Source organism: Zea mays, chromosome 2 (assembly GCF_902167145.1).
Source record: "Zea mays cultivar B73 chromosome 2, Zm-B73-REFERENCE-NAM-5.0, whole genome shotgun sequence".
Taxonomy (NCBI): domain Eukaryota; kingdom Viridiplantae; phylum Streptophyta; class Magnoliopsida; order Poales; family Poaceae; genus Zea; species Zea mays.
The window spans coordinates 193,245,465-193,314,315 of NC_050097.1; the positions used below are offsets into that span (position 1 = coordinate 193,245,465).

A 68,851-nucleotide genomic window follows, 5' to 3' on the forward strand; every position below is an offset into this window, starting at 1 on the left:
GTGTATATAAAGGTGCTCCCAAAAGCTGGTGGCCGTTGGGGAAATCTGACTGAAATTCGGTTGAACCGGTTTCAAATTCGGTTGAACCGAATTCCACCAGTCGGTTTTCTGTTCACTGGCGGACTCAGCCGGAGACTGGACCAGACTCAAATTCGGTTGAACCGGTTTCAAATTCGGTTCAACCGGTTTCAAATTCGGTTGAACCGGATTTAAAATTCGGTTGAACCGGTTTTCCAAAATTCTGCACATGACCTTTTCTAACAGGACTGACTGGCAGACTGGCAGTGACAGAGGGGAACAGTGCAGAAACTGGTTGAACCGGTTTTTGAACTGTTGCACAGATTTTGAGAAAACCGAAGTGAAACCAGGGTAAAATGGAAGTTTTAGATCAAGGATTTTGAGCTTTAGTACCAACACCAACCTTCTTTTTGGATCCCCCTTGATAGTACGACGATTCCTATACTCAAGTTAAATAAAATATAATTAAGTAAACTCCTTGAGTAATTGGTGTCTCATGTGTGATTTCTCCATGGTGTTGCTTCATAAGGATCACTAACATCCTTGTCTCACCTTTTGAAGCAAACACAAATCGAGCCTGTGACTTGTGCCATTTCACCATATATGAGTTCAAATCATGGCTTCAAGTTACCTTACTGATGCATCAACATGTTGTAACTCTTCATAGCTGATTAGTTCATCGACTTAGTGCAAGTACTCTCTTCTTCACCTTAGCCATGGTACCTCGGTCTACAAGCCGTCGCTTGGCCTTCACCTTTGCTTAGTTCCTTGAAGCCCTTTCCTTGCTATCTTCACCCTATCAAGCCATTCTTGAGTCACATCCTATTGAGCATCCATTGAGAGAATCATTTCTTCAATATTGTGAACCTTGCTTGAATGTCATCTAGATATAACTGCTAAGATCAATCAAGCTCTCGTTTGATTCTCATATATTCATATATGGACTAATAGTAATATGGTCAAGCCAATTCACGATTCCTCATATCTTATTCACTTTGGCTTGACCAATCCTCTTAATCACTTCAACCTCTATTATGATCATATTTATGCATAGTGATTTCTGAGGACTTGTCCATATATTCAAACCAATATAGAGACCATATTATATCCATTTGCATTGTCTCACTGGTTATTTGACCTTGTGTTGAACCTTGTTCGCTGATCATTATACACTATTCAAGTATGTTCATCATACTGAATTTCCTGTTCAACACTTAGCAAACTGGTTAGACCTTTAAATGTGTTGTTATCCAAATCACCAAAACTCACAAAAGGGATGAATGCACTTTCACCACGGCGCGACCGTCGCCCGTGCGGTGGACGGACAGCCACGCCCCGACCAAGCGGCAGGAGGCAGCGTCGGAGGCGGCACCGAAGCCATCCAAGCCAAGGAGCCAGACATGCGGCAGCTGACGGCGCCTGCAGCCGGTCGGCCCCGCGTAACCGAAGTTCGCCTCCTCCGCAAGGCTGGTGAACGTCCTTCTCCCCCAAATGCTGGAGGAAGAAGCAGGTCAGCAGCCCATGCGAAAGGCAGGACCCCAACTCGGCTCGCCTTCCACCCCAGCGAGGATGATGAACATCCTTGAAGTTGAGGGCGGGGGGGGGGGGAGGCCGCAGCCTGGCTCGCTTCTCTCCACCACAAGGCTGGTGGTCTTCCTTATAGATGACCACTGGCGGGAGATTGCAGCCGGGCTGCATGATGAAAATCCTTGAAGCCGAGTGATGGCAGAAGAGCGCCACCCCCACGAGGTCGCACTCCTCCAACAGCAGCAAGAAGAAGACAAGATCGGCAGCACCACCATGCAGGAAACGAAGAGCGCGAGCTCCCCGGTGGTGAGACCGCCGGAGGGGGTGGCCCTGACGCAGATCCCTCCAGTGAACATCGGCGCACCCCATCCAAAGGCCTGGAAGGCGGAAGGGCGCAATAAATGCGAGAGGAGCGAGGCATGGCTACTGCCCAGGGGATGGATCCCTTTTTAAAGGCACATTTCCCCACTCGCGCCCCGAAGCGTCACAGGCAAAGTCTCCCCCGATGCGCACCAGGGTTCCCACCCCATGACACGGGGGCCAAGGCTCACATGTCATACAGGCTGACCTGAAGTGCGAAGAAGGCAAACCGCCACACAAGGAGCATGCAACTGCCCCGCGGTTATGCACCCCTTCATTTTCGCCGCAACCAGCAGTCAGGAAAACGAATCACCGTACAAGGAGCGTGCAACTGCCCCGCGGTTATGCGCCCCTTCATCTTCGCCGAAACCAGCGGTCGAGAAGGCGAACCGCCACGCAGGAAGCGTACAACTGCCTCGCGGTTGTGCGCCCCCTCAGCTTCGCTGCAATCGGCGGTCCAACATGGGGGCCCAGGCCCACATGTCATGCAACCGGCGCGCCTGTTACTAGGTGCAGAAAAATCGCACCGCCGCTCGTGCCAATACCACGTCTCCTCGGGGCCGTCGCAGAAGACTGAAAAGATAAGTTTTCAGAACCAGTGCAGCGACTCGAGGCACCTCACGCATGGCCCAACAGTGACATTAAGTACGAAGGCCACATGTCAGTCAACCGCGGGAACAGGCGTGGCAGTCGACGTGACCATAGGCGGGCCGGCAGTAATTGCATCAACGGGCGCGTAGGAGCAGCAGGCCAATCGCCAATCAGACTCTGGCCCCACCTGCAGGCTCGTATCCTCCCCTGAGGTGGGCCCGGGGGCCACTGTCGGTACCCTGGATCAGGGGTACCCTCTACTACAGTATAAAGACGCTATACACGTACGACGTATCCCTGCCGCATGGAGAACGGCACCCGACCCCACCACATGGGCAGGTCTAGGGGCACCACGTGGCAAAGAAAAGATGATGCACCCCAGGATGCATTATTAGGTCTAGACCTCCACGGAGGAACACCGGACCCTTGTACGCATAACCCGGACCCTCGATTACGGTTCAGGACTCCCAAGAAGGCATGTCGGGTCCCTCGGATGGGCCCCAAGTCCCTCCGAGTAAGGTCCGGACCACAACAAGGTCCCGGGTCAGGGGAACCCCGGCATGAGTAAGGGTCCGGTGCTGGCACGTGTCCAGACCTTGCCCTGCGTGTTTGCGCTCCCCGCTCAGGCTGAGACCCGTTGCTGCCGCGTGGCTTGTGGCCCGTGACATAAGCTAGTAGGCGGACCCTAACGTAAGGCCTCTAAAGCCGCGCGGTCTCTGCATTTATTGCAGAGAGGACGCGCGGCCTGCCACCATGCTGACAGACGATGTGCCCTCTCAGCATTTAATGCGTCCTGTCCACTCCGCTGGCAGACGGCGTCAGGGTCATCCTGCAGACGGCGCACCTGTCCAGTCTGTTGTCAAACAATGCGCCCGTGCCATGCAGCGCACTGTGCTCACCATCCCTTATACGAGAAACTTCCCCTGCACACCGAGGATACGCAGATCTCGGATGTCAGGGCGTGAGAAGATTGCTCCAGCGACGAACATTTGTAGCTCCAAGTGCTATATCCGTTATGTCCCTGGGCCCATATGTCGAGGCTCAGTACCTTTGTGTATGCCCCCCTTCAGCTATAAAAGGGGAGGCATGCGACGTTACAACACAAGCTCAATCTTTAGGCTTAGACCCAAGTGATTCAAGACACAACTCAAGCTCTCAAGCAATACAACACACAGTGAAGTAGGGTGTTACGCTCCGGCGTCCCGAACCACTCTAAAACTCTTGCGTGTTCATTCCTACATCCAACTAACAAGCAAAACGCTTAGGCCCCCTCCTCATCTTAGGATTTAGGGCGGGTGCACTACGCCACCCCGCCGGAGATTTCCTCTCCGACAGATTCTCTAAGCACAAGAGACAATTAAGAGACTATTATACAATGGAGTATATATAAATATAGTCTATTAATAAATACGAAATTAAATGCGCTTTTACAACATCGGATCGATAGAACAGACGATGAATTTGTACAGTGGGAGGTGAGACGTCTGCTGCTACTTAGGTTACAAGCTAGAAACGTCTTTTCACGGAAATATGGGTCTACGTTTTTTTGCAAATAGTCCTTTAAACACCTTAAGAGTCTACTGTATATGCCCTTACAGAGTTCGTGCTATCGTTTCAGATTCTCTGCAGGCGCGAAGCACTCGTGTTACTATTTGTTTGACTTTATTCCAAAATAATTTATATTGTTTATTCTATAAATTACAGCGGCCAGAACAGTCGTCGACTTTAATGGCTACGAGACCAACGATGGCAGCGGTGGGCCGGTGGCGCGGCGCAGAAGGGCTGCAACAAAAGCGCGTGGTCCGTGGTGGCCAAGGGCTGCAGCGGCACGGCGCGGCGCGGCGGGACGCGCAGTGCAGGACTAGGCGAATCTATACTAGTGTGTTTGGTTTGAGGAATGAAATGGTCCATCTTCTTTTAACTCCTCACTTTTTTATTTGGTTTGTGGAATAGAATGAGTTGATCCATCATCACTTTATTCCTTGTAAGCTAATAATTAGTATATACATCAAGAATAGATTGATTCCACCAAAATTAATAGAATAAACTTATGATACATTACCTCGTATATCCCTTCTTTTGAGTGCCGGGCAGCGGACTGACACGGCACGGACACGGCCGACCAGCGGACGTTACTGTTCAAGTGCGCTGCCGCGATGGCTGCGCGTTGCGTGCGGGAGGGGCCGGTCGGCCGGAGGGCGGCGGCAGCAGCGGTTCAACGTGAAATGATGAGGCTAGTTTTTGAGCCGTCGGATGTTGCCTCGACGTCGGATATATAGACTCGAAAGTTACGATGTGACTTCCAAAGAGCATTACCGAATGTGATTGTGACTACACCGCCACTGCTCTGCTCAACACGGTTCACCGGTAATGATCCCCGGTTCCTCCGACTGCAACCGGGCGCCACGTCCGCACCTCCATCTCGCTTTCAGCCGTTCGTACCTAGGCTACACTACATGAAAGGTCGCTCTTCAGCTGAAACTGAAGTCTGAAACCACCGCCCAGCGCTCGCCTGTTTCTGCGGCCGTCGATGGAGCTCCACCTCGCCACCATCGCCCACCGCCCGCCTTTGCCGGTACCGGCGCGGGGCCACCACCTCCGCCGCCGCCTCCACCACCTCCCGGCTCCTCTCTCCTTCCAAAACACCTACTCCCCCTCCCTTTCCTCCCCGCATCATCATCGCCTTTCTCCCACCCTTCGCCGCCACCTCCGCCTGCCTCTTCTCGCCTCCCAAGCGCCCAATTCTAACCCGGAGCCTGAACCTGAGCCCGAGCCCACTGGTGCGAAGCTACTGCCGCTCGTCATCTCCATCGCCATCGGCCTCGCCGTGCGGTTCCTCGCGCCGCGGCCCGTCGAGGTTAGCCCGCAGGCGTGGCAGCTCCTCTCCATCTTCCTCTCCACAATCGCGGGGCTGGTGCTTGGCCCTCTCCCTGTCGGCGCATGGGCCTTCCTCGGGCTCACAGCCGCCGTCGCCACTCGCACGCTCCCCTTCACCGCCGCCTTCTCCGCCTTCACCAACGAGGTCATCTGGCTCATCGTCATTTCCTTCTTCTTCGCGCGCGGGTTCGTCAAGACAGGCCTCGGCGACCGAATCGCCACCTACTTCGTCAAGTGGCTCGGGAGCAGCACGCTGGGCCTTTCCTACGGGCTTACCCTCAGCGAGGCCTGCATCGCGCCAGCCATGCCCAGCACCACGGCGAGGGCCGGAGGCGTGTTCCTACCTATCATCAAGTCGCTCTCGCTGTCGGCTGAGAGCAAGCCCAACCATCCATCGTCGCGGAAGCTTGGGTCCTATCTTGTGATGACGCAATTCCAGGTAATTATGCAATGCAATTGGTCAGATTTGCGTTGGATCAGTTGAGTAACTTTCCAACTCGATCCTAGATCAGATAAATCTTTTATATGTTGGTTTCTGATAGATGAAATGCGCCAATTTGACGATCACCACTAAATTAAGAATGATCGATTTCCCAACTGATTTTTACAGAAAGGGCTCATTGTTAATTGTATTAGCTTTATTCACTGTATCCTTTTGTGGACTCGTGCACAAATAGAAATTGGTAGTAGAGATTCCTTGTTTTTCAGCCAGACTGATTTGAATTATTGTTGGGTCTGAAGGTAGAAAACATTATCTTCAGATAAAGGTACTTCCTCTGATCAGAAATACTATAAGGCACTTTGCCTAGCTATATGTTTAATAAAAATCTATTATATTAAAAGCAATGAATTTTGTACTATGGAACTATTTGTCGTAATGAATCTACTCTTTGATCCAAATTGTAAGCCTTTTTAGTTTTAACTCTATTATATTAAATGCATGAACGTCTACATCATTAAACAAGATTCACTAGATACAACATGAAACATATTTTGGTGCATTTACTCGATATTGTATATGTTAATATATTTTTTCTATAAACTTGGTCGAATTCGACAAGCTTGACTTAGGACAAAAACTAAAGCAACTTACAATTGAAATGTAGGAAGTAGCTATTTGCATTGTTGATCTATATAAAGCTTTTAGACTGTGTTTGGTTTGTGGCACCTCCTAACCAAGCCACTATTTGGCCATCAGATACCAAATTGGTGGCCATGGATTTGACCAACTTTGGCCACCAAAATGAACTAAGGTGGCCAAAGGAGGAGGCTGCCAAGCCAAAATTTGACATCCAATAGGATTGGTTAAATTAGCGAAAATTTGGCTTGACTAGCTTGGATGCTAAACTAAACACACCCTTAAGATTTTCTTAGTATGTACTGCATGCTTGCATTAAAGCATTTCACAACTGTATCAAGTCTCAGTCTCTTTCTTATAGGAAATCCCTTTTCTATAGGATTTACATTAAAATGATGAGGTGCTTCATTATGTCACTTAGTTAATATTTTTTTCCTTTAAAAAATTATTGGGGCAAAAGAATGTTTTCCTGGTTAAATGTATCGAGAGCCTTGCTAACAAAAGACTCAAGCTCAGGGAAGAGAAAAGTTGACTAGTCATGCACTATTGTGGAGTGTGAGAATCTGGAAGCCCCTGTCCACATGGCATGTGTTTATACTACCTAGAGGAATCTATTGTACATTTACGCCATGTAGGGCCCAAATAGCTACAATGGTTACATTTACTCCATGTAGGGCCCAAATAGCATAGGTGTAATTGTGGGATGTTTCTATAATTCTTCTGTATGTTATGCAAATTGATTGTTTATGTTGCTTGACAGGCATCTGGTAACTCGAGTGCTTTATTCCTCACTGCTGCAGCACAAAACCTGTTGTGCTTGAAGCTAGCAGAGGAGCTTGGTGTAATCATTGCAAATCCATGGGTATCATGGTTCAAAGCTGCTAGTTTGCCAGCTCTTGTTTCTCTGCTAGCAACACCATATTTGCTGTACAAAATCTTCCCACCTGAAACAAAGGACACCCCTGATGCCCCAGCACTGGCTGAAAAGAAACTGAAGCTCATGGGCCCTGTGACTAAAAACGAATCGGTTATGATTGGCACAATGATTCTTGCAGTCTCCTTATGGGTTTTTGGGTAAGGTTTCCCATAACTGAAGAAAATTATCTCATCCTACTGATTCACGATTTTAATACAATTTGCAGCTTGTGAGCTATTTTGCTCTATGATTCTACTTTCAATAAGAGATGTGCATGGACTTCAGCTTGCTGCTTCCTACGATCTCATTACATTTATCACGGCATCATCAAAATAATCTGTGAAAGCAGTTTAATTGTTTGGTAGTAGTGTTGTTACATTCCTGCAGCAAATTATTTTATTCATGCAGAGTCCTGTTTTTTTTTTAATTTTGCCGCCCTAGTTTGTGAAGATTTCACATTTGTTTTCTTTTGGAGACACCTAGTTTAGTAAGTGAAAATTTGGTCTGTTCCATTGCAATTTATGAATGTGGTGCGTGGTGTGGTTCAACATTGTTGATAAAGTTAGTGACAGAGCTAGGATTAGATGATTAAGGGGGTAGCTAAGTTGATTCAGGAAGCACTTAAGTTCTCACTTTCGAAGGCTTAGTATCAATCAATAGAAAAATTGATTGTGAGGGTGCCATGGCCCTGCCAGCAACCCCCTACTAGGTTCCATCGCTAGATAAAATCATAAGAATTTCTCTCATTCTCTGTTTAAGATGTGTGCTGAGTAGCGCTGATCTCCAAGATAGTTGGCAATTATATTCTGGTTCCTGCTTTTTGTTATAAAATATTTTTCATGTGATATGTCTGCTGATCATATTCCGCTGTATCCATCAGTACGTGTAATAATTCATAGATAATTTATAATTCGCTCAAGTGAGTAAATTAGGTAGAGTGCTACATATGCCATACATGAATGTGATGCATGGTCTTATTGTTTTTTTTCTGGTGGGACTGGTTTTGTACCTCTGGTAATAACTTGTTGCGCAATTTCTGTTTAGGGATGCTATTGGTGTGTCTAGTGTTGTGGCTGCAATGCTTGGGCTCTCCATTCTTCTCGTTCTCGGTGTGCTAGACTGGGACGATTGCTTGAATGAGAAATCAGCATGGGATACATTGGCTTGGTTTGCAGTTCTGGTTGGAATGGCAGGACAACTCACTAACCTGGGAATTGTTTCTTGGATGTCAAACTGTGTTGCCAAGCTGCTTCAGTCGTTCTCATTGAGTTGGCCAGTGGCATTTTGTGTTCTGGAGGCCTCCTACTTTCTGATCCACTACCTATTTGCAAGCCAGACTGGACATGTTGGAGCCTTATACTCTGCATTTCTGGCTATGCATATAGCGGCCGGTGTTCCTAGTGTGCTGTCAGCACTTGCTTTGGCATTCAACACAAATCTGTTCGGTGCAATCACTCATTATAGTAGTGGGCAGGCTGCAGTATACTTCGGAGGTAATGTTTTTTCTCTCTCCCTGGAAATTCTGGTTGTTTTTTTACCTCAAGTAGTTAACCCTGCCAACTAAATTTTTTGGTTTCCTTCACAAGGGATCTGGTACTAAAAAATAAAAAAGGCAGACGTGCAAGAGGCTCCCACTTGAGTAGTTTCTAAGGAAGGGATAAGTTGAGGCAAGTCTTCTCCTATAGATGGAGAGACTGCTTCAAGGCCGTGACATGGTGACTCAGTGAGAAACTGAGAATTCTCACCATTGCACTAGGCCTGTTTTTTTATATAAAAAACAATGAAAGAAAAAAACACGTCATGAATAATACTGTAGAACAGGGATATCTTTTTTTAAAGCGGGCAAGCGGTCCTTCTTTTGTATATAGAGATAACCCCTTGAAATTGGTATGCAGATTAACCTGTTACTTTTGTTGTGCAGCCGGGTATATGGAGCTTCCAGATGTTTTCAGGCTGGGTTTTATAACAGCCTTGGCTAACACGTTAATCTGGGGAGTTGTTGGAACCATCTGGTGGAAATTTTTGGGTCTGTACTGACAGTGGCAGACATGTGGTTGACCAAAATTTTCATTTGGCACTGGTCGAATTGCTCTTGCTCATTGTTAGGAAGGGCAGAATATCTAGTTAACTACCGTTGCTCCCTCCGGTCAGCTATCGCTGAGGTGATCAGCAGTTAGCAATTACGCCTGTGTCGTGCAGTTCCTTGTTTTCTCTTTGGTTCCGTAGAAGTCCTTGGGCAATTTTTCTGCGGTATGTTCCTCTCTGATGCTTATATACAGTCCGCTCTGTAAAAGTTGCGCGGCTGCACTGAAAGCAGTGTACAGCGTTGCGGCCCTCAAAAATGTGTTCGCTCCATTCTACAGCTCCCAGCTAACTATGATTCTCAACTTACAGCTTGGAACCAACGAATTCTCACAAAACATCAGCGAGCTCGTCGGCTTGATGGTCGTAGAGGCTTTGCGTCGCAATCTGGATAATCACATTTATTTATTTTGGCACGAATCCTGGATGGCCGCAGCATCTGTGTCAGTTGTCACCTCTGTTTCTTTCACTCCTACAGCTACAGATGAAGGAACAACGATCCTGCTACTGCACTCAGAAGTCAAAAAAATTGATTCATGAATGGATGTAGCCAAACAATACAGACCACAGTAGGAACTTGGGCTACGAACAGTAAGACAAGGCAGTTTGTGGTAGGAATGAACTTGTCACAAACACACGCGTGACACACCCGATCGACATGGATGACCCAGGCCCAGCGCAGCATTAATGCATTGCGCCGGACCCGGTACCGTGCCACCTCGTCAGTGCATATACCCTGCACCTGCGCGTCTGCAGACGGGGACAAATGGACATGGTCCAGCGCCCGCCCGCCCGCCAGGACGCGCGCGGACCACCAACTCAAAAAGGCATGGTCCCTCCGCACCCGTGTGTTCCCCGGTTCCCCCTCCACTTTTTCCCCAGACGCGACGGGGGGCGGCGTGCCGCGACGCCGCGTAGGTCCGGCCACACGGCGGGCGAACCCAGATCGTGTTGCCTGTTGTTGCTGGTGCGAAGTGACGCCGAAATACCCTGGACCCTGGTCCTGGGCTCCTGGCCGCGGCCGGCGTGGCGACCCGAGTACCCGACGCATCGTCATGCGCGGTCGAGAACCGCGCGGTGCCAGTGCAGTGCAGCGCAGCGCAGCTGTGGTGGCCGGAGTGCTCGCGAGCCGTCGTATTCAATGTCCTTGGCGGCCTGAACGAGGGCGCACGTACGGTACGGGGGGAATCTGTTGCATGCATGTACGAGTAGGAGAAACAGAAACGGGTTCAGCGTCTCTGCAAGTAGGAAGGATAGAGTACACAAATACACAATGCAATGCTGCTGGCGAACGCTGGAAAGACTCGGCTGGAGCGATCTCGACGCAACACGGCACCTAGACTCCTAGAGGAGGGCAACATCGCACGCCGTCGTTATACGGCAATCAGAGGCAGACACGAAATCTGCTTTTGCCGAAAAGCCTACTAGCTCTTGCAGTTGCAGATAACGGCAAGCCTAACGCCACTCTCGAAACATGAGGGGGAGGAGCCGAGGAGGAGCTTTCCGCTCCCCTGCCCCCAGTTTGGCACCAGCTGCCTGCTAGCAACTCAGGCGAGTGGCGTCCACAGATGGACGTGGGCAGAAAAGGCGAGATGCATGGGCCAGACCGGAACAGAGCCGAGCTCCAGCAGCAGCAGCGATGCGCGTCGTCCGCCCCCACAGCCCACAGCCAGCCAACCCTGCTGGCGCGCATGGCGCATCGCTTTCTTCGCCGCCCTGTACCCTTTTCTTAGCCTTGGCCTGTGGCCTGTGGCCTGTGGCCTGTGGCCGATCCCATCCCATTCCCTCCTCGCCAGCGCCTCGTTTGGACTTTGGACTCTGGACAATTCCCTGACAGCTCGGGAAAGGGTCGTTATTCCTCCGGGACACGTCGCTCGCCCGTTGGGTACCGCGACCGCAAGCGCACGTTCCCAGTCTTTGAATATGTCCCGGGATTCCAGCGGACGCATGTGGCATGCATACATACAGTACGCGAACAGGCCTGGCCAACAGGGTAGTGTGTTTACGTGAATAGAGCATGTACATGTGCTGATCTGATCAACCTTTTGGTCCCCGGCTGCCAAGAGCCCGGGCGGGCGCCGCTGCCACACTGTGCCTGAACTCAACCGTCCGCCGCGCCACAGCGGAAGCAGCGTCTCGCAGTGAAATCCAGTCACCCATTTAATTCTGCAGTTCTTGCTGCCGCCCTACTCTTTGGCTCCATAAAACTTAGGTGCTTCAGAAAATCTTGGAAGTGGAGCTACGTACCTTTATAATACATTTAGATAATTCATTTCGTTTATTATTTAGATTTAGTATATTTTTAAAACTATTTAAATTTATATTATAAACTATAGCTTTACACTGTCGCGTTATTAGAGCCATTCCAAATATCCCCTTTTCTCTTTTCCGCGCGGCATCACAACGGTTCTTGTCACGAATTCCGAGATGTCCCCGCTCTCGCTGATCGGATTTGGTCGCTTGTGTTGTGACTAGGAGTGATAATAAGCTCTAAATTTTACAATATAAGTTTTGAAGAACGAATCGAATTAAGATCAAGTTCTATTTATATTCATTTTTGAATTAAAATGTATTTAGTATCTTAATATTTTGTAAAGAAATATTTAGATTACGATCTATTACCATCTCTAGTTGTGTCACAACCGTCCATTCGCCACCGTTGACAAGCGGGGTGGTGGCTTTCACGGAACAAGACGAATCTAATGAACACGCGAATCGGGGTTGCCTTATCGCCGGTGCTACGACTAGAGCCAATGAGCCTAAAAAAATCTAGACGCTATAGAACCCGATTTTTTCTAATTAAACCCCTTTTTTCTTAAAAAAATCATGTCTGGCTCTCTCTTCCTTGGACGACTTAATTTCGTTTTGGACTCTTTAATCGACGCCATAGACCATAGCGTCAAGTTAACATGGCTGATCGCTGTTTCTGTAGACTATGGGTGTGTTTGGTGTGGCGCTTAAGCCGCCACACCGCGCCACACTTTTGAGCCACAGGTGTGGCGGCCAATTTGGCCGCCACACCAAACACGCCCTATAACTTCAAGGTACCTGATGTGCTGAACTAACCCTGTTGTATTGACTAGTGCTGAGAATATGGGGTGGAATTTTCGGGCCAGCACGAGCACGGCCCGAAAATAGAAGCCCAAAGTATGACCCAACACAAAATAATATGAGTCGAGCTAGCACGGCCTGAAGGCGGGCCTGGGCCAGGCCTCAAATTCCGGCCCGTCGAGCCCCCGGCACGGCTCGCATATATGGGTCGGGCTTGGGCCGGCACAGCACAATTAAACCCAATATGTTTAATTTCTTTAATTTAAGTAAGATATCAACTTTATATTATTGTTATATTTGGAGTTTATGTGGTCAAATGATGCTAGAATTGTTTAATATCTTTAATTTAGTAAGCTATGAACTTTATATGGTTGTAATATTTTGATTTTATGTGGTCAAATATACGGGTCGAGCTTGGGCCGGTACGACCCAACGAAGACACGATGTGGTTTATGGTCGGACTGAGCCATTGTTTTTACACTTCGGATTGGTACGACACGGTCCAAATTTTTTTTGAGGTTTTCTAGGTTAGAACTCGTTTCACACGAAACACGATAAATTTGGGTCCAGCTCCGCCCGATTTCCAGCACTGACTATGACCAGTTAGCTATGCATGCATGCATGCTTTCATTGACTTGGACCCGTCATTTCTTACTTTCTTTTTGCAATCTTTTCCTGGAAGGTGACCGAATGCATAGTTTGTTTATTGGTGGTGGAATCTACTGGGCAAAGGGAAAAATGCAAACACGTGGTTCGCATGTGTTTGATGAGTATCTTCTATAAGATGCTGCATACAAATATCTTCGGTAGCTGACTAGTACAAAAGAAGACGTGTGCCCGCGTAGATGTTTTTTAGTTTAGGTTCCGCGTCTACAAGCAGCCATCACACGCAAAAAGAGAAAACAGAAGACGCGAGCAGATAGAAGTGAACAGATCCAACGAGCAGAAAGGCAACACGTTATTATCTCGGCGCTACAGCGTCGAGCTACGACATATAAACGCTAGCGCAGTAGAGAAATCCAGCCTAGCAGTTATTTTGGCACTATAGTCTACGACGTCCAGCAAAGGGTGAAAAATGTCATTAAGTCAGTCTATGAGTCTAAACATGTTTTTTTTTTGGAAAAGAAGACCGAATTACAGAAGAAAAATAATCGGCCATAGAACAGCCCGCGCTTCGCCCAAGCACCGAAGCGAGCGGGGGAGCGTCGAGGCTGGTTGGGCGAGCAAAAATGGCGCGTAGCGGACTAGTGGATCGCACTGGTATGTGCCTTTCAGCTCACACACAGGCACACAGCGACAGCGAGCACAGTGAGGCCGTCCTCTCCTTCCCCCCACCCCCACCCCACCCTGTTCCGCCCCAATAACTCCCTCCGGTGGTGCAGTGCAGGCGGCTGGCTGGATAATAGCGTTGTTGCGGCAGATTTGCAATTTGATCGGTCTGGGGACTCCGGCCGGACATGCCATCAGTTCTGCGTCTGGGTTGACGCGCGTTTGTCTGAGATGTCAGATGCGAACCAACCAACCGAAGTGTTTGAACACGACCGCCGGTTGCCGCGGAAGCGAAGCAACAGCGCCTTGCTTACCGTGGCCTATTCTTCACTCTACCTCTATCTAGTACACACATCCGCGAATTCCAAAATGGAAAAAAAAAGTCGCATGTCTGAGGTGCGCACGCAAGTTGCTTCCATTGAGGAGGAAGAAGAAAAACTCCAGACTCCAGTGATTCTGTGAAAACGCGCGCTCCTTTTTCTTTTCTTTTCTTTTCTTGGGGTGCTGGCAATGAGTCCCATCGTTACGACCGACAGTACGCCCGACACCACCGTTGTTTGTTCACAAATCACACGCCACGGCACTCCAGGGCCCCGAGTCCCCGACCGATCCTGCACACAGCAGAATCAGACGTCGCATGGTGCCCAGCAGCCGTGTGAGTGAGAACTGAGAAGGACAGGACCCCAGCCCGGACATCTCATGGCAACTCGCTGCGCCGGTGCGGTGCCGAGCCGACGCCGCCGGCCGATTGATGCCGCGAGTGAGATCGACGGAAAATGTGACCCTGTGTCCGGTTCCGCGGGTGGAGGCCAACACGGTACGCGGGCGCCCAGGTGGTCGTCTCCTCCGACTCCGAGGATGGCCTTTGGCAGCCTCCGTTGGGCGTGGCGTCGCTCACCATCCAGGCACGGCAAAAGCACGGTAGCCCCTGCCGACTGCCGACCAGGCGACCACACACAAGGACGGGCTTTATCTGCAGGTAATAAATAGATGGTGCACCTTTCGCTGCACCTTGCACGGCTCGCGTCTTCCCAGTTTTCCGTCCCAGTCTTGACTCTTGAAGCGCTCGAAAACAGGAAGGTTTACCAGAATAGAGTAAACGCAGAGGAGACACAAACCCTCGAAATCGAAACAAGTGAAGTGCGTCCAGTGCGCCATGACCGAAAAAACCTCGTCACCGATCACACGCTCGAGCAATCCAAAAAACAAAACAAAAAAAAAAAGGCACTGAACGGGAGGACACGCTTCTAGCATCACTACGTTTTTTTCCTCGTCATCATCGTCTGTTTCTTCTTCCGGGTGGTTCGTGATCACGCGCTTTTCTTTTTAACAACTAGTACTAAGAATCTAAGATAAGGGAACAAAACATGACCAACGCAAAAACCGGGGGGGGGGGGGGGGGGGGGGGGGGCAAGAATTCGCAACGACACGACTACACGAGGCCAGGCCAATGGAGCGTCCAAGCTACTGTAGGAGTCCCAGCTTTCGCGGCGCGTCGTTTTCGTTAGGCCGTAGGGGGACGGATTTCGGGATTTGAAAACCTGGGCATATTCTGCGTCCAGAGGATTCGCTGGGGATTTGGGGGGAGGTTAGAATATGCGGCCGGGTGCTTGCTAGTACTGAACAAAAAACAAAGGGCACCGAAAGCCGCGGTCGCCTTTCTCGCACCGGCGCCGGGTTGAGATGAGAACGACTCGGGTCGCTGTTCTGCGGAAATGGGGGCGCAGGATATCGTGTGGTTGCTGGAAAAAAAACATGTGCTGGGCTCGACGATATTTTTACCCCTCGACGACCTCGAAGGATGCTGCTATAGCTCCTCTTGGCCATAGAACAGGAGCAGGAGTGCATGCAGAGCTCCTGCGCCGGCCGGCGAGCATGAGGAACTGAGGATGGATGGTAGGCATATGTGAGGAACATGTGTTCGGTTCGGTGACGGTGACGCCAGCCCCGGCCCTTGCCTGTCTGCCTACGCAGGAGCCTACCTGCTTCATCCGGCTCTGGTTCGTCCATCTGTTCAACCTGGCTTCATGGGCGCGTGACCTGAGCTTAACCACCGCCTCGTTTCCGCGGTAGGGTTTACTAGCTGGTGTCCGTTGCTCGGCTAGCACCGTAGCACGCACGTATCTCCAGCACACGGTGACAAAAAGGAAAGCTGCAGCGAGCATTTTCAGGCAACAGTGGTAACTATTAGTAGTATTATTCTCTCATGCGATCAACATACATAGTGGCTGTATGGATGGTTAACCATGGTTGCCTCTTGACCGCACTACCGGCGTGGCGTGACCTAACCTAACCCGAGCTCCCTCCCTTTCGCCCCCCTGTCTCCCTCGCCCACGCACGCCCTTTATTAAGGCACAGAGGACAGCACACAGTATTGTGGGAACTGCATGCTGAGAGCAAACCCAGAAAGGAAAAAGGAAAAAAAGAAAACAGAGAGAGGGGAGAGTGGGAGACGGTCGGAGACAGAGGCCTCACTCCTCCACACTCTCAGTCGTCTTCCAGTCCCAGCGCTTTCTTGGATCGCGAGGAAACCACTCGGGGAGTTTGCAGTTGCAGAGAACTGTATCGGCCGAAGTGGTTGCACGGTGTGTTGGCCTTGGCCATGCGCCACGGCAGGGAACAGAGACGAGCAGCAGGGAGGCAGCAATGGAGGCGCTCATTGACCCTGCTCTCGCTGTAAAGATAGTCCCGCGGTGCCCTCCGAATTCCACTTGATCCAACTCTCGACATGAAGCGGCCACGCGGCGCTACTCCCTCCCTGTCTGCGATGCCCAATCATCAGGAAGGTAACTTCCAGCCTCATCTGTTTTATTCCCCTTTGCAGGAATCCATTGTTCTGGCCTTCTCTGGGGGTGGGTGATGTCGTGGCGGGAATGCGTGCGGAATGAAGATCTGAGTCCTTGTGCGTGCGTGTTCCCAGATGACGGCTACGGCGTGCTCGGGATGGAGGCGGACGTGGACGTGGACGTGGACGAGGAGATGATGGCGTTCGGCGGCGGCGGCGGCGGGGAGAAGAAGCGGCGCCTGAGCGCCGAGCAGGTGCGCGCGCTGGAGCGGAGCTTCGAGGTGGAGAACAAGCTGGAGCCGGAGCGCAAGGCGCGGCTGGCGCGCGACCTCGGCCTGCAGCCCCGCCAGGTCGCCGTCTGGTTCCAGAACCGCCGCGCCCGCTGGAAGACCAAGCAGCTGGAGCGCGACTACGCCGCGCTGCGCCGCTCCTACGACGCGCTTCGGCTCGACCACGACGCGCTCCGCCGCGACAAGGACGCCCTCCTCGCCGAGGTAGTATTGTCGATAACTCCATACTATATATGCCGTCGTATCGTATAGGCTGCTGGGCGAGTACGGTTAAGGCGTTCTATCGTTTCTTCGCGTGCGCAACGGCTGATCCTAGTTCCGTTGGCTGTGTGAATCGTCGCAGATCAGGGAGCTCAAGGCGAAGCTGGGGGACGACGAGGACGCAGCGGCGAGCTTCACGTCGGTCAAGGCGGAGCCGGCGGCCTCGGACGGGCCGGCCCCCGCGGGGGTGGGGTCGTCCGAGATCAGTGACTCCAGCGCGGTGCTGAACGACGCGGACCCGCCCGTGGCGGAGGCGCCGGCGCCGGCGCCCGAGGTGCAGGGCACCCTTCTTGTCGCGCCGGCTGGCCCCGTTGCCGGCGCAGCGGCGGCGAACCATGGCGGGGTGTTCTTCCACGGGAGTTTCCTGAAGGTGGAGGAGGACGAGACGGGCCTTTTAGACGACGACGGGCCGTGCGGCGGGTTCTTCGCCGTGGAGCAGCCGCCGGCGATGGCGTGGTGGAACGAGCCCGCGGAACACTGGAACTGAACCGAGGTGGACGCGGCAGTGCAGCGTAGTAGAATCGGGATCTCGGACGAGCGGTGGAGGAATAACCGAATAGAGGAATTCGGAGCGATAAAGAAGGGGCTTTTCTGCAAATTTTGTAAAACGGGGTTTTACCTAGCCCTACTTTTTGTCAATTCTCGAGCGTATTAGCAGTAGACAGTAGTAGTAGTCTGGGTCGGAACCCAGTCAAGCTCAGCGCCTGGGTTGCGTTTGGACTCCAGTGCAGAATTGCGTAGAGGATTTAGAGGAAGAGCGGAGCTGAGCTGAGCGAGGCAGGAGTAAAGGACAACCTGTATGTCACTGTTAGTGGGCCCAGTGCCACGTGAAAGTCAGGCACTGTTGGTGCCCATTGACGGCCGGACTTGCCAGCGACGCGGATGGGCGACGTGAACGTGTCTGGCCGAGCAGTGCGCTCGCTCCCTCCCCCCAATGGGCCATGGCCTCTTCCGCGAAAGCGTGCTCCCCTGTAAGTATCTGATTTGGATGCTAGCCAAGGCTGCTGGATGATTACTTCGATTATCTAAAAAATCTGATTTGGATGCTCGCCGCTAGATCGTTGGCTCGCTGCGGAGGGAATCGGCAGCGGTGCCGTCAGATTGTGGAATGTGTTCAACGGTTATCTGTTGGATTAATGTGGGCTTGGCCCAAATTAATATTCAATAATAGTCAATGCTAATGGCCCACTTTAATGCTATGGTGTACTAATTATTTAGTACCATATTGGAAGTTCAAAGGACAAATCAATCAACTTAAATAGGTGGACCATTGGTGCATCTATTGAGAAGTTGAGAAAAGGATGAAGGACTGCCACACGCGCGCGCGCGCGCCGCCGCCGCCGTCGGCCGGGCCGGGCCGTGGCCGTGGCCGTGGCCGACCGTCATAATAACCGTCTGTTTCCTGTCTTATGGCTAGTAACGGACGTCAGTTACTGGCGTCAGTTTCCAGCTCTAATGCGCGACCGTTTCTGTCCGTTGTCCTTCTCCCTTCTTCTGACCGCCTATAAGAATGGAGATGGAGGGCTCTTCCAGTTAGGCGAATCATCTCACGCGAATTGCAAACAACACATTCCCGTCCCATCTTCTGCGAGCACAGAGAGAGTGGGAGAGCAGGCCTCCGAAATCACCGACCGTAGAGATACACTTGCACGGGTGTGCGGGCGATCAGATTTTTGGGGAGCGTCTTCGCGACTGCTCGCGTGATCGTCCACTGCCTTGCTGTTCGTCGCCTTCCCAAGTTGACGCGTGCTGCTGTTCTTCTTCCCGGCGACCGTTCGAGGGACTGCACTGCGTACATCTTCCTGCACCGACTTCGTACGGCTACATCGAACAAACACACGAGATGTCTCGTGTGAATGGAGCCACTGGTGCCTTGAGCATCGGTCCCTCCGCTGGGTACACTCTGTTCTTCGTATTTATGCATGTTTCATTGCTGTTTACTGCTTATGCGAGTAGTTATACACACATGCATATACATGTCATTACATATATCGCACTGATTATCTGGATTAAATTAAAACTAAAAATGCCTAACTTTCTAACAGTCCAAAAATCTGATATTAGGCATTTTTCTGTTAGTGGTTTTGCTGCTGCGTTAAAACCAAGTGAACCTTTTGATGGGACGTTTTACAAGAGATGGCGTAGTAAGATGATACTGTGGTTGACCGCAATGAACTGCTATCACGCCGCACAGGGGAAACCCGAACAGTTCACTCCTGAAGAGGAGAAAATGTTCGACGTTGCCGATAACCTGTTTCGAGGCGCCGTGATTGGCGCTCTTGCCAACAAGTATGTTGATTCTTATCTAACGTGCACATCTGCAAAAGAGTTATGGGATGCATTAGATGAGAAGTTTGGTGTTTCTGATGCTGGTAGCGAGCTGTACATCATGGAGCAGCTATTTGACTATAAGATGGTGGAAAACCGTCCTGTAGTTGAACAGGCTCATGAAATACAGGCACTGGCTAAAGAACTCGAACAATTCCCATGTGTCTTGCCTGACAAGTTCGTGGCCGGCGGTATTATCGCTAAACTGCCACCTTCTTGGACGGACTTTGCTACCACTCTAAAACATAAGAGACAAGAGTTTAGCGTGGCTGAGCTTATTGGTTCTCTTGATGTTGAGGAGAGGGCGAGAGCAAAAGACACTCGTGGAAAAGGAGTTGAGACTTCTAGTGCCAATATGGTACAAAAGAAGAACTCCAATGCATCACATAATAATAAAAAGAAGAACAAGCAACAGAATGCCACGAAGCCCAAGCAGGCAGCCTCGTTCAAAAAGAAGAACAAAGGAGCTGGTTGTTTTGTTTGCGGGAGTACTGATCATTGGGCAAGCGCTTGTCCAGACCGCAAATTTAAGCAAGAGAAAAAACCAGCTCAAGAGAAGAAAACAGTAAACATGGTTGTTAGCGAGACTGCAGAAGGAACATCGGGGTATGGTAATCTTTTACCTACTGTTCTTTCAGTGTGTCAATCCCCTGAGTGGTGGGCTGATACCGGTGCTAATATTCATGTGTGTGCTGATATTTCTTTATTTTCTTCTTATCAGTGCAAAGGGACTGGAGCCTTGCTGATGGGGAACGGATCACATGCGCGTGTTCTTGGTGTTGGTACAGTCATTCTGAAGTTTACTTCGGGAAAGACGGTGCTATTGAAGAACGTGCAGCATGTCCCCTCCATCAAAAAGAATCTAGTTAGTGGCTCTCAATTGTGCCGAGATGGCTACAAAATTGTCTTTGAGTCTAATAAATGTATACTGTCTAAGTATGGAACATTTGTTGGAAAAGGCTATGACAGCGGAGGCTTGTTCCGCTTATCTTTGCATGATGCGTGTAATAAGTCTGTGAACAATGTTGTTTCGAATGAGTCGTATATTTGGCATTCACGACTTTGTCATATCAATTTTGGTTGTGTCTCGCGGTTAGCAGATTTAAATTTAATCCCGAAATTTGATTTAGTCAAAGGTTCTAAGTGCCAGGTGTGCGTGCAATCTAAGCAACCTCGCAAGCCTCACAAGGCTGCGGAAGCGAGGAATTTGGCACCACTAGACTTAATACATTCCGATTTATGTGAGATGAACGGAATATTGACTAAAGGAGGCAAGCGATATTTTATTACTTTTATCGATGACTCTACTAGATTTTGTTATGTGTATCTCTTAAAATCAAAAGATGAAGCTTTGCATTATTTTAAGACCTACAAAGCTGAAGTTGAAAATCAACTCGAGAGGAAAATTAAACGGTTAAGGTCTGATCGTGGTGGAGAATATTTTTCGGGTGATTTTTCTGATTTTTGTGTGGAACATGGTATTATTCATGAGAGGACACCGCCATACTCACCACAATCCAATGGGGTTGCTGAAAGAAAGAACCGTACTCTAACTGATTTGGTTAACGCCATGTTAGAGACTTCAGGGCTATCTAAGGAATGGTGGGGTGAGGCGATCTTGACGGCGTGTCATGTCCTGAATAAAGTTCCCACAAAGAACAAAGAAATCACACCATTCGAGGAATGGGAAAAGAAGAAATTAAATATCTCCTATTTGCGCACCTGGGGTTGTTTGGCTAAAGTGAATGTGCCAATTAACAAGAAGCGCAAATTAGGACCGAAAACTGTCGATTGTGTTTTCCTTGGGTATGCTTTCCACAGCATTGGATATAGGTTTTTAATTATAAACTCTGGAGTACCGGACATGTTGGTTGGTACAATTATGGAGTCCAGAGATGCTACGTTTTTTGAGGACGAATTTCCCATGAAAGCTACACATGATACGTCTAATGATGAACCAACGATACCCCATGAGCATTTTATTCCGGTAGAACACACTGAGGAATCCCATATACATAATCATGTGGAAAATGACAATGTATCAACTCGAAAGAGTAAGAGACCAAGGATTGCAAAGTCCTTTGGTGATGATTACATTGTATATCTTGTGGATGACACACCAAGTACCATTGAAGAGGCATATTCCTCTCCTGATGCTGACCTTTGGAAGGAAGCAATAAGGAGTGAGATGGATTCTATTATGTCTAATGCAACTTGGGAGGTAGTTGAGCGTCCTTATGGGTGTAAGCCCATTGGAAGTAAATGGGTGTTCAAGAAAAAACTTAGGCCTGATGGTACTATTGAAAGGTACAAGGCGAGGCTTGTAATTAAAGGTTATTCACAGAAGGAAGGTGAGGATTTCTTTGATACTTATTCACCTGTGGCTCGATTGACCACAATTCGTGTGCTACTTTCTTTGGCTGCCTCTCATGGTCTACTCGTCCATCAAATGGATGTTAAGACAGCATTCCTAAATGGAGAGCTAGATGAGGAAATTTACATGGAGCAGCCAGCTGGGTTTGTAGCAAACGGTCAAGAAGGCATGGTGTGTAAATTATTGAAATCTTTATATGGCCTAAAACAAGCACCTAAGCAATGGCATGAAAAGTTCGACAGAACTTTGACATCTGCCGGTTTTGTTGTGAACGAAGCAGACAAGTGTGTATACTATCGGTATGGTGGGGGCGAGGGAGTAATTTTATGCCTATATGTTGATGACATTCTAATCTTGGGGACGAGTCTTGATGTGATTAAAGAGACAAAAGACTTTCTGTCTAATAATTTTGAAATGAAAGATTTGGGAGAAGCTGATGTTATTCTTAACATTAAGCTACTGAGAGAAGGCATTGGTGGGATCACACTTGTGCAATCCCATTATGTGGAAAAGGTTTTGAGTCGCTTTGGTTTTAGCGAATGTGAACCTGCTCCAACGCCTTATGATCCTAGTAAGCTATTAAAGAAAAATCGAAGGATAGCTAGGGATCAATTGAGATATTCCCAAATAATTGGTTCACTCATGTATTTAGCTAGCGCTACGAGGCCTGACATCTCATTTGCTGTGAGCAAACTTAGTCGATTTGTTTCAAATCCGGGAGATGATCACTGGCGTGCTCTTGAGAGAGTTTTGCGCTATCTAAAGGGTACTATGAGTTTAGGCATCCATTATACCGGGTACCCAACAGTGCTGGAGGGTTATTGTGATGCAAACTGGATATCTGATGCTGACGAGATATATGCCACAAGTGGATATGTGTTTTCACTTGGAGGTGGTGCTGTTTCATGGAAGTCTTGCAAGCAGACCATCTTAACGAGGTCGACTATGGAAGCAGAACTCACAGCATTAGATACCGCTTCAGTTGAGGCTGAGTGGCTTCGTGAACTCCTTATGGATTTACCGGTGGTTGAAAAACCTGTGCCGGCTATTTCCATGAACTGTGATAATCAGACTGTGATAATTAAGATAAACAGTTCTAAGGACAATATGAAGTCGACAAGGCACATAAAGAGGCGTTTGAAATCTGTCAGGAAATTGAGAAACTCCGGAGTAATAGCGTTGGATTATGTCCATACGTCTAAAAATCTGGCAGATCAATTTACTAAGGGGCTATCACGTAGTGTGATAGATAGTGCATCAAGTGAGATGGGCATGAGACCCACCTAAAGTTTATCATAGTGGTAACCTGTTCTATGTGATCGGAGATCCCGTGAATTAGAATGGTGAAACAAGCTAGTGGTAGACTGAGAGGAAAGACCCTTAATAAGGCTCATTTCAGATGCATATCTTTCCTTACTGTAAGGTAGGTTGGTGTTTACACCTTAATATGTTCCAAGTGGCTTTGTGAAGCAAAGATGTTGTCCTACAGAACATCTTTAGAGGAACATACCTATATGGGTTAACTGCTAGTCACAGTTTATGAGATCTGGGTGATTTCTAGATATCCATGAAAGGCTATGGAGTTTGACTTATATGCTCCAACCAGAGGGGATGCGTTCAGCAATCTAGTACTGGTAAAGAGTTTAGATGAAACTCATTCCACGCAAAACTGCCAATTCAAGGCCTAGTCCATTGTGCAGTTGTGGTCAAGTGTAGTCTAAGTTCTAGGTGGATGTTCAACTTAACAGTCTCCATCGAAACACCAGTATATCAAACGTTTGAGATGATGAGAGCTTTTTTGTGTGACTTAGCATTTGGTGGGGATTGTTGGATTAATGTGGGCTTGGCCCAAATTAATATTCAATAATAGTCAATGCTAATGGCCCACTTTAATGCTATGGTGTACTAATTATTTAGTACCATATTGGAAGTTCAAAGGACAAATCAATCAACTTAAATAGGTGGACCATTGGTGCATCTATTGAGAAGTTGAGAAAAGGATGAAGGACTGCCACACGCGCGCGCGCGCGTCGCCGCCGCCGCCGGCCGGGCCGGGCCGTGGCCGTGGCTCGTGGCTCGTGGCTCGTGGCTCGTGGCTCGTGGCTCGTGGTAGATCGGACCTTGGTCCGAATATTCCTTTCAAACGGTTACGCATTTTGCCTGGAGTGATGACCGTCATAATAACCGTCTGTTTCCTGTCTTATGGCTAGTAACGGACGTCAGTTACTGGCGTCAGTTTCCAGCTCTAATGCGCGACCGTTTCTGTCCGTTGTCCTTCTCCCTTCTTCTGACCGCCTATAAGAATGGAGATGGAGAGCTCTTCCAGTTAGGCGAATCATCTCACGCGAATTGCAAACAACACATTCCCATCCCATCTTCTGCGAGCACAGAGAGAGTGGGAGAGCAGGCCTCCGAAATCACCGACCGTAGAGATACACTTGCACGGGTGTGCGGGCGATCAGATTTTTGGGGAGCGTCTTCGCGACTGCTCGCGTGATCGTCCACAGCCTTGCTGTTCGTCGCCTTCCCAAGTTGACGCGTGCTGCTGTTCTTCTTCCCGGCGACCGTTCGAGGGACTGCACTGCGTACATCTTCCTGCACCGACTTCGTACGGCTACATCGAACAAACACACGAGATGTCTCGTGTGAATGGAGCCACTGGTGCCTTGAGCATCGGTCCCTCCGCTGGGTACACTCTGTTCTTCGTATTTATGCATGTTTCATTGCTGTTTACTGCTTATGCGAGTAGTTATACACACATGCATATACATGTCATTACATATATCGCACTGATTATCTGGATTAAATTAAAACTAAAAATGCCTAACTTTCTAACATTATCACCCTGTTTCTTTCTATATATATCTCATTCACGTGTCACATTGTCAACATTGCTCCCTCTATATTTCTATTCTCAAAAACTGTTCACTCTAAATCAAATCTACATACCCCACTATTATTATAAAATACTATTTTTTATATCTATTTATCATACATTATTTTTTCTGCACTAAATAAAGACTGACGTGCACAAGTCCCAACTCCCAAGGGAATACATCCAGATGCCACCCGCCAGCGCCAAGCCTCGCGTAGCACACTTGCACGCGCTTGCACTGTTGCTCGTAGGAGAGCATTTAGCGGTGTCCGTTGCAGGGTTTAGCGTCGTCCTTTTCAAGCTACAACTGGCGTAGGGGAGATGAAGCCTGATGCGTTGAAGACGGTCTGACAAATGGCGATCGTCTCTATGCTCTCTTGGGTTGTGTCTAACGGTTATTTTTAAATTTCTCCTGTATATTTTTTTTACATCACATCGTCAACATTTCATCATCTACCTTTTCATCTCCTGGAGTGATTTCCTCTAAATACTCCCTATACCCCACTACAACTATAAAATATTATTTCTTATACCTACTTTTTATACATTATCAATTTTTCTTTCACTATCAAGTACTAGTGGGCATAAAACACGGTATAATGAACAGTCAAAGGGGGCACGTCATAAGCAGCGTGAGAGAAAATTTCCGCCGTGTGGGGGCCTTGTATGAGGGAGCGTTGCGGCTTCTAGCGGCTAGTAGTGTGAGAGAGAGAACTTCCATGGAGGTCATGTAGAGGAGTGTTGCGTCTTCTAGCGGTTCACTGTGGCTGTTGCGGGAGGCGCTGCGGACAACCTTACCAAAGCAGACCTAACGGTGAGCATTTCTCATGTCCTGTTCCACCGAGTAAACTCTCCGCTTGATGATTTTCGCATAGTCATTGCAGTATATAAATGGTTTGGTTGGTCTAGAGACGGTAATGGATACACGTGGTTCGATACCATAAAAGGTGCCCGACATATTCTACTCATGGATTTTTATTGTGAAAAAACCTTCACCCAAAAAGTAAACATGTATTAAAATGTTTCACCCTCACCCATACCCGTTAACGCGTGGGTATAAAATGTACAATATAAACTTGGCTCAAAAGCATGAACTTGAGCTTCAGTCATCCATCTTCTTTTGACTTATTTAACAATTGTTTGGGTGACAATGTCATGGAAGGTTTAACAACTACTCACTCCGTTCTAAAATAGTAGTCATTTTAGATATAGATTTTTATGTCCATATTCATATAGATGATTATGAACCACGTTGTTTTTGAGGATTTAATATTTAGTCTCGGAAATTACAAATTTAGCTTATCTGATGACCCCTGGATGAACTAAAACAATCTAAATTAATTATATAATCAGTCTTCGGCCGTAAAAAAACAACACAATACACAATTTTTAACGTATAAATCATTTATGTGTATACAAATTAAATAGAACCAATCAACACATGCATACATTTAATTCTAAGAATGATATGCTTACTTAGCGGCGCACAGACGATCGAGGTGCGGAGATCATGGTCGAGGGGGACACGTTGTCTGCGTGGGCGAGTAGCGTCGGGCGCCGGCGGGTGGCGGCGGCATTAGGTGTACACACGGTCGGACAACGTCGGAAGCCGGCGGGCGTGCGGCGGCGACCACTCCGACGGCGATGCGAGGCAACACAGGGGCAGCAGCGCGCGGTGGCGGCTGGAGATGTGGTCACGACATTGTTCGACGTGAGAGAGAGGTTAGAGGGAAAACAAGATGTTTGGACTGACGTCGTTAACTAAAAATACCTCATGTGTGGCGGCTTCCTAACAGCCATTGATGATACGGTTAATGTCTGATGGCTATTAGATAAGTCGTCTGACATAAGTCTAAACTCCGAAGGCGTAGGACAATTTGATACATGCACGAGTCGCGTGATGCCTGACAAGCACCGAAGCAATAGTCCTGAATAGCAGAGAAAGTCGACACACGAGAATGGAAACTCGTTTGTGGTTTCAAGTTCAACAGATATTCGTTTCAGATTAAATCCAGCTCTTTGAACTGCTGCAGTTGTAATTTATAGTGACAAAACACTGTAAATTTAGTAGAAACCGGTACGGATTAAAGTAATCGAAATTGCCACGTTACTCTCCGAACAAAATAGCTAGGAGCCTGGCAGAGACTGAGCCACTGAGCGGCCGCCAGCAACCGATACAGTACGCATCTATTCAACGATTCTCGTTGTCTTCCTTCCGGTCCATCCTGTCAAGGGCTCCAGTGCTATGTGCTCCACAGTAGGAGTACAAGAGTATAGGCTGTTGCATGGATTGTGACAGCGTCTGGTCCGGGGGCACTGCCCACAGGCCACAGGCCGTACTAGGTGTGACCAGTGAGGAGCGCCTGCGCGGACTGTGCCCGTATGCACACTGGACATGCTCATCACTAGTCATCACCTGGCTGGCTCGCCGCATCTACATGGATGCTCGTGAAGCGCCTGCGCGGACTGTGCCCGTATGCACACTGGACATGCTCATCACTAGTCATCACCTGGCTGGCTCGCCGCATCTACATGGATGCTCGTGATAGACACGGCCTTCGGAATATTTCGGATGCCGGGACGCTGGATCTTTTCTCACCGGTTCCTTGCTCTGATGCGTGTCAGGTTGTGGTTGTATTGTGCTACTAGTAGGAGTTTTGGTATATATGTTTGTTCATAACTTAGATATGTTCAAACGTAGGTCCATTTAACACGATCTGTATCTGACTCGTGTCTAGTGTCGGATTAAGTAAGATTGGATCGTGGCTTTCTGTTTAACGTGACGAGTTGGAGTTTTTTTTAGGTTAGGTCGAATTTTAGGTCAAAAAACGTGTTCCGTATCCGACACATGAATTATTGTAGGTAAAGAATTATGGCTAATACCCGTCCGTTGCATTGATTGAGTCGGACCAGATTTTTTTTCAAACGGGGTCGAGTGGTCCATGATCAGGTTTTCCTCGATTCTTATTCCGCCTTGGTTGGTTACCCGTACCATCTAATCTTAGATCACTGTCTGCGTTGACTTTATTTGTGTCGGCGTTTCGAGACCGGGGGGTCCCTAAGCCGACGAGTGAATGTCGCCGCGTGCCCCAGCCCAGATGGGTTGACGCGAGGCCGAGCGCGAAGGGGGGAAGTGAGGTGGCCGGAGATGGGCGTGAGAGAGATGGAAATCCCGCGGCCTTCGTGTTCGTCCCGCGCCCAGGTCGGGTGCGCTTGCAGTAGGGGGTTACAAGCGTCCACGCGGGAGAGGGAAGCGAGCGGCCCCAAGAGAGCGTCTGTCCCGTCCTCGTCCCCGCGCGGCCAACCTTCTCTAAGAGGGCCCTGGTCCTTCCTTTTATAGGCGTAAGGAGAGGATCCAGGTGTACAATGGGGGTGTAGCAGAGTGCTACGTGTCTAGCGGGGGAGAGCTAGCGCCCTAAGTACATGCCGATGTGGCAACCGGAGAGATCTTGGCACCCAACTGGTGTGATGTCGTGGCCGTCGGAGGAGCGACGGAGCCTGGCGGAGGGACAGCTGTCGGAGCGGTTGAGTCCTTGCTGACGTCCTCCTGCTTCCGTAAGAGAGCTGAGAGCCGCCGTCGTCACAGAGCATGCGGGGCGCCATCATTGCCTATCTGGCGGAGCTAGCCAGATGGGACACCGGTCTTGTTCTCTGCGGTCCGAGTTAGCTTGGGGTAGGGCGATGATGGCGCTTCCTGTTGACGTGGCTGGCCTGCGCCCTAGGTTGGGCGACGTGGAGGCTCCTCCGAAGCCGAGGTCGAGTCTGTCTTCCATGGCCGAGGCCGAGTCCGAGCCCCTGGGTCGGGCGAGGCGGAGGTCGTTCGGCAGAGGCCAGGGCGGAGTCCGAGCCCCGGGGGTCGGGCGAAGTGGAGTTCGTCATCTTCTGGGGCTGAGCCCGAGTCCGAGCCCTGGGGTCGGGCGGAGCGGAGTTCGCCGTCTTCCGGGACTTAGCCCGAGTCCGAGCCCTGGGTCGGGCGGAGTGGAGTTCGCCGTCTTCCGGGACTTAGCCCGAGTCCGAGCCCTGGGTCGGGCGGAGCGGAGTTTCCTATGGTGCCTTTGGCAGGGCCTGACTGCCTGTCAGTCTCACTCTGTCAAGTGGCACTGCAGTCGGAGTGGCGCAGGCGGCGCTGTCCTTTTGTCAAGCCGGTCATTGGAGCGGCGAAGTGACGGCGGTCACTTCGGCTCTGCCGGGGGGCGTGCATCAGGATAAAGGTGTCAGGCCACCTTTGCGTTAAATGCTCCTGCGATTCGGTCGGTCGGTGCGGCGATTTAGTCAGGGTTGCTTCTTAGCGAAGGCAGGGCCTCGGGCGAGCCGGAGATGTGTCCGCCGTTGGAGGGGGGCCTCGGGCGAGACGGAAATCCTCCGAGGTCGGCTGCCCTTGTCCGAGGCTAGGCTCGGGCGAGGCATGATCGAGTCGCTCGAATGGACTGATCCCTGACTTAATCGCACCCATCAGGCCTTTGTAGCTTTATGATGATGGGGGTTACCAGCTGAGAATTAGGAGTCTTGAGGGTACCCCTAATTATGGTCCCCGACAGTAGCCCCCGAGCCTCGAAGGGAGTGTTAGCACTCGCTTGGAGGCTTTCGTCGCACTTTTTTGCAAGGGGACCAGCCTTTCTCGGTTGCATTTTGTTCCGGTGGGTGCGCGCGAGCGCACCCGCCGGTTGTAGCCCCCGAGGCCTTGGAGGAGTGGTTTCACTCCTCCGAGGTCTTAATGCCTTGCGTAACGCTTCGGCCGGTCTGGTTGTTCCCTCATGCGAACTGGCCGTAGCCCGGGTGTACGGTCGGGGCCCAAATTCTCGGGCTGGTACGTTGACGCTGTCAACGGTTCGGTCGGAGCCGGGTTTGCGAGAGCAGCCCCCGAGCCTCCGCACAGGGCGAGAGGGCGATCAGGGACAGACTCGGCTTTTTTACATACGCCCCTGCGTCGCCTTTCCGCAAGGAGGAGGGGGGGAAAGCGCCATGTTACCCTCGATGGGCACCGAACATGGTGTCTCCGGTGAGTTGCAAGCGGGTAATCCGAGTGGACGTCCGTGCCCCGTTCGTTAGGGGTCGGCTAGGGGCCCAGAGGCACGCCCAAAAGTACCTGCGGGTGATCTGCCGGACCCGGTCCCCTGGCGACGGGGTCCGAGGGCTCGATGCCTCCCTCTGATGGGATTCCGTTACAAGATCGCTCCCACTGGTCTCAGAAATGTCCTAGGGTACCTCGGGAGCGCAGCCCGAGCCTTGGTTATGTATCGAACGTACCCCTGGTCATCCCTCGCTCGGCGTCTGAGGAGGCTGTGAACCCTTCGGGGGCCAGCCTTCGAACCCCTGATCAGTAATGGGCGCGGAGCCCGAGTAGTCTGAGGCGGCCGTGGAACCCTTCGGGGGGCCGGCCTTCGAACCTCTGACCAGTAGTGGGTGTAGGGCCCACGCGATCTGAGGCGGCTGTTGAACCCTTCGGGGGGCCAGCCTTCGAACCTCTGATCAGTAAGGAGGCTCGGAGCCCGGTTCCTTCACGGGGAAGGATCCTTTTCGGGGTATCCCCCTTTCCCGGTCCCTGTTGCAAGAGATAGAGAAAGAGGAAAAAAGGAAAAGGATACGAAATCGAACGACGTGGCGTACCTTTTTTGGCGCGGTTATTACGGCGAAGGCGAAGCGTCGCCCGCTTCTCCTGCCAGAAGCGCCGCCTGTCCTGCCGCGGAGTTAATGCGACGGGGCGAGCGGTTGGCGGGGCGGCCGTTGCGCGTGCGCGAGCCGTTCGAGGAACGGATCACGGGCGCGTTGTCTTCACGCCGTGAGAGGGGGTTCTCTTGCTGCCCCCGGATGGGACGTGAGCTTGGCTGACGACGTGACCGCTGCTCCCGCCCGCCTGCCACCGTCATTACTGCCGGCCCACTTTCGGCCGCATTGAGCGCCGCGCCCGGCTGGCGCTGTTGGGTCGCCTCGAGTCGCGGTATTGGTTCTGCAATCCAGGAGGCGCGGTGGTGGCGCAAGTGGCGGTGCAGTTGCTTGCATGCAGCATCCGGCGCGCCGGTTGCGTGACGCGTGGACTTGGGCCTCCATGTTGGGCGTGTCGGGAGTCGGAGAAGCGCGTCCACTTGGCGCGGCTGCATGCCGCCTGCATGGCTGCCCGCCTCTCTCGCCCGTTGGTCTGGGCAAAAGTGGAGGGTCACTTGTAACCGCTGGGCGGTTGTGTGCACCACGCGCGGCGGTTTGGCTTCTTCTGCTCCGAGCCGGTTTGCATGACATGCGGGACCCAGCCCCCGCGCCGCAGGGGAGGGCCTTGGAGCGTGTTGGAGAAGACTCAGCCCGTGACGGTTGGGGGCGCAAGTAGGGAGAGTTGCCTTTAAAAGGAGGGCGACCATGTCTTCTTGCTCCCTTATGCATCGCGTCTTTCCACCTTCCAAGCCCCCGGATGGGGGATACCCGCCGTCTTTTCGCCTCATCGTTGGAGGAACGCAACTCCGTGGGAGTTGGTACCTTTCAGCCATCGTTCGGCTTCAAGGATTTTCATCATGCAGCCCGGCTGCACCCCTCTACCGGCGGTCACCCAAGATGGTGACCTCCAGCTTGATGGTGGGGGAAAGCGAGCCGGGCTGCGGCCTCTGCCCCTCCCTCAGCCTCAAGGATTTTCATCACCAGGGCTGGGGAGGGGAGTGTGCCGAGTTGGGGTCAGCCCCTGCGTGGGCGGCGGCCCGCTCCTTCACTCAGTGATCGAAGGGAAGGGCGGTCGTCGTCCGTGGCGCTGGTAGCTGCGGCGTGCCTGGCTTTCGGACGCGAGTGGCTTCGGAGCCGCTCGCGGCGCCGGCGTCTGCCACGGCAGCTGGAAGAGGTTCCTCCACCGACGAGATAGCCAAGGCTGGCCACGGACCTACCTCCAACTCTACGGCCTTCTGCTCGTCCTTGCCTCACAAGTTTGGGCATGGACGGGGGCCTCCTGGCAGCAGCATCCGCCCTGAGGTCAGTGCTGCCGCTGTTCGGCCCCCCAGAGCAGAAGTCGTCGTCGTCGCCGCTGCTGGAGCGGGTGACGGCGCGCCGTTCGTCGGTCTTCTGTTGCTCCGCAGGCCCACCCCTATCGAGTGGGGTTGTTCGTACCTGCGGAGGGGGAACCGGAGTTCCGTTTGTAATGGCACTTTGAATGCCAGTGTTTTTGTTCATTATGGCTGTCGAGGCCTGAACATGTATGTAATTTTGGCACGGAGCCGTGTTTTTTCCTCGTTTTCGAGCACTAAGACTCGCCTGTTGATTATCTGAACCGCTTCACCAAGCATGAGTCGCCCTGTGTCAAGGTGACGAGTGAGGTATCCGTATCCCGGAGGCGTAGGAGTCCCTCGGCTCGGTCGGCCTTGTTGTCTGAGGCTCCTCTAGCTTAGTTAAAGGGACCCCTTGGCCGCTCTTCGACGAGCCGAGGCCAGGGGTAGCGATATCAGCATGAACAGAGGCGGAGTTGGCTCGAAAATGAAAACCTGGTTGGCCGGAGCCTAGCCGGGTTGTCCGTTAGCGGGACCGACGCCGGAGTTGACCAGCCGAGGCCTCGGGTCGGGCTGGCGCCCTTGGAAGATGGTTGGCCGAGGCCCCAGAGGTGACCGGCCGAGCCGCCTGCTCGGGCCGGATTCCCGGAGAAGTCCCTGGCGGCGATGGCCCGGGCGTGGTGATGACGTCGTCCTTTGGAGTGGAGGTCTTCGGACCGCGTCGTCGTCCGAGGCTAGGTCGAACCTCGCCGAAGTTGTCGTCGATGCCGAGGGTGCTGCTGCCCCCTTCCAGCGTCAAGACCCGAGACTGCAGGATCAGATTGTCTTGTAGCGTGTGCCTTCTGCGGCCGCCGAGGCCAGAACACACACCCTCGCTGCGTTGTAAAGCTGCGTCTCTTTTCCTCTTGTTTCGAGTATCTGGACTTTTTTGTCGGTAACAGGGATGTTTGTGCGAGCGAGAGTTGCTTCTCGCGGAAGGTGATGAGTGAGGTATCCGTATCCCGGAGGCGTGGGAGTCCCTCGGCTTGGTCGGCTTTGCCGCTTACGCGTACTTTCACCCGTCCATGAGGCCCTGTCACCGACTCAGTCGAGAAGGCTCGAAGGATCGCTTCGGCAGAAGAGCTTCCGAACGTGAAGACTTGTTCGGTCCGCGGAATCACTTTATCCGAACGCGAGTTACTTATCGCAGAAGGTGATGAGTGAGGTATCCGTATCCCGGAGGCGTAGGAGTCCCTCGGCTCGGTCAGCCTTGGCTGCTTACGTGTACTCCGTCGTTTTCAGGATCCACTTTTCGAAGTAGTCAGAAAGCACGAAAGATATTCTGGCAGAAGAGATCTTTTTTCGAGGAAAATTTCAACGCAGAGGGGGTTCCCCCCCTTTTAGCCCCCGAGGGAGGGTCGGGCTTTGCCGAGGCGAGGCCGACCCTTCCTTGATGACTAAACTTTGCGTGGGTGCGAGGTATATGAACAACTTTGAAAACATCTTAAGGGTAGAAGCGACGTAGCTGTTGGATGTTCCAAGCGTTGCCGTAGACCTCGCCTTGACTGTTGGCCAGCTTGTACGTTCCGGGCTTCAGAACTTTGGCGATGACGAATGGCCCCTCCCAGGGGGGTGTGAGCTTGTGCCTCCCTCGGGCGTCTTGCCGCAGCCGAAGCACCAGGTCGCCCACCTGGAGGTCTCGGGGCCGGACCCCTCGGGCGTGGTAGCGTCGCAGGGACTGCTGGTACCGTGCCGAGTGTAGTAAGGCCTTGTCCCAAGCTTCTTCCAGCTGGTCCAGCGAGTCTTCTCGGCTAACTTGGTTGCTTTGATCGCTGTAGGCCCTCGTCCTCGGGAAGCCGTATTCCAGGTCAGTGGGCAAGACGGCATCGGCCCCGTAGACTAGGAAGAACGGCGTGAAACCCGTGGCTCGGCTCGGTGTTGTCCTCAGGCTCCAGACCACCGAGGGGAGTTCCTTCATCCATCGCTTGCCAAACTTGTTGAGGTCGTTGTAAATCCGAGGCTTGAGCCCTTGTAGAATCATGCCGTTGGCACGCTCTACTTGTCCATTCGACATGGGATGAGCCACGGCGGCCCAGTCCACCCGGATGTGGTGATCTTCGCAGAAGTCCAAGAACTTTCCGCCGGTGAACTGGGTGCCGTTGTAGGTGATGATGGAGTTCGGGACCCCGAAGCGATGGATGATGTTGGTGAAGAACGCCACCGCCTGCTCGGACCTGATGCTGTTCAGAGGTCGGACCTCGATCCACTTGGAGAATTTGTCGATGGCGACCAGCAGGTGCGTGTAGCCCCCGGGCGCCTTCTGCAAGGGGCCGACGAGGTCCAGACCCCACACAGCAAAGGGCCAGGTGATGGGTAGCGTCTGCAGAGCCTGAGCGGGCAGGTGGGTCTGCTTCACATAGAATTGACACCCTTCGCAGGTGCGGACAATTCTAGTGGCGTCAGCCACCACTTTGGCCAGTAGAAGCCTTGCCGGAAAGCATTCCCGACAAGGGCTCGAGGCGCTGCGTGATGGCCGCAAGCCCCCAAGTGTATCTCTTGCAGGAGTTCCTGACCTTCGGCGATGGAGATGCATCGCTGGAGGATGCCCGAGGGGCTGCGGTGGTAGAGCTCCTTCTCATCGCCCAGCAAGACGAACGACTTGGCGCGTCGCGCTACCCACCGAGCCTCGGCTGGGTCGAAGGGTAGCTCTCCTTGGCGGAGATATTGCAGGTACGGGGTCTGCCAATTTCGATCAGGCGTGGCCCCGCTCCGCTCCTCCTCGATGCGCAGCGCCTCGCCCTCGGAGGCCGAGGGTACCTCGGGCTGAACCGAGGGCGCCTCGGACCGAGCTGAGGGTGCCTCGGGCTGTGCCGAGGGTACCTCGGGCTGTGTCCGAGGGCGCCTCAGGCTCGGGCGCGTCGTCGATCTTGACGGAGGGTTGATGCAGATCCTGGGAGAAGACGTCCGGGGGAACCGTTGTTTGCCCTGAGGCTATTTTTGCCAGCTCGTCCGCAGTCTCGTTGTAGCGCCGAGCGATGTGGTTAAGCTCGAGCCCGTAGAACTTGTCTTCCAGGCGCCGAACTTCATCGCAGTAGGCCTCCATCTTCGGGTCGCGGCAGTGGGAGTTCTTCATGACTTGGTCGATGACGAGCTGCGAGTCATCGTGGGCATCGAGGCGCCTGACCCCTAGCTCGATGGCGATTCGCAACCCATTGATCAGAGCCTCGTACTCAGCCACATTGTTGGACGCCGGGAAATGGAGGCGTAGCACATAGCGTAGGTGTTTCCCGAGGGGCGAGATGAAGAGTAGGCCCGCGCCGGCTCCCGTCTTCATCAGCGACCCATCGAAAAACATGGTCCAGAGCTCCGGTTGGATCGGAGCCGTCGGTAGCTGGGTGTCGACCCATTCGGCTACAAAGTCCGCCAATACCTGGGACTTGATGGCCTTCCGAGGGGCGAACGAGATTGTCTCGCCCATGATTTCCACCGCCCACTTTGCAATCCTGCCCGAGGCCTCTCGGCACTGGATGATCTCCCCCAGGGGGAAGGATGACACCACAGTTACCGGATGAGACTCGAAGTAGTGTCGCAACTTCCGCCTCGTCAGGATCACTGCATACAGCAGCTTCTGAACTTGTGGGTAGCGGATCTTGGTCTCGGACAGTACCTCGCTGACGAAGTAAACTGGCCTCTGAACGGGCAATGCATGCCCCTCTTCTTGCCTCTCGACCACAATCGCGGCGCTAACCACCTGAGTGGTCGCGGCGACGTAGACCAAGAGGGCTTCTCCATCAGTTGGAGGCACCAAGATAGGCGCCTTTGTGAGGAGCGCCTTCAGGCTCCCGAGAGCTTCCTCGGCCTCAGGGGTCCAAGCGAAACACTCGGCCTTCCTTAAGAAGCGGTACAGAGGCAGGCCTCTTTCGCCGAGGCGCGAGATGAAGCGGCTCAGGGCCGCGAGACATCCCATGACCCTCTGCACGCCTTTTAAGTCCTTGATGGGCCCCATGCTGGTGATGGCTGCGATCTTCTCCGGGTTGGCTTCGATGCCCCGCTCGGAGACGATGAACCCCAAGAGCATGCCCCGGGCCACCCCGAAGACACACTTCTCGAGATTGAGCTTGACGCCTTTCGCTTTGAGACATCGGAATGTCACTTCAAGGTCGGAGAGGAGGTCGGAAGCTTTCCTTGTCTTGACTACGATGTCATCGACGTAGGCCTCGACCGTGCGACCGATGTGTTCGCCGAACACATGGTTCATGCACCGCTGATACGTCGCGCCCACATTCCTCAAACCGAACGGCATGGTGACATAGCAGTACATGCCGAAGGGCGTGATGAAAGAAGTCGCGAGCTGGTCGGACTCTTTCATCCTGATTTGGTGATACCCTGAGTAGGCGTCGAGGAAGGACAGGGTTTCGCACCCAGCAGTGGAATCCACGATTTGATCGATGCGAGGCAGAGGGTAGGGAACCTTCGGACATGCTTTGTTGAGACCAGTGTAGTCTACACACATCCGCCATTTCCCCCCTTTCTTTCTCACAAGCACGGGGTTGGCAAGCCATTCGGGATGGAATACCTCTTTGATGAACCCTGCTGCCAATAGCTTGTGGATCTCCTCGCCTATCACTCTGCGCTTCTCCTCGTCGAATCGGCGCAGAGGCTGCTTGACGGGTCGGGCTCCGGCCCGAATATCCAGCGAGTGCTCGGCGACATCCCTCAGTATGCCGGGCATGTCCGAGGGACTCCACGCAAAGACGTCGGCGTTTGCGCGGAGAAAGTCGACGAGCACTGCTTCCTATTTGGGGTCGAGCCCGGAACCGATCCGGATCTGCTTGGAGGTGTCGCCACTGGGGTCGAGAGGGACGGCCTTGACCGTCTCCGCTGGCTCGAAGTTGTCGGCATGGCGCTTCACGTCGGGCACCTCTTTGGAGAGGCTTTCCAGGTCGGCGATGAGGGCCTCGGCGTACTCCACGCACTCCACGTCGCATTCGAACGCGTGTTTGTACGTGGGGCCGACGGTGATGACCCCGTTGGGGCCCGGCATCTTGAGCTTCAGGTAGGTGTAGTTAGGGACGGCCATGAACTTCGCGTAGCATGGCCTCCCCAGTACCGCGTGGTAGGTTCCTTGGAACCCGACCACCTCGAACGTCAGAGTCTCTCTTCGGAAGTTGGAGGGCGTTCCGAAGCAGACGGGAAGGTCGAGTCGTCCAAGGGGCTGGACGCGCTTCCCGGGAATGATCCCGTGGAAGGGCGCAGCACCTGCTCGGACGGAGGACAGATCGACGCGCAGGAGCCTGAGGGTCCCGGCGTAGATGATGTTGAGGCAGCTGCCCCCGTCCATAAGGACCTTGGTGAGCCTGACGTCGCCGACGATGGGGTCGACGACGAGCGGGTATTTCCCTGGGCTCGGCACGTGGTCGGGGTGGTCAGCTTGGTCGAAGGTGATGGGCTTGTCGGACCAGTCTAGGTAGACTGGCGCCGCCACCTTCACCGAGCAGACCTCCCGGCGCTCTTGCTTGCGATGCCGAGCCGAGGCATTCGCCGCATGCCCACCGTAGATCATTGATAGCCGCCTAGAGGGGGGGTGAATAGGGCGAAACTGAAATTTACAAATATAAACACAACTACAAGCCGGGTTAGCGTTAGAAATATAAACGAGTCCGCGAGAGAGGGCGCAAAACAAATCGCAAGCAAATGAAGAGTGTGACACGCGGATTTGTTTTACCGAGGTTCGGTTCTCGCAAACCTACTCCCCGTTGAGGAGGCCACAAAGGCCGGGTCTCTTTCAACCCTTCCCTCTCTCAAACGGTCCCTCGGACCGAGTGAGCTTTCTCTTCTCAATCACTTGGAACACAAAGTTCCCACAAGGACCACCACAAGTTTGGTGTCTCTTGCCTCAATTACAAGTGAGTTTGATCGCAATGAAAGAATCAAGAAAGAAGAAAGCAATCCAAGCGCAAGAGCTCAAAAGAACACAAGCAAATCACTCTCTCTAGTCACTATGGCGTTGTGTGGAATTTGGAGAGGATTTGATCTCTTTGGTGTGCCTAGAATTGAATGCTAGAGCTCTTGTAGTAGTTGGGAAGTGGAAAACTTGGATGCAATGAATGGTGGGGTGGTTGGGGTATTTATAGCCCCAACCATCAGAAGTGGCCGTTGGGAGGCTGTCTGTTCGATGGCGCACCGGACAGTCCGGTGCACACCGGACATGTCCGGTGCCCCCGCCACGTCATCACTGCCGTTGGATTCTGACCGTTGGAGCTTCTGACTTGTGGGCCCGCCTGGATGTCCGGTGCACACCGGACATCTACTGTTCCTTGTCCGGTGCGCCAGAATGGGCGCGCCTGCCTTCTACGCGCGCAGAGCGCGCATTAAATGCGCCGCAGGTAGCCGTTGGCGCCGACTAGCCGTTGCTCTGCTGGTTCACCGGACAGTCCGGTGCACACCGGACATGTCCGGTGAATTATAGCGGAGCGACCGTTGGAGATTCCCGAAGCTGGCGAGTTCCTGAGGCTGCTTCTCCTTGGCGCACCGGACACTGTCCGGTGTACACCGGACAGTCCGGTGAATTATAGCGCGAGTGCCTCTGGAAATTCCCGAAGGTGGCGAGTTTGCGTTGGAGTCCTCTGGTGCACCGGACATGTCCGGTGGTGCACCGGACACTGTCCGGTGGCACACCGGACAGTCCGGTGCGCTAGACCAGAGGTGCCTTCGGTTGCCACTTTGCTCCTTTGTTGAATCCAAAACTTGATCTTTTTATTGGCTTAGTGTGAACCTTTTACACCTGTATAATCTATACACTTGGGCAAACTAGTTAGTCCAATTATTTGTGTTGGGCAATTCAACCACCAAAATTAGTTAGGGACTAGGTGTAAGCCTAATTCCCTTTCAATCTCCCCCTTTTTGGTGATTGATGCCAACACAAACCAAAGCAAGTATAGAAGTGCATAATTGAACTAGTTTGCATAATGTAAGTGCAAAGGTTGCTTGGAATTGAGCCAATATAACTACTTACAAGATATGCATGGATCGTTTCTTTCTTATTTAATATTTTGGACCACGCTTGCACCATAAGTTTTGTTTTTGCAAACTCTTTTGTAAATCTTTTTCAAAGTCCTTTTGCAAATAGTCAAAGGTAAAAGAATAAGATTTTGCAAAGCATTTTCAAGATTTGAAATTTTCTCCCCCTGTTTCAAATGCTTTTCCTTTGACTAAACAAAACTCCCCCTAAATGAGATCCTCCTCTTAGTGTTCAAGAGGGTTTTGATATATCCTTTTTGAAATGCTAGTTTTTCCCTTTTTGAACACAATAGGATACCAATTGAAAATATTCAACACTAAGTTTTTGAAATTGGTGGTGGTGCGGTCTTTTTGCTTTGGGCTCTTACTTTCTCCCCCTTTGGCATGAATCGCCAAAAACGGAATCATTAGAGCCGTCGAAGTGCTTTCTTCCCCTTTGGTCATAAATGAATGAGTTAAGATTATACCAAAGACGAAGTCCGGTCTTTTGCTTTGGGCTCTTACACTCTCTCCCCCAAAGACGAAGTCCTTTTCTTTGATGCTCATGCTTTCTCCCCCAAGAATGGAGAGTTGCTTGGAGTGACGGCGAAGTATGAGTTACGTAGTGGAAGCCTTTGTCTTCGCCGAAGACTCCAATTCCCTTTCGATATACCTATGACTTGGTTTGAAATAGACTTGAAAACACATTAGTCATAGCATATAAAAGAGACATGATCAAAGGTATATAAAAGAGCTATGTGTGCAATTTTAACAAAAGAAGTTCCTAGAATCAAGAATATTTAGCTCATGCCTAAGTTTGTTAAAAGATTGTTCATCAAGAGGCTTGGTAAAGATATCGGCTAATTGATCTTTAGTGTTAATATATGAAATCTCGATATCTCCCTTTTGTTGGTGATCCCTTAGAAAATGATACCGAATGGCTATGTGTTTAGTGCGGCTATGCTCGACAGGATTGTTGGCCATTTTGATTGCACTCTCATTATCACATAGCAAAGGGACTTTGGTTAATTTGTAACCGTAGTCCCGCAGGGTTTGCCTCATCCAAAGCAATTGCACGCAACAATGGCCTGCGGCAATGTACTCGGCTTCGGCGGTGGAAAGAGCGACCGAATTTTGCTTCTTTGAAGCCCAAGACACCAAGGATCTTCCCAAGAACTGGCAAGTCCCCGATGTGCTCTTTCTATTGATTTTGCACCCCGCCCAATCGGCATCCGAATAACCAATCAAATCAAATGTGCATCCCCTAGGATACCAAAGCCCAAACTTAGGAGTATAAGCCAAATATCTCAAGATTCGTTTCACGGCCGTAAGGTGAGCTTCCTTAGGGTCGACTTGGAATCTTGCACACATGCATACGGAAAGCATAATATCCGGTCGAGATGCACATAAATAGAGTAAAGAACCTATCATCGACCGGTATACCTTTTGATCCACGGACTTACCTCCCGTGTCGAGGTCGAGATGCCCATTAGTTCCCATGGGTGTCTTGATGGGCTTGGCATCCTTCATCCCAAACTTGTTTAGATTGTCTTGAGTGTACTTCGTTTGGCTAATGAAGGTGCCCTCTTGGAGTTGCTTTACTTGGAATCCTAAGAAATACTTCAACTCCCCCATCATTGACATCTCGAATTTTTGTGTCATGATCCTACTAAACTCTTCACATGTAGACTCGTTAGTAGACCCAAATATAATATCATCAACATAAATTTGGCATACAAACAAGTCATTTTCAAGAGTTTTAGTAAAGAGCGTAGGATCGGCCTTTCCGACTTTGAAGCCATTAGCAATAAGGAAATCTCTAAGGCATTCATACCATGCTCTTGGGGCTTGCTTGAGCCCGTAAAGCGCCTTAGAGAGCTTATAGACATGGTTAGGGTACTCACTGTCTTCAAAGCCGGGAGGTTGCTCAACATAGACCTCTTCCTTGATTGGTCCATTGAGGAAGGCACTTTTCATGTCCATTTGATAAAGCTTAAAGCCATGGTAAGTAGCATAGGCCAATAAAATGCGAATTGACTCAAGCCTAGCTACGGGTGCATAGGTTTCACCGAAATCCAAACCTTCGACTTGGGAGTATCCTTTGGCCACAAGTCGAGCTTTGTTCCTTGTCACCACACCATGCTCATCTTGCTTGTTGCGGAAGACCCATTTGGTTCCTACAACATTTTGATTAGGACGTGGAACTAAATGTCATACCTCATTCCTAGTGAAGTTGTTGAGCTCCTCTTGCATCGCCACCACCCAATCTGAATCTTGGAGTGCTTCCTCTACCCTGTGTGGCTCAATGGAGGAAACAAAAGAGTAATGTTCACAAAAATGTGCAACACGAGATCTAGTGGTTACCCCCTTATGAATGTCGCCGAGGATGGTGTCGACGGGGTGATCTCGTTGAATTGCTTGGTGGACTCTTGGGTGTGGCGGTCGTTGCTCTTCATCCTCCTTGTCTTGATCATTTGCATCTCCCCCTTGATCTATGCCGTCATCTTGAGGTGGCACATTTGATTGATCTTCTTCTTCATCAACCTGGGCCTCATCCTCATTTTGAGTCGGTGGAGATGCTTGCATGGAGGAGGATGGTTGATCTTGTGCATTTGGAGGCTCTTTGGATTCCTTAGGACACACATCCCCAATGGACATGTTCCTTAGCGCGATGCACGGAGCCTCTTCAATACCTATCTCATCAAGATCAACTTGCTCTACTTGAGAGCCGTTAGTCTCATCAAACACAACGTCACAAGAAACTTCAACTTGTCCAGTGGACTTGTTAAAGACTCTATATGCCCTTGTGTTTGAATCATATCCTAGTAAAAAGCCTTCTACAGTCTTAGGAGCAAATTTAGATTTTCTACCTCTTTTGACAAGTATAAAGCATTTGCTACCAAAGACTCTAAAATTTGAAATGTTGGGCTTTTTACCGGTTAGGAGTTCATATGATGTCTTCTTGAGGATTCGGTGTAGATATAACCGGTTGATGGCGTAGCAGGCGGTGTTGACCGCCTCGGCCCAAAACCGATCCGAAGTCTTATACTCATCAAGCATGGTTCTTGCCATGTCCAATAGAGTTCTATTCTTCCTCTCCACTACACCATTTTGTTGTGGCGTGTAGGGAGAAGAGAACTCATGCTTGATGCCCTCCTCCTCAAGGAAGCCTTCAATTTGAGAGTTCTTGAACTCCGTCCCATTGTCGCTTCTTATTTTCTTGATCCTTAACCCGAACTCATTTTGAGCTTGTCTCAAGAATCCCTTTAAGGTCTCTTGGGTTTGAGATTTTTCCTGCAAAAAGAACACCCAAGTGAAGCGAGAATAATCATCCACTATTACAAGACAATACTTACTCCCGCCGATGCTTATGTAAGCAATCGGGCCGAATAGATCCATGTGGAGTAGCTCAAGCGGCCTTTCGGTCGTCATGATGTTCTTGTGTGGATGATGGGTTCCAACTTGCTTTCCTGCCTGACATGCGCTACAAATCCTGTCTTTCTCAAAGTGAACATTTGTTAGTCCTAAAATGTGTTCTCCCTTTAGAAGCTTGTGAAGATTCTTCATCCCAACATGGGCTAGTCGGCGGTGCCAGAGCCAACCCATGTTAGTCTTAGCAATTAAGCAAGTGTCGAGTTCAGCTCTATCAAAATCTACTAAGTATAGCTGACCCTCTAACACTCCCTTAAATGCTATTGAATCATCACTTCTTCTAAAGACAGTGACACCTATATCAGTGAAAAGACAGTTGTAGCCCATTTTGCATAATTGAGATACAGAGAGCAAGTTGTAATCTAAAGAATCTACAAGAAAAACATTAGAAATGGAATGGTCAGGTGATATAGCAATTTTACCAAGACCTTTGACCAAACCTTGATTTCCATCCCCGAATGTGATAGCTCGTTGGGGATCTTGGTTTTTCTCATAGGAGGAGAACATTTTCTTCTCCCCTGTCATGTGGTTTGTGCACCCGCTGTCGATGATCCAACTTGAGCCCCCGGATGCATAAACCTACAAAACAAGTTTAGTTCTTGACTTTAGGTACCCAAATGGTTTTGGGTCCTTTGGCATTAGACACAAGAACTTTGGGTACCCAAACACAAGTCTTTGACCCCTTGTGCTTGCCCCCAACATATTTGGCAACTACTTTGCCGGATTTGTTAGTCAACACATAAGATGCATCAAAAGTTTTAAATGAAATGTCATGATCATTTGATGCACTAGGAATTTTCTTCTTAGGCAACTTAGCACGGGTTGGTTGCCTAGAGCTAGATGTCTCACCCTTATACATAAAAGCATGGTTAGGGCCAGAGTGAGACTTCCTAGAATGAATTCTCCTAATTTTGTCCTCGGGATAACCGGCAGGGTACAGAATGTAACCCTCGTTATCCTGAGGCATGAGAGCCTTGCCCTTTACAAAATTAGACAATCTTTTAGGAGGGGCACTAAGTTTGACATTGTCTCCCCTTTGGAAGCCAATGCCATCCTTGATGCCAGGGCGTCTCCCATTATAGAGCATACTTCTAGCAAATTTAAATTTTTCATTCTCTAAGTTATGCTCGGCAATTTTAGCATCTAATTTAGCTATATGATCATTTTTTTGTTTAATTAAAGCCATGTGATCATGTATAGCATCAATGTTAACATCTCTACATCTAGTACAAATAGAAGTGTGCTCAACGGTAGATGTAGAGGGTTTGCAAGATTTTAGTTCTACAACCTTAGCATGCAATATTTCATTTTTACTTCTAAGGTCGGAAATAGTAGCATTGCAAATATCAAAATCTTTAGCCTTAGCAAGCAATTTCTCATTTTCTACTTTAAGGCTAGCAAGAGAAATGTTTAATTCTTCAATCCTAGCAAGCAATTCATCATTATTATCTCTAGGATTGGGAATTGAAACATTACAAACATGAGAATCAACCTTAGCTAATAAATTAGCATTTTCATTCCTAAGGTTGTCTATCATCTCATGGGAAGTGCTTAGCTCACTAGACAATTTTTCACATTTCTCAATTTCTAGAGCATAAGCATTTTTAACCTTAACATGCTTTTTATTTTCCTTGATTAGGAAGTCCTCTTGGGTGTCCAAGAGATCATCCTTTTCATGGATGGCACTAATCAATTCATTAAGTTTTTCTTTTTGTTGCATGTTGAGGTTGGCAAAGAGAATACGCAAATTATCCTCCTCATCACTAGCATTATCATCACTAGAAGACTCATATTTAGTGGAGGAGTTAGATTTAACCTTCTTCCGTTTGCCGTCCTTTGCCATGAGGCACTTGTGGCCGACGTTGGGGAAGAGAAGTCCCTTGGAGACGGCGATGTTGGCGGCGTCCTTGTCGTCGGAGGAGTCGCTAGAGCTTTCGTCGGAGTCCCACTCCCGACAAACATGGACATCGTCGCCCTTCTTCTTGTAGTACCTCTTCTTCTCCTTTCTTCTCTCCTTCTTGTCGTCGCCTCGGTCACTGTCACTAGATATGGGACATTTAGCAATAAAATGACCGGGCTTACCACACTTGTAGCAAACTTTCTTGGAGCGGGACTTGTAGTCTTTCCCTCTCCTTTGCTTGAGGATTTGGCGGAAGCTCTTGATGACGAGCGCCATCTCCTCATTGTCGAGCTTGGAGGCGTCTATTGGTTGTCGACTTGGTGTAGACTCCTCCTTCTTTTCCTCCGTCGCCTTGAATGCGACGGGTTGAGCTTCGGATGTGGAGGGATCATCAAGCTCGTTGATCTTCCTCGAGCCTTCGATCATGCACTCAAAACTTACAAAATTCCCGATAACTTCCTCGGGGGTCATTTTAGTATATCTAGGATTACCACGAATTAATTGAACTTGAGTGGGGTTAAGGAAAATGAGAGATCTTAGAATAACCTTAACCACTTCGTGGTCGTCCCACTTCTTGCTCCCGAGGTTGCGCACTTGGTTCACCAAGGTCTTGAGCCGGTTGTACATGTGTTGTGGCTCTTCCCCTTTGCGAAGCCGGAATCGACCGAGCTCCCCCTCGATCGTTTCCCGCTTGGTGATCTTTGTGAGCTCATCTCCCTCGTGCGCGGTTTTGAGCACATCCCAAACCTCCTTGGCGCTCTTCAACCCTTGCACTTTGTTATACTCCTCTCTACTTAGAGAGGCGAGGAGTATTGTTGTCGCTTGAGAGTTGAAGTGCTCGATTTGGGCCACCTCATCCTCATCATAATCTTTATCCCCTATGGATGGTACCTGTGCACCAAACTCAACGACATCCCATATACTTTTGTGGAGTGAGGTTAGATGAAATCGCATTAAATCACTCCACCTAGCATAGTCTTCACCATCAAAAGTTGGTGGTTTGCCTAATGGAACGGAAAGTAAAGGTGCATGTCTAGATGTACGAGAGTAGTGTAAGGGGATCTTACTAAACCTCTTACGCTTTTGGCGTTTAGAAGTTACGGAGGGCGCATCAGAGTCGGAGGTCGATGTTGATGAAGTGTCGGTCTCGTAGTAGACCACTTTCCTCATCCTCTTTTGCTTGTCCCCACTCCGATGCGGCTTGTGGGAAGAAGATTTTTCCTTCTTCTCTTTTTGGTGAGAAGAAGATTTCTTCTCCTTCCCTTTGTTGGAGGAGCTCTTCTTCTTCTCCCTCCTCTTGGTGCGGGACTCTTCCGATGAAGTGCTCCCGTGGCTTGTAGTGGGCTTTTCGCCGGTCTCCATCTCCTTCTTGGCGTGATCTCCCGACATCACTTCGAGCGGTTATGCTCTAATGAAGCACCGGGCTTTGATACCAATTGATAGTCGCCTAGAGGGGGGGGGGGGGTGAATAGGGCGAAACTGAAATTTACAAATATAAACACAACTACAAGTCGGGTTAGCGTTAGAAATATAAACGAGTCCGCGAGAGAGGGCGCAAAACAAATCGCAAGCAAATGAAGAGTGTGACACGCGGATTTGTTTTACCGAGGTTCGGTTCTCGCAAACCTACTCCCCGTTGAGGAGGCCACAAAGGTCGGGTCTCTTTCAACCCTTCCCTCTCTCAAACGGTCCCTCGGACCGAGTGAGCTTTCTCTTCTCAATCACTTGGAACACAAAGTTCCCACAAGGACCACCACAAGTTTGGTGTCTCTTGCCTCAATTACAAGTGAGTTTGATCGCAATGAAAGAATCAAGAAAGAAGAAAGCAATCCAAGCGCAAGAGCTCAAAAGAACACAAGCAAATCACTCTCTCTAGTCACTATGGCGTTGTGTGGAATTTGGAGAGGATTTGATCTCTTTGGTGTGCCTAGAATTGAATGCTAGAGCTCTTGTAGTAGTTGGGAAGTGGAAAACTTGGATGCAATGAATGGTGGGGTGGTTGGGGTATTTATAGCCCCAACCATCAGAAGTGGCCGTTGGGAGGCTGTCTGTTCGATGGCGCACCGGACAGTCCGGTGCACACCGGACATGTCCGGTGCCCCCGCCACGTCATCACTGCCGTTGGATTCTGACCGTTGGAGCTTCTGACTTGTGGGCCCGCCTGGATGTCCGGTGCACACCGGACATCTACTGTTCCTTGTCCGGTGCGCCAGAATGGGCGCGCCTGCCTTCTGCGCGCGCAGAGCGCGCATTAAATGCGCCGCAGGTAGCCGTTGGCGCCGACTAGCCGTTGCTCTGCTGGTTCACCGGACAGTCCGGTGCACACCGGACATGTCCGGTGAATTATAGCGGAGCGGCCGTTGGAGATTCCCGAAGCTGGCGAGTTTCTGAGGCTGCTTCTCCTTGGCGCACCGGACACTGTCCGGTGTACACCGGACAGTCCGGTGAATTATAGCGCGAGTGCCTCTGGAAATTCCCGAAGGTGGCGAGTTTGCGTTGGAGTCCTCTGGTGCACCGGACATGTCCGGTGGTGCACCGGACACTGTTCGGTGCACCAGACCAGAGGTGCCTTCGGTTGCCACTTTGCTCCTTTGTTGAATCCAAAACTTGATCTTTTTATTGGCTGAGTGTGAACCTTTTACACCTGTATAATCTATACACTTGGGCAAACTAGTTAGTCCAATTATTTGTGTTGGGCAATTCAACCACCAAAATTAGTTAGGGACTAGGTGTAAGCCTAATTCCCTTTCAATCATGAAGCAGTCGCGGACCTCGGGGAACTCTCCTGCTCGGTGATCTTCCTTCTTGTCGTCGTCGCGGGCCCTGCCACCCTCCACGGGTGGTCCGACCCTGTGGAAGTGGCGCCGAAGCATGACGCACTCCTCAAGGGTGTGCTTGACGGGCCCCTGATGATAGGGGCACGACTCCTTGAGCATCTTGTCGAAGAGGTTGGCACCTCCGGGGGGCTTCCGAGGGTTCTTGTACTCGGCGGCGGCGACAAGGTCCGCGTCGGCGGCGTCGCGTTTCGCTTGCGACTTCTTCTTGCCTTTCTTCTTGGCGCCGCGCGGAGTTGACGCCTCGGGAGCATCTTCCGATGGGCGGCCCTGGGGCTGCTTGTCCTTTCGGAAGATGGCCTCGACCGCCTCCTGGCCAGAGGCGAACTTGGTGGCGATGTCCATCAGCTCGCTCGCCCTGGTGGGGGTCTTGCGACCCAACTTACTCACCAGGTCGCGGCAGGTGGTGCCGGCAAGGAACGCGCCGATGACATTCGAGTCGGTGATGTTGGGCAGCTCGGTGCGCTGCTTCGAGAATCGCCGGATGTAGTCCCGGAGAGACTCTCCCGGCTGCTGCCGGCAGCTTCGGAGGTCCCAGGAATTCCCGGGGCGCACGTACGTGCCCTGGAAATTGTCGGCGAAGGCTTGGACCAGGTCATCCCAGTTGGAGATCTGCCCCGGAGGCAGGTGCTCCAACCAGGCGCGAGCGGTGTCGGAGAGGAACAGGGGGAGGTTGCGGATGATGAGGTTGTCGTCGTCCGTTCCACCCAGTTGGCAGGCCAGGCGGTAGTCCGCGAGCCACAGTTCCGGTCTCGTTTCCCCCGAGTACTTTGTGATAGTAGTCGAGGGTCGGAACCGGGTCGGGAACGGTTCCCGTCGGATGGCCCGGCTGAAGGCCTGCGGACCGGGTGGTTCGGGCGAGGGACTCCGATCCTCCCCGCTGTCGTAGCGCCCCCCACGCCTGGGGTGGTAACCTCGGCGCACCCTCTCGTCGAGGTGGGCCCGACGGTCGCGATGATGGTGCTCGTTGCCGAGGCGGCCCGGGGCAGCAGGCGCGGTGTTGCGCGTGCGCCCGGTGTAGACCGAGGCTTCCCGCATGAATCGGGAAGTCGCGGCATGAGGCTCCGAGGGGTATCCCTACCTTCGGGAGGCAGAGCTCTCGGCCCGTCGGACCGCAGCGCCTTCCAGGAGATTCTTGAGCTCTCCCTAGATTCGCCGACCCTCGGTGGTTGATGGCTCCGGCATCGCGCGGAGAAGCATCGCTGCTGCAGCCAGGTTCTGACCGACCCCACTGGATGCGGGTGGCGGCCTGACCCTGACGTCGTTGGCGACGCGGTGCTGGAGACCCTGGGGCAGGTGACGTATTTCTCTGGCCGGGGGTTGGCCCGCCCATGCCTGCCCGACGTCTCGGCGGATCGGCTCAAGCGCTCCTGCTCCCTCGTCTAGCCTGGCCTGCGCCCCTCGGACTTGCTCGAGCTGTGGGTCGTGACCCCCCGCCGGAACGGGGACCACAGCTAGCTTCCGTGGGATGTCAGCGCGAGGCACCGGCCTAGGGAGATCACCGTCCTCCGGCACGCTGAGATGATTGCCTTCGGAGGGATCCCCTAGCTCGACGTGGAAACATTCGCGGCTTGGGCACATGCGGTCATGAAGTCCCGCATGGCACTGGGGTTGCCAAATCCAGAGAAATCCCAACAGATGTTGGGGTCGTCATCTTCCTCGGACCCAGAGGGCCCGTAGGTCGAGACGTCCGTCAGCCGGTCCCAAGGCGACCGCATGCGAAACCCCAGAGGGTTTGAACTCGCCTTTACGAGAGCGCCCGCCAAAGCAAGGTCGCTAGGCGGGTTGAGGCTGAGTCCAAATGACGTAGGATGGGAATCGGTTGGTACCTTTCGGTCGACGAGCAGCGACATAGTCACGTTGGGGACTGATTGCACCACCGTCTCAGGTACGAGGGCGACGTCCTGCAAGCTCTCCGCGAGCGCACTGGCGTCGTCCACTTGCTCGGGATTGGCGTGTCGCGGGGAGATGGCGCTCGCCTTCGTCTCAAACGCGAGGTCGACGCCCGACGCGCCCCCCGTTGGAGCGCTGGGGACGTCGACTCGCTCGACAGCCGATGAGGCGCAGCCTCCCGCTTGGCCTTGGTTGCCCCGCCTCCTCCTCCGTTGGCGGGGGAGAGGACGGGGCGAGCTCGAATGTTGTTCTTCCGCCACGCGGGGAAGACGTCGTCGATTCCGCCGCCGGCGGGCGGGCTGTCGGCCGCCATTGTCGTTGTCGCGCGGCGGTGGAAGGAGTATCATGCTGTAGCTACCGTCGAAGGACATGAACTCAAGACTCCCGAAACGGAGCACCGTCCTGGGTCGGAGAGGTTGCTGGAGACTGCCCATCTGGAGCTTGACAGGAAGCTGTTCGTCAACACGCAGCAGGCCCCTACCTGGCGCGCCAACTGTCGGCGTTTCGAGACCGGGGGGGTCCCTAAGCCGACGAGTGAATGTCGCCGCGTGCCCCAGCCCAGATGGGTCGACGCGAGGCCGAGCGCGAAGGGGGGAAGTGAGGTGGCCGGAGATGAGCGTGAGAGAGGTGGAAATCCCGCGGCCTTCGTGTTCGTCCCGCGCCCAGGTCGGGTGCGCTTGCAGTAGGGGGTTACAAGCGTCCACGCGGGAGAGGGAAGCGAGCGGCCCCAAGAGAGCGCCTGTCCCGTCCTCGTCCCCGCGCGGCCAACCTTCTCTAAGAGGGCCCTGGTCCTTCCTTTTATAGGCGTAAGGAGAGGATCCAGGTGTACAATGGGGGTGTAGCAGAGTGCTACGTGTCTAGCGGGGGAGAGCTAGCGCCCTAAGTACATGCCGATGTGGCAGCCGGAGAGATCTTGGCACCCAGCTGGTGTGATGTCGTGGCCGTCGGAGGAGCGACGGAGCCTGGCGGAGGGACAGCTGTCGGAGCGGTTGAGTCCTTGCTGACGTCCTCCTGCTTCCGTAAGAGAGCTGAGAGCCGCCGTCGTCACAGAGCATGCGGGGCGCCATCATTGCCTATCTGGCGGAGCTAGCCAGATGGGACACCGGTCTTGTTCTCTGCGGCCCGAGTCAGCTTGGGGTAGGGCGATGATGGCGCTTCCTGTTGACGTGGCTGGCCTGCGCCCTAGGTTGGGCGACGTGGAGGCTCCTCCGAAGCCGAGGTCGAGTCTGTCTTCCATGGCCGAGGCCGAGTCCGAGCCCCTGGGTCGGGCGAGGCGGAGGTCGTTCGGCAGAGGCTTGGGCGGAGTCCGAGCCCCGGGGGTCGGGCGAAGTGGAGTTCGTCGTCTTCTGGGGCTGAGCCCGAGTCCGAGCCCTGGGGTCGGGCGGAGCGGAGTTCGCCGTCTTCCGGAACTTAGCCCGAGTCCGAGCCCTGGGTCGGGCGGAGCGGAGTTCGCCGTCTTCCGGGACTTAGCCCGAGTCCGAGCCCTGGGTCGGGCGGAGCGGAGTTCGCCGTCTTCCGGGACTTAGCCCGAGTCCGAGCCCTGGGTCGGGCGGAGCGGAGTTCGCCGTCTTCCGAGACTTAGCCCGAGTCCGAGCCCTGGGTCGGGCGGAGCGGAGTTTGCCGTCTTCCGGGACTTAGCCCGAGTCCGAGCCCTGGGTCGGGCGGAGCGGAGTTTCCTATGGTGCATTTGGCAGGGCCTGACTGCCTGTCAGTCTCACTCTGTCAAGTGGCACTGCAGTCGGAGTGGCGCAGGTGGCGCTGTCCTTTTGTCAGGCCGGTCATTGGAGCGGCGAAGTGACGGCGGTCACTTCGGCTCTGCCGGGGGGCGTGCGTCAGGATAAAGGTGTCAGGCCACCTTTGCGTTAAATGCTCCTGCGGTTCGGTCGGTCGGTGCGGCGATTTAGTCAGGGTTGCTTCTTAGCGAAGGCAGGGCCTCGGGCGAGCCGGAGATGTGTCCGCCGTTGGAGGGGGGCCTCGGGCGAGACGGAAATCCTCCGAGGTCGGCTGCCCTTGTCCGAGGCTAGGCTCGGGCGAGGCATGATCGAGTCGCTCGAATGGACTGATCCCTGACTTAATCGCACCCATCAGGGCTTTGCAGCTTTATGCTGATGGGGGTTACCAGCTGAGAATTAGGAGTCTTGAGGGTACCCCTAATTATGGTCCTCGACAATTTGAGATTATGTTTGGCTGCCTTATATATATATATATATATATATATATATATATATATATATATATATATATATATATATATATATATATATATATATATATATATATATATGGACGAGGTAATGGAAGCCCTGGGCTTCCATTAGTACCAGGAAGCCCCAGCCAGGTATAGCCACGTCCCGTACCAGCATGCGTCCCATTGGGCACAGATTCTAACTCGGACAGATTTTAGCGTAAAACGTGAATCAAAACAGCGTAAATGATTACGAATTTTCGCGTAAATCGTAGATCTGTTTCAAAACGGCGAATGCGGCCCGAAAATTACGGCGTAAAAATCTCGCGCGTCCCATCGAGCACGGGTTCTTACTCGAACAGATTTTAGCGTAAAACGTAATAAAAACAGAGTAAATGATTACGAATTTTAGCGTAAATCGTAGATCTGTTTCGAAACGGCAAATGTGGCCCGAAAAATACGGCGTAAAAATCTCGCGCGTCCTATCGTGATCGGGTTCTGATTCGGACAGATTTTAGCGTAAAACGTGAATCAAAATAGCGTAAATGATTACGAATTTTAGCGTAAATCGTAGATCTGTTTCAAAACGGCGAATACGACCCAAAAATTACGGCGCAAAAATCTCGCGCGTCCCATCGAACACGGGTTCTTACTCGGACAGATTTTAGCGTAAAACATGAATCAGAACAGCGTAAATGATTACGAATTTTAGCGTAAATCGTAGATATGTTTCGAAACGGCGAATGTGGCCCGAAAATTACAGCGTAAAAATCTCGTGCGTCCCATCGTGATCGGGTTCTGACTCGGACAGATTTTAGCGTAAAACATGAACCAAAACAGCGTAAATGATTATGAATTTTAGCGTAAATCGTAGATCTGTTTCGAAACAACGAACGCGGCCCAAAAATTATGGCGTAAAAATCTCGTGCGTCCCATCGTGACCGGGTTCTGACTCGGGCGGATTTAAACGTAAAACGTGAACCAAAACAACACAGTGTAAATGGGTATGAATTTTAGCATAAATCATCGATCTATTTCATAATGGCAAATGTGGCCCCACATGAGGTTGTCGCAAAACACATCAATAAATGTCGTAAATTAAAGTAAAACATGTCAATAGATGTCATAAATTGGTGAAAAAGGCAACACGTGATTTGAGGTAATTATAGCATAAAATGCAAGCTAACCATCAAAACAAATGTTTCAGATTTTACTTCTACGTGCCACCATTGGATCGGATGCCATACCAACACCACCAAGAACTCGTTGATTTTGCAGTAAAATTTGAACCTTCAAAGGTAGAAACACAATTGATTTCTTTTATAAAAATTATTAACTATTGAAATATTGCTATGATGCTGAACGCCTTGGATTTGGATTGAGGATTCTTGGTAATAACCTCTTGGTAGGAAAAGGTGTCCACGGTGAAAATGTAAACTCTGCATTTGATATCTGCCAGGAAAAGAAGGGTAAAGTCAGATAAGCATGAAAAAATGAACATGTATTTGACAGGCCACATATCAAATGGAAAATATTTAAATAAAAACAGGTTCACTTTATAATTATATGTTTACTAATATAGTTTCATTAAATCAACTTGTGGTAATAGTAACTAGTTATTGATTCAGATCAAGGTTGGATTCACATCTAACAGAATGAAAATATTGCTTGAAAGACAACATTCCTTACCAACTCATATCCTATTAAATTCTGCTGGATTGATGGTTGGATATTATTAGCTCCTATTACTCCTAAAATTTAAAAAATTGAATTAGTCTTTTTGAGTCGTATATACCAAGAACAGGTATGTACTTCATGTATGTATGAACAGGTACAGACATATATAGAGACACCAGAGAAGTCAAATCATATTATTAGCTCCCATCCTTGCTGCTACCTCTGTCACATATACCTAACCATACAGAACAAGCGAAGACTCCAAAATAATTAGGTCACATCGCATAAAACATTTTACAGTGAGCAAAATGATTACGTCTCATCTCCAATATAGTTAAGTTTCCTACAGTATTTAAGCTCTTATTTTAGTTATATTGTTGCACATCTCAATAGTTATTAGCTTATACTAACAGTAATTTAAACATAGTGCACCTCTAACAAAACTGTAATAGCAAGAAAATTTAAGACTAGTACCTAAACTATCAAGCTACAACCTAATAAGTGCTAGTATGGTACAGAGATAAATAAGCAGAAACAGGGAAGCACCTTCGTGTTGGCGAATCTAAGGAGCCCAGTGAGGAAGGGGAATCTGAGCATCCCTGTAGAGGAAGACACGAGCACGGCATCCACACCACCTTCCTTCCCGGTCGTTGGCAACCAGTAGTGTGGCACCACATGGATGAGACCCCTGCATCACAGGCGAGGGGCACCGACGCGAAGGCCACGAGGGCGAAGATGTCGATGGGCAGTCAAGGAGGAAGCAGACCCCTCCAGCTCCAGGAGATGGCTTGCTGGCGAGTGGTAGCCGCCGCCGGCGGACAAGCAGATCTGCGAGGAGGGCAGGAGGCACACGTTATGGGGACAGGGTCAGAGTCTGAAGTTTTCACCTGGGAGTCTAGGACCGAGGTGAGGGAAGACATGGAGCTCAGCGTCGGGGATGGAGCCGTCGCGTCGGGGATGGAGGAGGAGTCGAGGGGGAGTGGAGGAGGAGCCGCCGTGTCCGAGAGCTCCAAGGCTGGCGACGGCTAGGGTTTGGAATGAGGGCGGTTGGCAATTTGGTGTGACCTGGGGGTGAATTGGGCTAGCACTCGGGCTCGCCCAGCTGGGCCTCCAGAGGTTCGGACCTCCGCCACACACAGGTGAGCCAGACCGAATGGTATGACCAGGGCTCCCTTTAGTTATAAGAAGCCTAGGGCTTCTAATACCTAAACTATATATATATATACTGTATTTATATATTACACCTGGGTGCATTCAATATAGAGAATGCACCCAGGCCGAACCTATGTGCCAGGTCCGAGCCAACCGTCCCACCCAGGCCGGTTTCGTCCCTCCCGCACGCTCCGGACAGAACCTTTTCATTTTCCCGCCCCCGCCCCTCTTTCTCCGCGAACGGCTCCTCCGCGAACGGCTCAACCTCCTCACATAAGTTGCAATCACACCAGACTTGCAGTTGCAATTATACCAGACAGCAGTTGCAATCATTGTTTTGTTTTAACAGATTTTTGGACATAGTTATATAGAAGTTGCAATCACACCAGACCAGCAGTTGCAATTACACCAGACACAGTTGCAATCATTGTTTTGTTTAACATATTTTTGGACATAGTTATATAGGAGTTGCAATCACAACCAGACCAGCAGTTGCAATTACACCAGACAGCAGTTGCAATCATTGTTTGTTTAACAGATTTTTGGACATAGTTATATAGAAGTTGCAATCACACCAGATCAGAAGTTGCAATTACACCAGACAGCAGTTGCAATTATTGTTTGTTTAACATATTTTTGGACATAGTTATATAGAAGTTGCAATCACAACAGACCCACAGTTGTAATTACACCAGACCAGTAGTTGCAATCTTGTTTGTTTAACAGATTTTTGGACATAGTTATATAGAAGTTGCAATCACACCAGACCAGAAGTTGCAATTACACCAGACCAGCAGTTGCAATCATATTTTTTAACAAAATTTCTCAGAGTTATTCAGTACTTGCAATCACATAAGAGCAACTCAGCAGTTGTATCCACACTACACCAGCAGTTGCAATTACAACACACCATCGGTTGCAATCATTTTGTTTACATTTTTTAATAGATATTTGAGTAAAATTATACAACAGTTGCAATCACACATAATGCGGGCTTGCAATCACACATAATGCGGGGGACAGGGAGGCACGCAGACAGAGAGGCGCGCGGCGGCGCGGGGACAGGGAGGCGCGCGGCGGCGCGAGGACAGGGAGGCGCTCGGCGGCGGTGGGATCTAGGTTTAGAGGATCGGAGGAAGGAGGAGACGGCGGCGGCGCGGGGATAGGGATGCGCGCGACGGCGGCGGGGGCGGGGAGGCGCGCGAAACAGGACTTACGCCTGAGTGCATTCAATATAGAGAATGCACCCAGGTGCATTTTAGCAGCGCCGTGTATATATATATATATATATATATATATATATATATATATATATATATATATATATATATATATATATATATATATACTAACTATTAAGCCCGGTTTGTAGACTGCCCCCGCCAGCGCGTAACACCCGCCGCTCCGCTGCCGCCGTAACTCACGCTCCGCGAATCCAGCTCGCCTCCAACCGCTTCTCCCACACGCCCGCCGCGATGCACGCCTGGCCTACCACACTCACGTCGCCCGCGCGCAGCACCCCCCTCCGCGAATCACGGCGGGACCTGCACGCCCGTCCGCCGCGAAGCCCCCCCCCACACGCCGGACGCCGCGAACCGCCCGCGCGCAGCACTCCCGCACGCCCGTACTTCTCGCAGGTTAGGGAGGCGCCAGAGAGGAGCATGAGGTTGCCGTTCCCCGTGATGTAGACGTCGTCGTCCAGCTCCACTTCCTCGGAGACCTCGCAGCGCGTGTGGAAGTCACCCTTCCCATGGAGGTCCCCCTCACATGTCGCCGTCGACGACGGCGGGTCCGCGCGCGGGAGCGGGGGCGACGGCGGCGAGTAGCCGTGCCACATCAGGATCGAGTACGGGTCCGACTCCGCCCGATCTGAAGCCTCCGCTCCACCGCCCCGGTCGAGGCCGGTGTTCCCGAGAACCGCGCCGAGCAGCAGCAAAAGTCGTAGATTGAAGAGGGGACAGAGATGAAAGGCCATGGATGGCTCATCAGAATCCAGGCTCTAGGGGTTGGTAGCGCAGTACTGTCTCCGGATGCCGCGCCTGTAGTGGTCGCCGGCGATGGCGGCGGCGGCGGCGGAGGCGGGTGTTCCTGGAGTGTGGGCGCTGGCTGATGCGTCGAGGACTCGAGGTGATAGGGAAACGTCTGTGCTCAATCTGTCTCGGAAGCAAGGGACAGGGAAACATCTGCCCTCTATCTTGAATTCGTTGCCATAGAGCCGCGGGACCGGATCCGAAAATGATTTAGGGTGCAGTGTGCAGATCAGTAGATGTTCAAGCCACTTGTCTACTGCAAGTTGCGTGAGCAAGCTCTGGTCGCTCACAGCGTGTTTGGTTTGCATCACAAAACCATTCCATGGCGTGTGCTGTCGTTTGGTTTAAGCTGCGGAATCAATCAGTCTTTCATGGAGTTGTTCTGCGTAGAGACCCCCCCGTTGGCTATTCTTAAGGAACAGACACCTTCCTCCAAAAAGTTCAGATAACACCATGCCTCACTGGTACGTGCGGTTTTGGATGGATATCCAAACTAAATGGGATGTTTATTGGCTTTTTTATGCTTAAGTAGGTCAAATCATACTGCAGCGTCAAGGCATCAACAGACGATGTTTATTGAGCCGAATCACCAGGTCGTGGGCGTCGATGAGCGCGCTGTGCTCCCGCGCTAGCAGGACACCACTGTTGCCGACCACGGCGCACGACGCGTACAGTCGGGGGCGTCGCCGTTGCCACCCCTCGCCCCGGCGGCGTACTGGTCCATGGGGCGCTTGATGAGGTCCACGAGCTCGACCATCACCTGTGGCTCGAACCGCTGCTTGCCGAGCCAGTCGCGGAGGAACTGCGGCGTCCCGGCGCTCCGGGGGAGCCCTCGTCAGGTTGAAGGAATAGGGAGGGCGTCCACACGCCTGCCCCGGCCGCCGCCGCCACCCCTCAGGTGATGTCCGGTCCCAGCCCCCACCGGAGATCGCCGCCGAGCGCCACCCCTCGGTCTCGTACCTCGCCCGAGATCGTGGATCTACGCCCGATGTGGGCGTGGGGCGGCGTTGAGCGTGTGGCTGTGGGCCTCCTCATCGCCCCCACGCCGCTGGAACACCGTCGTGTCTGTAGTGGATGAATGCAATATTGGCCATTTCTGTTTATCTCATCACTAGCTTTTTTTCCTTCACTTGTGGTCGGCTTCTCTTGTTTGCTGTTGGCTTCATAAGCGCACAGAAGGACAAGAGATAGAGCGACGAAGTATATTGCTCGGAACTCTCCCACAGCGGGGCTCTGAGATGAGTAATGGGTTCTGAGGATAGAGCCGCGCGAGCTTCCTCCCATTCTGCGTCCCTGCGACGTATGGGCACTGCCGGGGGCTATGACCTGTAACCAAAGAAGAGGGAAAATGCGAGATAAGCAGCAGCTGGACCATGATAACCAGAGATGCAGGTGAGTAGATCTTTGGTTTCTCTTTGTTTGGTTCTTGGTTCGCTGTTAGCTCATCAGTACCCATCATTCGCTTGTGTTCGACTCAAGCTACAACCGTAAACAAGTTACTGACCTTTTAGACTGGATGTTTCAGGTATGGCTGTTGATTTGCTTCGTGTTCACAGAATCCTCTCCACTCTGTTGGAGACAAAGTGGATAACCGCCACGAGTTATATAGAAGGTAGAGGTAATACCCAGAAAACAACCGAATTGTTGCTGGAAGCTGGTGAGCAAGAGCTTTTACGCACCTGGGAAGACCCAATGGACGAGTAGTGCAAACAGGACAGCAAGGACTCGATTCGGAGAACAATCATGGAGCATGATAAGGTCTTCAGGCAGCAGGTATGTAGCAAGCAGCACCATAATTTGTGAGGTATATTTGCACACATATACGACGAGAAGTTAACAGACTGCTCCAGTTCTGTAATAAGTTGACGACCAGTTGTTAGTCAGACCTAAGTTGTCTTGTCATCCATGCAACAAGAACTTTTGCATCTGATACTGCTTCTTTGCATCAGGTGCATGAGCTGCATCGTTTGTACCATGTACAAAAAACATTGATGGTTGAATGTGATAGCCACAGGTATCAATCGAGAGCAGAAGGAACTCATAAAGTGGTGCAGGGATCAAGGTCGAACCTCAAGTGCAGTCCTTCTACCTCAGGGACAAACCAATCTGCTCTCCTTGGTAATGCACAATACCCAGCTCCACAGCAAGTACATGAAGATTTTAGTCTCCATGAATGCAAGCCAGTGAACTGCCTCAACCTCTTCGGTGAAGAAAACTAAGCAGCCAAAGAAAGGTTTCACGAGGAGAACCATAAATCAGTTGAAGACGAAAGTTGGAGCGCTGCTGTAGAGAGTGATCTTGACCTCAAACTGAGCATTGGCCCCAGCTCACATTCACCAGAAACACCACTCTGGCTATTCTCAGGAAGCAGGGAAAGAAACCCTTTTGGCCATCATCGATGAGAGCAAGCTCTAATTAGTTACCTGCAGGGGGCGACAGGAAGGATGTCTTCTTTTACTAGGCTGATGATCAACACTTCATACCCAGGTCTCTGCTTATTGACCTGGAGCCGAGAGTGATCAATGGAATCCAGAACAGCGAGTACAGGAACCTGTACAACCACGAGAACATATTTGTTGCTGAGCATGGTGGTGGTGCCAGGAACAACTGGGCCTGTGGGTATCATCAAGTAGAGTTTCTCTGTATATCTCTGCTTGGACCTAATGTTTCCACTGGATCAACCAATCTTGCAGGCTTTGTAGACTTTCTTCTTTTGTCACTTGGCGAAATGCTTATTTTTTTGTTTTAGGAATACATGTTCAAATTCCTTTTCATATTCTCATATGGTGAACAAGTTGTTGATGATATCATGGACATGGTTGACAGAGAAGCAGATGGAAGTGATAGTTTTGAGTTTGGTTCTGTATTGATGGTTGGCAAAAAATATATATTGTTCGTTATTATTTGTGTATCGTCACAATGTACATGCATTGTACTATATATATTATATGTTAGTTTTCTTACACTTGAGATTTCCGGAAATTATTAGTGATGACAAATCCAATATTGTTGTTCCATGAAATTTGTTGGGAGATGGAAATTATGGTCATCAACAACTCTAGCACACAAAGTGTGCGTTGAACTAAGGATTAGTTCCTATATAATGGTACATTGGCGCTAACATTGTTATGCATTTTAATGCACCCGTAGTAACGCACGGGCATAGACCTAGTATATATATGAGAGTCACAACCTGCGTGGATGGATGTAAAATAAGTTATTTTAGTACTATTAACCTGTATCCACTCATACGCTCAAAATTATTGTATCTAGTTGGTTAGGGCGGCGTCATCGACGTACATCCGTCCAATCAGGCTGTGTGACCACTTCGACAAGAAACAGTGGCATGTGATTGACTGACCGTGGGGCGTAGGTACACTGAATTTCCGTGGGGGCGGTCGTCCGAGCGGTACTTATTGGCTTTTGCTAGCTTGGTATGGTACCCATGCACGTAGAGTCGTGTGTGCATGCTCACTTGCACTTGCACAGCCGGAACGAACTTGGCCGTCCAAGAGACCAGAGCAATCACGTGGCTCTGTGGCCCCATGCACGTACTATTTCTACACAAAAACGCTTGTGCAGACCAGCAGCTGTCCGTTTCGACGAGACGCAAAGGGCGTGGTCAGACTCGACGACCCCACTGGCCGCGCAGCAGCACTCGTGTCATAGCGTGAGGCGGAGACCGGAGCGCGCCGAGAGGACAGCACGCAACACCGGACGGATCGTCTCAAATGTCACAGGCTCAGTCACAGGCGCCCCTCCTGATAGTTGGTCGAATAATAAAAACGTTGTATTTTCCGGTATATCATTATGGATTGGATTAGTCTTTCTGGTAGCTATTCTGAATTCTCTTATTTCTTGAATTTATTTAGTATTTAGTAACCCGATACAAAATAAATAAAAAGAAAGACCCTTTTTGAAAAAAGTAGGATTTTTATACACATTAAAATGCTATTTTCGTTCCGAATTATTACCTCTTCTCTTTCATTATTATGAAATTCTATTGCCATTAGAATATTGATTGATAGACAGTTAATAAAAAGAAAACTCTAATAGAAAATGAAATGATCGACCCAGACATAGATGGTCGACCCAGGTGGATATACCCTATAAAATATAGGACGTAGCAAGCGTAGTTCAATGTAGCGAGCGTAGTTCAGTGGTAAAACATCTCCTTGCCAAGGAGAAGATACAGGTTCGATTCCCGTCGCTCGCCAACTTAACCCGATGGCAGGACAGATCTCCCAACCTAGAGTATATTCTCGGCCCCGTAGCTTAGCTTAAGATCTTCGTATTTCAAGTCCACCGGCATAGGACCTGACCTTGGGAATAAGCCCTGCCCTGTCCTCTAAGATATGAGATCCACCCATACCTAAACCTGGAAAAGCGGCAGGCTCTAGTCGAACTCCATACCAGAAGAGAACCCTTTCCGTTAGAAGAAAGAGAAAAGGGGCCGACCTATGCACTTCAAGAGAACCAACCCAAGAAGCACTCAATAAACTATTATATATAGTCCTGGCCACCAGATCAAGCTAGCAGGAATGGGTACTACAGCACCAAGAAAAATCGATGGAAAGGGATATGAAACTATTTTAGATGCACGCTCTAGCTCTAAAGCAAGCTTATACGCACTAGGCCCAGCTCTGTGACCGTGTCAAGGGCGAGCGAAGCGATCGTTCTCTACGTTTACGAACGTCGTGTTTTTTTCCCACAACCACAAGGCACAAAGAGTCTAGGTTCGCTGCTGAATTCTTTGCAGGAGATTTGGTGTGTACCCTTTTGAGTTTTGAGCAGTTGAGCTGGAAAGGAAGTACTGTACTATATGTGCAGTGCAGATAGTGATACCACGCCTGCTAGAAGGAGCAGTTGCGTCAGTTTCACTTCATTTCAGTTATTTTCTTTTTTTCTTGAGAGGGGGTGGCAGTTGCGTCGGTTGGAGAATGCGATGTCAGCTGTGACTCAAGGAGACGCGACAACTGCAGCTGCAGGCCGCCACCTTCGACATCATCAGGAGAATGACTACTCCCGTACCATGGGAAGCCCGAAACGTGACGCTTGAAATCAAATGTAGCAGTTCGGTCCAACCCTAGCCACTTGAAACCCAATTGCACTGCGGATTATCTTTCTGCTGGTAGACAAACCTGCTTGCCTTGGGAGTCAATTTTGGAGTGAGCGGTTGCCAAGTCCAAGCTTGGTTCAGGTAATCGTAAAGAGATGATGAGACAGGGGAGGGAGATGATTGACTAATCAGAGCCCAATTACATTAGGCGTTCCCCCCAAATCGCCCAACTTTTTTGGATTTTAGCCCTTTTTAGTTTTTTTTCACAACTATGCCTTTTGCAGTTTCATTTCAAAAAATGGACCCCAACCTCAGCGTCATCATCATTGGCGCCGAGGTAACGCACATCGACGCCAGTACCATTGGCGCCAACTTTTCCTACATGGCAGCCGATGTGGCAAGTCCCAGGGGTCGGCGCCATAGATCTTGGCCGACCCCCTGAGACTTGTCACATCGACTGCCACGTAGGAAAAGTTGACGCCAATTATGTTGGCGCCACTATGTGTGTCGGGGACCATAATTAGGGGTACCCTCAAGACGCCTAATTCTCAGCTGGTAACCCCCATCAGCATAAAGCTGCAGAGGCCTGATGGGTGCGATTAAGTCAGGGATCAGTCCATACGAGCGACTTGATCACGCCTCGCCCGAGCCTAGCCTCGGACAAGGGCAGCCGACCCCAAGGGGTTTCCGTCTTGCCCGAGCCCCCCCTTTAACGGCGGACACATCTCCGGCTCGCCCGAGGCCTTGCCTTCGCTAAGAAGCAACCCTGACTAGATCGCCGCACCGACCGACCGAGTCGCAGGGGCATTTAACGCAAAGGTGGCCTGACACCTTTATCCTGACGCGCGCCCCCCGGCAGAGCCGAAGTGACCGCCGTCACTTCGCCGCGCCACTGACCGGTCTGACAGAAGGACAGCGCCGCCTGCGCCACTCCGACTGCAGTGCCACTTGACAGAGTGAGGTTGACAGGCAGTCAGGCCCTGCCAAAGGCGCCATAGGAAACTCCGCTCCGCCCGACCCAGGGCTCGGACTCGGGCTAGGACCCGGAAGACGGCGAACTCCGCTCCGCCCGACCCCAGGGCTCGGACTCGGGCTAAGACCCGGAAGACGGCGAACTCCGCTCCGCCCGACCCCAGGGCTCGGACTCGGGCTAAGACCCGGAAGACGGCGAACTCCGCTCCGCCCGACCCCAGGGCTCGGACTCGGGCTAGGACCCGAAAGACGGCGAACTCCGCTCCGCCCGACCCCAGGGCTCGGACTCGGGCTAAGACCCGGAAGACGGCGAACTCCGCTCCGCCCGACCCCAGGGCTCGGACTCGGGCTAAGACCCGGAAGACGGCGAACTCCGCTCCGCCCGACCCCAGGGCTCGGACTCGGGCTAGGACCCGGAAGACGGCGAACTCCGCTCCGCCCGACCCTAGGGCTCGGACTCGGGCTAAGACCCGGAAGACGGTGAACTCCGCTCCGCCCGACCCCAGGGCTCGGACTCGGGCTAAGACCCGGAAGACGGCGAACTCCGCTCCGCCCGACCCCAGGGCTCGGACTCGGGCTAAGACCCGGAAGACGGCGAACTCCGCTCCGCCCGACCTTAGGGCTCGGACTCGGGCTAAGACCCGGAAGACGACGAACTCTGCTTCGCCCGACCCCAGGGCTCGGACTCCGCCCTGGCCTCTGCCGAACGACCTCCGCCTCGCCCGACCCAGGGGCTCGGGCTTGGCCTCGGCAACGGAAGACAGATTCGACCCCAGCTTCGGAGGAGCCCCCACGTCGCCCGGCCTCGGGCACGGGCCCGCCACGTCAACAGGGAGCGCCATCATCACTCCACCCCGAGCCGACTCGGGCCGCAGAGAACAAGACCGGTGTCCCATCTGGCTAGCTCCGCCAGATAGGCAATGATGGCGCTCCGCGTGCCCTGTGACGACGATGGCTCTCAGCTCCCTTACGGAAGCAGGGGGACGTCAGCAAAGACTCGACCGCTCCGACAGCTGTCCCTCCGCCAAGCTCCGTTGCTCCTCCGACAGCCACGACATCACGCCAACAGGGTGCCAAGATCTCTCCGGCTGCCACATTGGCATGTACCTAGGGCGCTAGCTCTCCCTTCGCTAGACACGTAGCACTCTGCTACACCCCCATTGTACACCTGGATCCTCTCCTTACGACTATAAAAGGAAGGACCAGGGCCTTCTTAGAGAAGGTTGGCCGCGCGGGACGAGGACGGGACAGGCGCTCTCTTGGGGCCGCTCGCTTCCCTCACCCGCGTGGATGCTTGTAACCCCCCTACTGCAAGCGCACCCGACCTAGGCGCGGGACGAACACGAAGGCCGCGGGATTTCCACCTCTCTTCACGCCCTTCTCCGGCCACCTCGCTCTCCCCCCTTCACGCTCGCCCACGCGCTCGACCCATCTGGGCTGGGGCACGCGGCACACTCACTCGTCGGCTCAGGGACCCCCCGGTCTCGAAACGCCGACAGTTGGCGCGCCAGGTAGGGGCCTGCTGCGTGCTGACGAACAACTTCCCATCAAGTTCCAGATGGGCAGTCTCCAGCAACCTCTCCGGCCCGGGACTGTGCTCCGTTTCGGGAGTCTTGAGTTCATGTCCTTCAACGGCAGCTACGACATGATACTCCTTCCACCGCCGCGCGACAACGACAATGGCGGCCGACAACCCGCCCGCCGGCGGCGGAATCGACGACATCTTCCCCGCGTGGTGGAAGAACAACATTCGAGCTCGTCCCGTCCTCTCCCCCGCCAACGGAGGAGGAGGCGGGGCAACCAAGGCCAAGCGGGAGGCCGCGCTTCGTCGGCCGTCGAGCGAATCGACGTCCCCAGCGCCCCAACGGAAGGCACGCCGGGCGTCGACCTCGCGTTCGAGACGAAGGCAAGCGCCGTCCCCCCGCGACGCACTGATCCCGAGCAAGAAGACGACGCCAGCGCGCTCGCGGAGGGCTTGCAGGACGTCGCCCTTGTACCTGAGACGACGGTGCAACCAGTCCCCGATGTGACTACGTCGCTCCTCGTCGACCAAAAGGTACGGACTAATTTCCATCCTACGTCATTTCGACTCGGCCTCAACCCGCCTAGCGACCTCACTTTGGCGGGCACTCTCGTTGAGGCGAGTGCAACCCCACTGGGGTTTCGTGTGCGGTCGCCCTGGGACCGATTGACGGACGTCTCGACCTACGGGCCCTCTGGGTCCGAGGAAGATGACGCTCCCAGCATCTGTTGGGATTTCTCCGGATTTGGCAACCCCGGTGCCATGCGGGACTTCATGACCGCATGTGACTACTGCCTCTCCGACTGTTCCGACGGTAGCCGCAGCCTTGACGACGAGGACTGCGGCCCAAGCCGCGAATGTTTCCACGTCGAGCTGGGGGATCCCTCCGAAGGCAACCATCTTGGCATGCCGGAGGACGGTGATCTTCCTAGGCCGGTGCCTCGTGCTGACATCCCGCGGGAGCTAGCTGTGGTCCCCGTTCCGGCGGGGGGTCACGACCCACAGCTCGAGCAAGTCCGCGGGGCGCAGGCCAGGCTCGACGAGGGAGCAGGAGCGCTTGAGCCGGTACGCCGGGACGTCGGGCAGGTATGGGCGGGCCAACCCCGGGCCGGAGAAATACGTCACCTGCCCCAAGGTTTCCAACAGCGCGTCGCCAACGACGTCAGGGTCAGGCCGCCGCCCGCATCCAGCGGGGTCGGTCAGAACCTGGCAGCCGCAGCGATGCTCCTCCGCACGATGCCGGAGCCATCAACCACCGAGGGTCGGCGAATCCAGGGAGAGCTCAAGAATCTCCTGGAAGGCGCTGCGGCCCGACGGGCCGAGAGCTCTGCCTCCCGAAGGCAGGGGTACCCCTCGGAACCTCATGCCGCGACTTCCCGATTCATGCGGGAAGCCTCGGTCTACACCGGGCGCACGCGCAACACCGCGCCTGCGGCCCCGGGCCACCTCGGCAACGAGCACCACCGTCGCGACCGTCGGGCCCATCTCGACGAAAGGGTGCGCCGAGGCTACCACCCCAGGCGTGGGGGGCGCTACGACAGCGGGGAGGATCGGAGTCCCTCGCCCGAACCACCCGGTCCGCAGGCCTTCAGTCGGGCCATCCGACGGGCGCCGTTCCCGACCCGGTTCCGACCCTCGACTACTGTGACAAAGTACTCGGGGGAAACGAGGCCGGAACTGTGGCTCGCGGACTACCGCCTGGCCTGCCAACTGGGTGGAACGGACGACGACAACCTCATCATCCGCAACCTCCCCCTGTTCCTCTCCGACACTGCTCGCGCCTGGTTGGAGCACCTGCCTCCGGGGCAGGTCTCCAACTGAGATGATTTGGTCCAAGCCTTCGCCGGCAATTTCCAGGGCACGTACGTGCGCCCCGGGAATTCCTGGGACGTCCGGAGCTGCCGGCAACAGCCGGGAGAGTCTCTCCGGGACTACATCCGGCGATTCTCGAAGCAGCGCACCGAGATGCCTAACATCACCGACTCGGATGTCATCAGCGCGTTCCTTGCCGGCATCACCTGTCGTGACCTGGTGAGTAAGTTGGGTCGCAAGACCCCCACCAGGGCGAGCGAGCTGATGGACATCGCCACCAAGTTCGCCTCTGGCCAGGAGGCGGTCGAGGCTATCTTCCGAAAGGACAAGCAGCCCCAGGGCCGCCCATTGGAAGAGGCTCCCGAGGCGTCTACTCCGCGCGGCGCCAAGAAGAAAGGCAAGAAGAAGTCGCAATCGAAACGCGACGCCGCCGACGCGGACCTCGTCGCTGCCGCCGAGTTCAAGAACCCTCGGAAGCCCCCCGGAGGTGCTAACCTCTTCAACAAGATGCTCAAGGAGCCGTGCCCCTATCATCAGGGGCCCGTCAAGCACACCCTCGAGGAGTGCGTCATGCTTCGGCGCCACTTCCACAGGGCTGGGCCACCCGCGGAGGGTGGCAGGGCCCGCGACGACGACAAGAAGGAAGATCACCAAGCAGGAGAGTACCCCGAGGTCCGCGACTGCTTTATGATCTACGGTGGGCATGTGGCGAATGCCTCGGCTCGGCATCGCAAGCAAGAGCGCCGGGAGGTCGGCTCAGTGAAGGTGGCGGCGCTAGTTTACCTAGACTGGTCCGACAAGCCCATCACCTTCGACCAAGCTGACCACCCCGACCACGTGCCGAGCCCGGGGAAATACCTGCTCGTCGTCGACCCCGTCATCGGCGACGTCAGGCTCACCAAGGTCCTGATGGACGGGGGCAGCTGCCTCAACATCATCTACGCCGAGACCCTCAGGCTCCTGCGCGTCGATCTGTCCTCCGTCCGGGCAGGCGCTGCGCCCTTCCACGGGATCATCCCTGGGAAGCGCGTTCAGCCCCTCGGACGACTCGACCTTCCCGTCTGCTTCGGAACGCCCTCCAACTTCCGAAGGGAGACCTTGACGTTCGAGGTGGTCGGGTTCCGAGGAACCTACCACGCGGTACTGGGGAGGCCATGCTACACGAAGTTCATGGCCGTCCCCAACTACACCTACCTGAAGCTCAAGATGCCGGGCCCCAACGGGGTCATCACCGTCGGCCCCACGTACAAACACGCGTTCGAATGCGACGTGGAGTGCGTGGAGTACGCCGAGGCCCTCGCCGAGTCCGAGGCCCTCATCGCCGACCTGGAGAACCTCTCCAAAGAGGTGCCAGACGTGAAGCGCCATGCCGGCAACTTCGAGCCAGCGGAGACGGTTAAGGTCGTCCCACTCGACCCCAGTGGTGACACCTCCAAGCAGATCCGGATTGGTTCCGGACTCGACCCCAAATAGGAAGCAGTGCTCGTCGACTTTCTCCGCGCAAACGCCGACGTCTTTGCGTGGAGTCCCTCGGACATGCCCGGCATACCGAGGGATGTCGCCGAGCACTCGCTGGATATTCGGGCCGGAGCCCGACCTGTCAGGCAGCCTCTGCGTCGGTTCGATGAGGAGAAGCGCAGAGTGATAGGCGAGGAGATCCACAAGCTAATGGCGGCAGGGTTCATCAAAGAGGTATTCCATCCCGAATGGCTTGCCAACCCTGTGCTTGTGAGGAAGAAAGGGGGGAAATGGCGGATGTGTGTAGACTACACTGGTCTCAACAAAGCATGTCCGAAGGTTCCCTACCCTCTACCTCGCATCGATCAAATCGTGGATTCCACCGCTGGGTGCGAAACCCTGTCCTTCCTCGATGCCTACTCAGGGTATCACCAAATCCGGATGAAAGAGTCCGACCAGCTCGCGACTTCTTTCATCACGCCCTTCGGCATGTACTGCTATGTCACCATGCCGTTCGGTTTGAGGAATGTGGGCGCGACGTACCAGCGGTGCATGAACCATGTGTTCAGCGAACACATCGGTCGCACAGTCGAGGCCTACGTCGACGACATCGTGGTCAAGACAAGGAAGGCTTCCGACCTCCTCTCCGACCTTGAAGTGACATTCCGATGTCTCAAGGCGAAAGGAGTCAAGCTCAATCCTGAGAAGTGTGTCTTCGGGGTGCCCCGGGGCATGCTCCTGGGGTTCATCGTCTCCGAGCGAGGCATCGAAGCCAACCCAGAGAAGATCGCAGCTATCACCAGCATGGGGCCCATCAAGGACTTAAAAGGCGTACAGAGGGTCATGGGATGTCTCACGGCCCTGAGCCGCTTCATCTCACGCCTCGGCGAAAGAGGTCTGCCTCTGTACCGCCTCTTAAGGAAGACCGAGTGTTTCACTTGGACCCCTGAGGCCGAGGAAGCTCTCGGGAACCTGAAGGCGCTCCTTACAAAGGCGCCTATCTTGGTGCCCCCAGCTGATGGAGAAGCCCTCTTGGTCTACGTCGCCGCGACCACTCAGGTGGTTAGCGCCGCGATTGTGGTCGAGAGGCAAGAAGAAGGGCATGCATTGCCCGTTCAGAGGCCAGTCTACTTCGTCAGCGAGGTACTGTCCGAGACCAAGATCCGCTACCCACAAGTTCAGAAACTGCTGTATGCAGTGATCCTGATGAGGCGGAAGTTGCGACATTACTTCGAGTCTCATCCGGTAACTGTGGTGTCATCCTTCCCCCTGGGGGAGATCATCCAGTGCCGAGAGGCCTCGGGAAGGATCGCAAAGTGGGCGGTGGAAATCATGGGCGAAACGATCTCGTTCGCTCCTCGGAAGGCCATCAAGTCCCAGGTGTTGGCAGACTTCGTAGCTGAATGGGTCGACACCCAGCTGCCAACAACTCCGATCCAACCGGAGCTCTGGACCATGTTTTTCGACGGGTCGCTGATGAAGACAGGAGCCGGCGCGGGCCTGCTCTTCATCTCACCCCTCGGGAAGCACCTACGCTACGTGCTACGCCTCCATTTCCCGGCGTCCAACAATGTGGCTGAGTACGAGGCTCTGGTTAACGGGTTGCGGATCGCCATCGAGCTAGGGGTCAGACGCCTCGACGCCCGCGGTGACTCGCAGCTCGTCATCGACCAAGTCATGAAGAACTCCCACTACCGCGACCCGAAGATGGAGGCCTACTGCGATGAGGTTCGGCGCCTGGAAGACAAGTTCTACGGGCTCGAGCTTAACCACATCGCTCGACGCTACAACGAGACCGCGGACGAGCTGGCTAAAATAGCCTCGGGGCGAACAACGGTTCCCCCGGACGTCTTCTCTCGGGATCTGCATCAACCCTCCGTCAAGATCGACGACACGCCCGAGCCCGAGGCACCCTCGGCACAGCCCGAGGCACCCTCGGCTCAGCCCGAGGTGTCCTCGGTTCAGCCCGAGGTACCCTCGGCCCCCGAGGGCGAGGCACTGGACGTCAAGGAGGAGCAGAGTGGGGCCACGCCTGATCGAAATTGGCAGACCCCGTACCTGCAATATCTCCGCCAAGGAGAGCTGCCCCTCGACCGAGCCGAGGCTCGGCGGGTAGCGCGACGCGCCAAGTCGTTCGTCTTGCTGGGCGATGAGGAGGAGCTCTACCACCGCAGCCCCTCGGGCATCCTCCAGCGATGCATCTCCAACGCCAAAGGTCAGGAACTCCTGCAAGAAATACACTCGGGGGCTTGCGGCCATCATGCAGCGCCTCGAGCCCTTGTCGGGAATGCTTTCCGGCAAGGCTTCTA

At 52.5% G+C, this 68,851-nt stretch overlaps 4 protein-coding genes, 1 non-coding gene and 1 pseudogene across 7 annotated transcripts; 5 read left to right on the forward strand and 1 right to left on the reverse strand.

Moving 5' to 3' along the window:
• The first annotated feature begins 4,580 nt into the window (after positions 1–4,580).
• Positions 4,581–10,062, forward strand: LOC541643 (plastidic general dicarboxylate transporter). 2 transcript variants are annotated; one of them, XR_002266995.2, is made up of 5 exons: positions 4,581–5,812; positions 7,212–7,525; positions 8,412–8,860; positions 9,289–9,617; positions 9,762–9,857. XR_002266995.2 is itself a non-coding variant. In NM_001111398.2 (4 exons), the coding sequence occupies exons 1-4, from the start codon at positions 5,027–5,029 to the stop codon at positions 9,402–9,404; spliced, it is 1,665 nt and encodes a 554-aa protein (NP_001104868.2). In that variant the 5' UTR covers positions 4,945–5,026; the 3' UTR covers positions 9,405–10,062. The 2 variants fall into 2 exon arrangements, 1 of the variants encoding a protein (NP_001104868.2); NM_001111398.2 differs by having other exon boundaries at positions 4,945–5,812; positions 9,289–10,062.
• Positions 10,063–15,895: 5,833 nt separating this feature from the next.
• LOC100194336 (uncharacterized) lies at positions 15,896–18,297 on the forward strand. 2 transcript variants are annotated; one of them, NM_001139372.2, is made up of 3 exons: positions 15,896–16,555; positions 16,690–17,048; positions 17,188–18,297. In NM_001139372.2, the coding sequence occupies exons 1-3, from the start codon at positions 16,498–16,500 to the stop codon at positions 17,590–17,592; spliced, it is 822 nt and encodes a 273-aa protein (NP_001132844.1). In that variant the 5' UTR covers positions 15,896–16,497; the 3' UTR covers positions 17,593–18,297. The 2 variants fall into 2 exon arrangements, with proteins under 2 accessions (NP_001132844.1, XP_008667301.1); XM_008669079.3 differs by lacking the exon at positions 15,896–16,555 and having other exon boundaries at positions 16,562–17,048; positions 17,188–18,280.
• Positions 18,298–51,882: 33,585 nt separating this feature from the next.
• On the forward strand, positions 51,883–53,606 carry LOC111590835 (uncharacterized). The gene has a single exon (XM_023301679.2). It carries the CDS (start codon positions 53,213–53,215, stop codon positions 53,564–53,566), a length of 354 nt encoding a protein of 117 aa, XP_023157447.1. The 5' UTR covers positions 51,883–53,212; the 3' UTR covers positions 53,567–53,606.
• Positions 52,131–53,586, reverse strand: LOC100277811 (uncharacterized). Its single transcript, NM_001329046.2, is given in 2 exon segments — positions 52,131–52,312; positions 53,084–53,586. Coding segments are annotated over 2 exon segments (153 nt in total). The 5' UTR covers positions 53,135–53,586; the 3' UTR covers positions 52,131–52,210.
• A 3,334-nt stretch (positions 53,607–56,940) lies between the features above and the next one.
• Positions 56,941–58,399, forward strand: LOC103647508 (uncharacterized; annotated as a pseudogene).
• A 1,465-nt stretch (positions 58,400–59,864) lies between these two features.
• Positions 59,865–59,935, forward strand: TRNAG-GCC (transfer RNA glycine (anticodon GCC)). The gene has a single exon. It is a non-coding gene; the product is annotated as a tRNA-Gly (tRNA).
• Positions 59,936–68,851: the final 8,916 nt, after the last annotated feature.

Bases quoted from the DNA above. Each gene is read 5' to 3' on its own strand.
- LOC541643 (NM_001111398.2), top strand. From the start codon at position 5,027: ATGGAGCTCCACCTCGCCACCATCGCCCACCGCCCGCCTTTGCCGGTA. The intron at 7,526-8,411 runs GTAAGGTTTCCC...ATTTCTGTTTAG, and splicing joins GTCTCCTTATGGGTTTTTGG to GGATGCTATTGGTGTGTCTA. The intron at 8,861-9,288 runs GTAATGTTTTTT...TTTGTTGTGCAG, and splicing joins GGCTGCAGTATACTTCGGAG to CCGGGTATATGGAGCTTCCA.
- LOC111590835 (XM_023301679.2), top strand. From the start codon at position 53,213: ATGGATGAGACCCCTGCATCACAGGCGAGGGGCACCGACGCGAAGGCC.
- LOC100194336 (XM_008669079.3), top strand. From the start codon at position 16,629: ATGTCGTGGCGGGAATGCGTGCGGAATGAAGATCTGAGTCCTTGTGCG. The intron at 17,049-17,187 runs GTAGTATTGTCG...GAATCGTCGCAG, and splicing joins AGGACGCCCTCCTCGCCGAG to ATCAGGGAGCTCAAGGCGAA.